The sequence below is a fragment of the Podarcis tiliguerta genome (assembly GCF_965153285.1).
Source record: "Podarcis tiliguerta genome assembly, chromosome: 6".
Taxonomy (NCBI): Eukaryota; Metazoa; Chordata; class Lepidosauria; order Squamata; family Lacertidae; genus Podarcis; species Podarcis tiliguerta.
Window position 1 is genome coordinate 15,315,566 of NC_139539.1, and position 72,089 is coordinate 15,387,654.

Genomic DNA, 72,089 nt, shown 5'->3' on the forward strand with positions numbered 1-72,089 from the left:
ACAAGCGACGACTGACTCTGGCAATTTCAAGGACGCCACAAGGGCATTGAAGCCTTTGTCTGCTTTGGAGACCCAACAAAGGGCTGTACTGAAGATCTAAGAGTCACCAGGCTGAGTCAGAAGACTTCGTGCCTATCTGGCATCCGGCACTGCCAACATCATAGCTTAGAAAAGCACACACACAAGAATCCAGAGATGAGCCTACAGGCTGCAGTCCAAAGAATGCCTTTTATAGCTGATAGGGATGAGCAGAAGTCCCACATGATACCTCTGTTACTGAGTTACAGACGGATGGAGCTTTCCTTTATTGAGTCAGTCTATTGGTCTGTCGGGCCCAATATGATCTGACCAGGAGCAGCTCTTCAGGGTCTCAGGAAGAGGATATTCTTATTTATTTATCCGTAATATTTATATGCTGCCCAATAGCAAAAGTTCTCTTGGTGTCAGCTTGCAAACAAGGCCACTAGAATGCCTATATTATGCAAATTCAACTGAAAAAACACGTAAACGTAATAGGCTGTATAATAACAATTGTAAAGTTATTTACTAGAAACTACTCAAAATTAAATCCAGTTTCTCATAATGTCAAAATCAACATGGTGACATAACATATTAAAAATTTAAAATGTAGCTTATTCAGATAACCACCAAGTCCAGTATGTACAAAATGCAATTCCTATTTTGTCAGTCCCATAGTACATTCATTTTAAATTTATTCATCTTCTCTTGCATATTTCTATCTGACGGAGAGTACCATGGAATAGTCTTCTAATTGTCTAATGATGATGATAAGTTGGTAGACATAAGAAACTGGCACTGGTAGGTGCTGGCACAGGCAGACAAGACAAGGATTCCTGGATATTCCTCTGTTTCGCCCCAAGGGGCTTCATCAGCTGTGTGTAGTTCTAAATCATATAAACATAGACACTTAGTAATATATTGGCTGCACAAATTTCAAAGAAACATACAAGGATATAACAAATGTACATACCGTTACTGTATATAACAGCTACATAGAACTTATTCACGATAGATTTTCAGTCGTGGTATGGGACGCGGGTGGCACTGTGGGTTAAACCACAGAGTCTAGGACTTGCCGATCAGAAGGTCAGCGGTTCGAATCCCCATGACAGGGTGAGCTCCTCTTGTTCGGTCCCAGCTCCTGCCAACCTAGCTGTTCGAAAGCACGTCAAAGTGCAAGTAGATAAATAGGTACCACTCCGGCGGGAAGGTAAACGGCGTTTCTGTATGCTGTTCTGGTTTCGCCACATGACCCGGAAGCTGTATGTCGGCTCCCTCACCCAATAAAGTGAGATGAGCGCCGCAACCCCAGTGTCGGTCACGACTGGACCTAATGGTCAGGGGTCCCTTTACCTTTACCCATGGTCCTCCAGAGGTTGCTGAACTACAACTCCCATCATCCCTGACCATTAGCCATGGGCTGTCTGGCGCAAATGGGAGTTTGAGTCCACTAATATCTTGAGCGGCCACAGGTTTCTCATCCCTTGACTTACAACAATGATTTTTTAAAAAATAAATAAATCTAAATTTGAATGTAAACCATAAACACAAATAAATTGGTGTTGCATAAAAAGTCCAGCAGTGAAGAATAAATGGATAAAAACAAGTGCTCAAGTAACACAAGAAATATTTTGAACCAATTTTCTTTTTTTTTTAGCATAAATAGTGCTGGAAAGTGCAAGGCAAGCCCCATACAGAGTGCATGGCGGTCATCCAGTCTTGAGGGCGACTAAGGAGGGATTTGCATAAGTTCTATGATAAAGTACATAGGGAGAGATTTTTCTCCCTGTCTCACAATACCAGAATCTGGGGTCAGCCAATGAATCTAAATGTTGGAGGTGAATGTTCTGGACAGCCAAAAAAAGAAGTAGTTCTCCACAAAGTGCATAGTGAAAGTCACTGCCACAAGATACAGCGATGACCACCAACATGGCTTCAAAAGAGGATTGGACACATTTATGGTTAGGAAGGTTACAGTGACTACTAGCCACAAATTGGGTGCTGAGGTTGAAATGGTGTTTGGGCTTCTAAAGGATCACTGCAGAGGTTTTCAACCTTTTTGGATCCACAGCTCCCTTGACCAACTACATCCTTTCTGCCGCACCCTGTGGGGTTCAGGAGCCCAGTAATGTCACCCCTTTGCCGGCTGAGCTGGAAGCCTCTCACCCCTTTTTTCAAACTTGTGGAGTGTTCCCTCAGCCTCCTCTCCTCTGCTCTCTCCTTGAGAGTCCTCTGGGCAGCCACAGCTGCTACCTCTGGTCTCTGAGCTGCCCTCCCAGCCTTTGAGCTGCCCCCAGCCCCACCCCAAAGAGAGGTGCCTCCTCACACTCCCCCACTAGGGCCTGGGGAGCACCCCCTGGCCAGTCCCAGACAGGGCCATCTTACCCATAGGCGCTAGGGGTGAGGGGCACCCGGGCGCTGGGCTCTCAGGGGCACCAGGCCGAGAGTCCGGGGCCCAAGAGTTGAGTCCAGGGAAGAGTCTGCCTGTTAGTCACAAGTTTGGGAGCGACTGAGCCAGCAAGACGCTGAGACGGCCGGCTGGCTCCACCCTCCTGTGTGCCTGGAACTGGGCAACGGGGGGGGGGGGGCGCAGGGTGGATCTTTCCACCTCAGCGCAACATATGCTTAAGACAGCCCTGGTCCCAGAGACACCATTCACTTGGGGAACTGGTAGCCAGGGCTGCTGCAACAAACAGCTGTGAAAGCCTTTGGGAGGCGGAGATGTAAGAGGGCATCAGAGGAGGGAGAGAGAGAAAGAGGGACAGAGGCCAGTGTCAGTGGCGTAGCGTGGGGGGTGCAGGGGGGCCAGCCGCACCGGGCGCAACATTTGGGGGTTAGGGGCGCAAATTACTTGCCTTGCCCCGGGTGCTGACAACCCACGCTACGCCACTGGCCAGTGTTGCCTGCGGCACCCCGATCATCATTCAATAAATCCCAGGGTGTCACGGCACACCAGTTGAAAACCACCAACTTAAAGAGACGGTAATACTAATTCAAGCATAATAAATCTATTAATGCTACCAGCCGTGATGGTTACATGGCTATCACAGCTGCTGAGAATCAGAAGTGCAGAGAGCACTGTAACACTCAGGGCTTCCCAAAGGCACCTAGCTGGCCACTGTGAGAACAGGATGCTGGACTGGATAGGTCTTTGGCCTGATCCAGCAAGCTCCTCTTGTGTTCTTATGTTAACACACCATGGGTTATGTGGCAAAAATGACACGGGGGCAGCCAATTTAACTGCTTCTGAATCAGAGCCAGGCTCATCCACTAATTATTACCCTTTAGTAGAACAGACAGATTGTATTGTTCCATTTGCTGGAAAATGCTGCGGTAGTTGCAGATCCCATGAAATATTAAATATTAAATAAAAGTTGTGACTCACCTTTGCTCCAAAGCTCGTGTCTCACCTCATTATTCGACACATGTAAGTCAAAAGAGAAAGTCAAACGAAGACAAATACTTCAGCTACACTGATCCATTTCATTTTAAATGAAGACTTCATAAATGGCTTCCAATGCTGCTGCAGGGGACTTCCATTTGTATTTTATGACTTTTGCCAGAGGGTTGGAAGACCCTCCCGAGTGGATTTTAGGGGTGCGCGGGGGGGAAAGAAAGGAACAGGAAATTGTGTTGCATGGATATAATTCTGCATGTGCAGATTTGGATACAACCCAATGACATAAAAATCTTCAACATTCTAAGAGGTAAACCACCACATTGGGAGAATCATTTCTCTTGAAAGACAGTTTAAAAATCCATTAAATAAATACAAATACACAAGCTGTCTCAGTTCAGACTAAAAGTGGGGAATTATTCCTCCATATTAAAACAAAGACCCTACCTTAGGCTCAAGTCTTTCGCCCTAATGACTTAATTTCTAAAAGTTGAGATGTCTCTGTTTCATTTTATTTTTATTAAGACAGGCGCATTAAAGCATGCAATGGCGTATCCACAGTTGAAAATCACAAGGACCCATCAGATTATTTTGAATGTGTAACCTGCCTCTTAGAACTGTCCCATTGGGACTGTATCATGTGCATATTCTGAACATGTGAATCTTTTTTAGTTCTTATAACTAACTGAAAAGCAGTGCTCATACCACCGTAAAGTGAAGCAGGGAATATTTGCCCTCTATCTATTTTGGGCTTTACTTTGGATTTGGTCAACTTTACATTACTCCATCTCTCTTATTTATTCACCTGTCTGATGTTTACTCTAAGAATTATTTTTGTTGGTTCATTCTAATCCAGGAGTGCCTAGCCATTTAAATATAGGAGCAGAGTCTTGTTTCAATAGCCTCAGTATGGACAGGTGTCCTGATGTCATCAGTAAAGCATATCACATGACTCTTTGCAAAGGTCACTGGAGATACCACAGTCCGCACTGAGAAATCTGTCTTCGGCTGCGTATACATGAAGCTACTGGTAGTACAGAAAAGTGATTTTTCCTCAATCTAGAATTGTTCATGCTTCTCCTCAACATGCTTCTTTCAATCCAGATTGACTATAGCTACCACCCATCCAGAAGGGTGGTTGTGGTTACCTGAGATGCATCTGAAAACCCTCCCCTTGATTATGTTCTCCATGCCTTTTCTTCTCTGCACATGCCCCAGGTGAATGAAGAAGGAAGTGGTAGTTTCAGTCTTGGCATACACCCAGCCACAATGCCACTGTGGATTTGGTCTGCTTTATTAGTTTTTCCATGATGGCTTCCCAGTGGCGCCACATTATTGTTGTTGCAGGTGGCGGGTGAGGGGGGAGCAGCTGAGCAGAATGGGGGGGGGCGACAATAATAATTGTGGTATGAAAAGTTACAGAACTTCCGCAAGAATGTACAGGACATGCACTGAGGGGAAACGAAACAGCATGGCCACCAAACGTTTTGCTGCCACAAACAGTATATTGACAGGAGGATCCCATATGGCTCCTGATTGCAACATGAGCTCAAATCATCGTGGGTTGCCAGACCTCCTACAAGGTCTCATCCAAAGTCTCCAGGTTTGCCTGATGTCAAGGACTGGCAGAGCTTCAAAGAGTGTGTGGTGGAGGCAGGGGACCAGGGGAGGGACCCAGGCGAGGGGACCAGTGATTTATGGGTGTTCAAGGCAGAAGCCAGGGAAGGAGGGAGAGCCAGGGCAGTCTGAGGAAGAGGAAGATGCACAGGATATAGTAGAGGAAGATGCACAGGACATAGTGGAGGAAGAAGAATGGTTTACGCAAGGAGCAGGCCAATAGATTCCCCAACATCTCCTAGAACCAGGAGGGGCTTGAAAAGGGAAGACAACTTCTGTGCAGGATACGTCTCCAGTTGCAAGCATGCAACCTGTCAGAGATGGGTACATCAGCTGGAAGAAGGGCAAGCCCCCATTGCTGCTGCAACTGCTCCATAGGGCTCAGACCGTGGACACTGCTGTGTTTCTTTTGCAACTAGAATCATAGAATCATAGAGTTGGAAGAGACCACAAGGGCCATCGAGTCCAACCCCCTGCCAAGCAGGAAACATCATCAGAGCACTCCTGACATATGGTTGTCAAGCCTCTGCTTCAAGACCTCCAAAGAAGGAGACTCCACCACACTGCTTGGCAGCAAATTCCACTGTCGAACAGCTCTTACTGTCAGGAAGTTCTTCCTAATGTTTAGGTGGAATCTTCTTTCTTGTAGTTTGGATCCATTGCTCCGTGTCCGCTTCTCTGGAGCAGCAGAAAACAACCTTTCTCCCTCCTCTATGTGACATCCTTTTATATATTTGAACATGGCTATCATGTCACCCCTTAATCTCCTCTTCTCCAGGCTAAACATGCCCAGCTCCCTTAGCCGTTCCTCATAAGGCATCATTTCCACGCCTTTGACCATTTTGGTTGCCCTCCTCTGGACACGTTCCAGTTTGTCAGTGTTCTTCTTGAACTGTGGTGCCCAGAACTGGACACAGTACTCCAGGTGAGGTCTGACCGGAGCAGAATACAGTGGCACTATTACTTCCCTTGATCTAGATGCTATAGTCCTATTGATGCAGCCCAGAATTGCATTGGCTTTTTTAGCTGCCACGTCACACTGTTGGCTCATGTCAAGTTTGTGGTCAGCCAAGACTCCTAGATCCTTTTCACATGTACTGCTCTTAAGCCAGGTGTCACCCATCTTGTATTTGTGCCTCTCATTTTTTTTGCCCAAGTGCAATACTTTACATTTCTCCCTGTTAAAATTCATCTTGTTTGTTTTGGCCCAGTTTTCTAATCTGTCAAGGTCATTTTGAAGTGTGATCCTGTCCTCTGGGGTGTTAGCCACCCCTCCCAGTTTGGTGTCATCTGCAAATTTGATCAGGGTGCCCTTGAGTCCATCATCCAAGTCGTTGATAAAGATGTTGAATAAGACCGGGCCCAAGACAGAACCCTGTGGCACCCCACTAGTCACTCTTCTCCAGGATGAAGAGGAACCATTGATGAGCACCCTTTGGGTTCGGTCAGTCAGCCAGTTACAAATCCACTGAGTGGTAGCATAGTCAAGACCGCATTTTACCAGCTTCTTTACAAGAATATCATGGGGCACCTTGTCAAATGCCTTGCTGAAATCTGGAGGTACCCTTAGTGTGTTCAAGAAAGAAAGAAAGAAAGAAAGAAAGAAAGAAAGAAAGAAAGAAAGTCAAATAGGTAAGTTATATGAAAGGCTTCACTGGCTTGACCAATTAGTCTCCCTCTTTCAAATTGGTTGTTTGTGCCTTTGAAGCTGGATCCCATGTGCTCAGATTGTGCAAGGCTCTGGCCACAAACATGCCATTATTATTTTTTTCATTCCCCCGCTGACGTCCAGCCTCTGTAGCTGAGAATCCTGGAAAATTTTGTTGTTGTTTCTCTGTGTGTGTGGTTTTTGTGTGCGTGTTGGTGGTGCGTGTTTTTGCTCACCGACCACACCATGGCACATTCTTTTCATGACTTCTCTGATGAACACAAGGCCAGCCCAGAAATCTAAACCACATCACTCTAGACATGCTGTACCAATCTGCAAGACAGCTTGTCCATTTTGTTTACAAATAAATCAGAATGTTCTTCTGAGAAGCATGAAAAGAAAGCAAGTCCTTAAGAATGGGAACTCTTTCTGGTAAGCATCACAAGCCATATTTTTATAATTTGGATGTCTAGTACGATAGCAATAGAGGCACCACAGGGGGGAAAGGTGTAAGTGGTAAAAAACACAATTGTTTAATGTTGCCTGAAAGATGGTTCACAACCTTTATATAAGATTCATATAACTAAACAGGTTTCATTTCATTTCATACCAGGTTTTCTCCTGCAGATATTGTTTCACAGTAGTTCTTCAGCGTCCCTTTGCTGGCCACACCTTCCACCCAAAAAAAGGATTGAAACATGGAATGTACAATTGTGCCCACAACAAATGCAGGATTTAGACATATTTGGTGGTCTTGTGAACAAACAGCAATCTTGACTGTGATGATTAAAGAAATTATAGATCTGCTACCCATGAAACCAGAAGATATTCTGCTAGGGTTATTTGGGCAGCATGTTAAAAACAAAAACAAAAAGAGCATCAACATACAGTAAGTAATTTCATGAGTCCATATTTGGATGGTAGGAAAAGGTCAACATTTTGCCTGCTGTAGAAGACTGGTTGCAGAATGCCTGGCAAACTATGGAATGGCGAGCGCCACTTTGTATAAAAAGACTTTGGGGAAATACGTTAGAAAGTATTGGGGGGGGGGTTGGAATTGTGTTGAGGGGTTTAATTGGGTTTATAGCCTGCCTTTCTTCCAGATAACTCAAGGTGGCATATATGATTTCCTTTCCTCCCCAAACTTTATCCTCACAACAGTCCTTCAGAGCAGATTAGGCAGAGAGATACTGGGGTCCAAGATCACCCAATGAGTTTCATGGCTGAGTGGAGTCTCCCCAATCCTAATCCAACACTCTAACCCACTGGTGGCCAATATAGCTCCTTCCAGATCTTGGTAGACTACCTCTTCCCTGATCGTTGGTCAGATTATCCGGGGCTGATGGGAGCTGGAGTCCAGCAACATCCGGAAGGTTTCACATCGACTGTCTGTGATCACTACTAGTTCTTATATGAAAGAGATTTCCAAGAAATGTACACTGAGGTTCATTTCGTGGTGTTCACTGGGCTGGGTATCCTCTTTTGGAATATTCATTGTACTTTTCTTTTCTCTTAATGAAAATGGCAAAATCCATATTCGTCTCTCATGCCTCCTTTATTCCCAACACGGCATTTCACATTTCTGGTCATGCAATGTGTCTTGCACCAAATTCCACATTCTCTTTGGGGTTTTTTCCTGGTTGTTAACCCTCCGGCTCCTTCTTTCTGTCTACACAGAAGATTCCCATAGATCAGACTGCTCTTTTTTCCCTTCACCGTCTCATTTATCATTTCCTACACAGGGTTACGCAGCATGCCGAAGACAACTTTGCACCATTACTCACCTTCAAAGGTTTATGACGCTGTCGGGTTGTGGGATCTCGGTCTGACCGCACATTGTCGAGACCTGGGGATCGACGTGCCTGGGGGAACCATCCATTGCCCCGATAGTGCTGTGTTCGTACCCCTGTACTGCTTGCAGCATTTTCGCTGACTTGGGCAGATGGCAGGTGGCGAGGGATTCTTACCTGAAATGCTTAGCAGCCCTGCTCCCAGCAGCATCCGAATCTCCCTTGGAAGTCTCCTAGCCAAGTAGTCAGCAGGCCAGGGCTTGTTTAGCTAGAGAGAGAGCTGAAGATCAAACCAGAGGAAGGATGGCTGCAAGCCATCTTATTCTTTAGAAATATAGATATATTACAGCAAGATGGATACACCTTTTTTTTAAGTGTTGTCTCAAGTACAAAAAAAGTAGGTGAAAGTGCTTTTCTCCTGGAGCACTCACAATCCAGGCGTACAAGAAAGAGCTGAGCGAGGGCCTTCCATTCTCTCTCTCTGGCCCTCGGAATTCTCCGCAGGCCACCCCTTTCTCTTTAGTCCCTGCCCCCTCAATGACCCTGATTTCTCCTGCTAATGTTTTTTGCCTGGCTGGAAGTTAGAATCATAGAATAGAATCATAGAATCATAGAATCATAGAGTTGGAAGAGACCACAAGGGCCATCGAGTCCAACCCCCTGCCAAGCAGGAAACACCATCAGAGCACTCCTGACATATGGTTGTCAAGCCTCTGATTCAAGACCTCCAAAGAAGGAGACTCCACCACACTCCTTGGCAGCAAATTCCACCGTCGAACAGCTCTTACTGTCAGGAAGTTCTTCCTAATGTTTAGGTGGAATCTTCTTTCTTGTAGTTTGGATCCATTGCTCCGTGTCCGCTTCTCTGGAGCAGCAGAAAACAACCTTTCTCCCTCCTCTATGTGACATCCTTTTATATATTTGAACATGGCTATCATATCACCCCTTAACCTCCTCTTCTCCAGGCTAAACATGCCCAACTCCCTTAGCCGTTCCTCATAAGGCATCATTTCCAGGCCTTTGACCATTTTGGTTGCCCTCCTCTGGACACCTTCCAGTTTGTCAGTGTCCTTCTTGAACTGTGGTGCCCAGAACTGGACACAGTACTCCAGGTGAGGTCTGACCAGAGCAGAATACAGTGGTACTATTACTTCCCTTGATCTAGATGCTATACTCCTATTGATGCAGCCCAGAATTGCATTGGCTTTTTTAGCTGCCGCGTCAAGTTGTCCCTTGATGTCTGGGTGGAGGATAGAGGCGGCATTTCAGTTTGAAGAAAGTAGCCTATTGCACAACGGTAGAATTTACATTTATTCCTCTGCCCGCTTCTTCCTGTGGCTCCTCTCCCCCCCCCCCATGGCATGTGGCCCTGGAAGGATGCCCAGAAAGGAATCTGGCCCTCAGGCTGAAGGATGTTCCCCACCCTTGTGCCAGAGCTAGCACACTTCCCTAAAATCCAAGCGCACTTTATGTAATTGCTGGGTCAGCGGTCAATAAAGCAGATGAGACTCTGCCTTTGGATCCCAGTCTAGCAGCTGCTGACTTCTGCCTTTGCAGTCATAGAATCATAGAGTTGGAAGCCACCCAAGGGTCATCTAGATCAACCCCCTGCAATGCAGGAAATTCAGCTAAAGCATCCATGACAGATGGCCATCCAACCTCTGCTTAAAAACCTCCAAGGAAGGAGAGTCAAAGAGCTCTTACTGTCAGAAAGTTTTTCCATATGTTTAGTCGGAATCTCCGTTCTTGTAACTTGAAGCCGTTGGTTCGATTCCTACCCTCCAGAGCAGGTGAAAACGAGCTTGCGCCATCTTCCATGCGACAGCCCTTGAGATATTTAAAGATGTCCTCATCATGTCACAATGTGTAGACATCCAAAAGCTGATCAACGGATCTGGATAAATGTCATGGTGCATCTGTATCTTGGTGTAACTGTATCATTTCAGACTTCCGAGGACAGAGCATTGCATGTTTGGAGGTTCTCAAGCATTGGGAAACCTCTTTGCCTACAGAACGCTAGTATGTCAGGGAGCAACTTTTCCCAGAGCTGTTAGATTTCTACCAGCAAGGAATTTTTTAACTTGGGAGGGGGGTGGGGAGAGTATGCATTCCTCATCCACAGCATGAGATGGCATAGTCCCAGGACCATGATTTAACAGCATGCATAGACTGGGTCTCAAGAGTTTCATCTGAAAGCAGGGTTTCGCAAGCGCCAGTCATTCTGAATCAGCAGGCTGATCACAGGCGGACTGTGCTGACCCCGAAAACTATTTTTATTATGGTTTAAGTATGTGTGTGTGTGTGTTTAAAGGAACATCAATTTATTTACTTACTTACTTATTTATTTATTTTTATCATCCCCACCCCCACCCTGGCAATATACAGTCATACCTTGGGTTACAGACTCTTCAGGTTGTGCATTTTCGGGTTGTGCACTGTGCCGAACCCGGAAGTACCGGAACAGGTTACTTCCAGGTTTTGGCGCTCGCGCATGCGCAGAAGCACTTAATTGTGCTTTGCGCATGCACAGAAGCACTAAATCGCAACCCGCGCGTGCACAGATGCGGTGCTGCTGGTTATGAACACTGCGTGTTGCGAACATGACTCCCTCACAGATCACGTTCACAACCCAAGCATCCAGTGTACAGCTGTGAGCATGCAAGAAGGCAGGTAGCTAGTAATTATAACTAATAAATAATATGTCCCTTTCGTTGCTTGCTGTGCATGGCTCTTTACTGGCTCGTCTCACGTTATTCCATTGAGTAAAAAGCTGTCCAATGGCAAGCTTGCTTAGCAGTTAGAAAAGGGTGAGTCCCGTTTCTTGATCGCTCCATGCTAAAGGTCTTTCATTCTCAGCTGCAATATTTTTCATACTTTTTCATTTTTGTCAGCTTTCATCAGCAAGAGGACAGGAGGAGTGTGTGACCCCGTAGCTTCTTTCTGAACTTCCTGCACTTTTCATTATCACAGCTGAATCCACTCTTTGGGTTGATACTTGATACTGGCAGCGCCTGTGTTCCAGAAAGGGGCATTGGGAGACTGGCCCTTAGTGCCCTGGCAGCTATGCTGTGGGGTCAGGGGTGGTCTCACAATGAGGCAGAGTGAGGCAGTTGCCTCAGGCAGCAGGTGCTGAGGTGCAGGACTTGGCCAGAGCTGTGAATGCCATGTGGCTGACCCTGTACCTTTACGCTAACCAGTTGCCCTCAGCAGTGGAGGACACTGTCCTGAGAGTAAGAGTCAACTACCAGACAAATTGGCTTCTGTATGTGCTTTGGGAGAAGGTGCCATCTTTTCCTTTGCCTCAGGCAGCAATATTTCTTGAGCTGTGCGGGGTGCTGCACGGTTCCATCTTTAAGCCAAATAAGGTGATGTCGCTGACACATAAAGCCATATACATCTCAAATATCCAGGCCCAGGGTTGTATAAGGTTTTATGCTTCAGCAAGAGCCTTCAAGCCCTGCTTCAGATTTACCTGTCTACTTTTAAAAGGTAAAGGTACCCCTGCCCGTACGGGCCAGTCTTGACCGACTCTAGGGTTGCTCGCCCATCTCACTCAAAGAGGCCAAGGGCCAGCGCTGTCCGAAGACACTTCTGGGTCACGTGGCCAGCGTGACATCGTTGCTCTGGAAACGCCGTTTACCTTCCCACTAGTAAGCGGTCCCTATTTATCTACTTGCATCCAGGGGTGCTTTCGAACTGCTAGGTTGGCAGGCGCTGGGACCGAACAGCGGGAGCGCACCCCGCCGCGGGGATTCGAACCGCCGACCTTTCGATCAGCAAGCCCTAGGCACTGAGGCACTGTCTACGTTTGCTAGCTCCTAATTCCCAAATGGGTGGTGCTGTGGTCTAAACCACTGAGCCTAGGGCTTGCCTATCAGAAGGTTGGCAGTTTGAATCCCTGCGACGGGGTGACCTCCCATTGCTCGGTCCCTGCTCCTGCCAACCTAGGAGTTCGAAAGCACGTCAAAGTGCAAGTAGATAGGTACCGCTCTGGCGGGAAGGTAAACGACATTTCCATGCACTGCTCTGGTTTTGTCAGAAGCGGCTTAGTCATGCTGGCCACATGACCCAGAAAAACTGTCTGCGGACAATCGTCAGCTCCCTCGGCCAGTAAAGAGAGATGAGCGTCGCAACCCCAGAGTCGTTCGCTACTGGACTTAACAGTCAGGGGTCCTTTACCTTTAATTCCCAAACTGGAATTGGTGGCTGTGGTGGGTGGCATTTTATAATAGTTTAAATATCTAATTCATCCTATTGGGTTATATCCAACAAAGTCATCCTGTTAGTGAAAGGACATCCACCTGCACAATGGAATTGCCTCTTCCCAGGTGCCCGGCACCTGCTTCCAATATGCTCCAGAAGATTGAGGAACACTCTAGAATATATGAGTGGGATGCGTGAAGAATGTGTGGTGAGAGAGAGGAACTTTTGTTATGCAGATGGATGTCCTTTGCTAACAGGATGTCATGGACTGGTTGGACGCAGAGGAATGGTGGGAGGAGCCAAGCGAAGAAAGCTCAGAGTGGTGGTGGGACGACGCTGAGCGGTCAGAGGGGGGAGACTGGGAAGAGAAGGTGTTGGAAGCAGAAGAGGTGACAGGGCTTCGTGAGCTGGGAGAGTCTGTGGCAGACAGCAGTCAATGACCAGAGGCAGAAACTGTAGCTGGCAAGTGGGATGAAGAGGCAGAGATGAGTCAGGCTGGTCTCCCAGAACCAGAAGAGGAATGAAAAGGGTGAAGGAGAAGTTGGCTGCACACAAGCACAGTCTCCACTTGCTTGGGGAAAGCCCTGAAAAGGTGGCTTTCAGTCTTGGCAACTGATTTTTATGGAGGAAAACCACCAGGAATGAGCTGCTCTGCTCATTAGGAATGAGACTCAATCAAGTCTGTGAAGATTTTTATTTATTTAATTTTTGCTAATAATGAGTTAACTCCATCTTTTAAGTGTGTTACTACTGCTCCTGTGACACAGGGCAACTTCATTGAATGCAACCCATTGTATTTACTTGGTTTTTTGGGGAACCTCCCTGGAATTACTTAGATGAAAAATGGCATACAAATATTTAAAGATAAATAATCTCCATATTTGGAGGGGGGGGAGATGTATCTTTGTGGGATGTAAAAAATTCTGAATGGTTTCCTAATGCTTTACTTGATGGTAAAGGAAAACCAGCTTCTTTACGGGATGTGCTTGTTTTGGTTTCTATCTGCATCACCCCAAAACCTAAGCCTCGCTGAGGTTGGCAAGAGTTAAGGGCTCCTGGTGCGTCAACAAGCCCTTCCAGTCAGAAATGTGGTTTACGCTCATTATCTCATCATCATGTATCTGGATCCCATAGTATATCCTCTCCCAGGAATTTAATAAACTGCAGCCCAGTAACAGGTCAAGCAAGAGAGTTTCTCTCTCTTTTTTAATCTAGCTGGGCGTGTGAGTGTAGAAAGCCAGATCTAATGAATTTGCTGTCACCTGATAAAAATCTCACAGCCTGTGCTTCACTTAGGTTTCCATTATGTAAAACACATACACATGTCTACACGGGGGAGGGGAGAATAAAAATGCAGCTAGGAAAGTAGTTTGATTATTACTGTTTTGTTGTAAATAAATCAGAATACCAAAATATATATATATATTTGCCTTCATGATTCACAGAGACTTTTAAAATTAGCTTTTTGAAAAAATATACACCAAAGGTCAATTTCAAAAAAAGGATCTGAACATATTTTGCAAATGAAACTTATAGAAGTTCACAGATTTCAAATTTCAAGATTCTTTCCATAGGCCAAGAGATACATGCACAAATAGGACTCTCAAAATAGGTGTTCGACCTTTGGAAGTTGATTTTGAATTCTGATAAACTGTTCTAGCATCATATTTCTTTCTCTCTCTCTCTCTTCTCTCTCTCTCTCTCTCTCTCTCTCTCTCTCTCTTTGTTTGCCTGCAGGTGGGGGTTTTATGTACGCCTAAAGATATGTGGCAAGAGATTCAAATATCAACATGATATCAATATATTTGAATTTGTTAATATTTGAATTGCGACATTTTCCAGCTTCAGAAAGTTGAATCAGTGTACGGTTCTGTTGCAACCTCTTCATGCTGCAAGGGAAGTCCCTGTTTGGGGAGTGCTGTGGTTACTTTATGTCTCTAAAAAGCAGAGACATTACCTTGCCAACAAAGGTCCGCATAGTTAAAGCCATGGTTTTCCCAGTAGTGATGTATGGAAGTGAGAGCTGGACCATAAAGAAGGCTGATCGCCGAAGAATTGATGCTTTTGAATTCTGGTGCTGGAGGAGACTCTTGAGATTCCCATGGACTGCAAGAAGATCAAACCTATTATTCTTAAGGAAATCAGCCCTGAGTGCTCACCGGAAGGACAGATCCTGAAGCTGAGGCTCCAATACTTTGGCCACCTCATGAGAAGAGAAGACTCCCTGGAAAAGACCCTGATATTGGGAAAGATTGAGGGCACAAGGAGAAGGGGACGACAGAGGATGAGATGGTTGGACAGTGTTCTTCAAGCTACCAGCATGAGTCTGACCAAACTGTGGGAGGCCGTGGAAGACAGGAGTGCCTGGCGTGCTCTGGTCCATGGGGGTCACGAAGAGTCGGACATGACAACAACAACAACAACAACAAAAGTGGTTACCTCCAAGTCATCCTCCTCGCTGACAATGATATTGATGGACAAAGCATATTGTTGCTTTAGAGCAGGGTTTCCCAAATTGGGTCTCTGGCTGTTGTTGGACTACAACTCCCAGCATCCCTGACCACTGGTCCTGCTAGCTAGGGATGATATAGTGCAACAACAGCTGGAGACCCAAGTTTGGGAAACAACTGCTTTAGACCATAAGAAATGCCCTGCTGAACCAGGCCAGCAGCCCATCTAGTCCAACATCCTTTTCTCACAGCGGCCAATCAAGTGCCCATGGGAAGCCTGCAAACAGAACCTGAGCACAACAACACTCTTCCCAGTGTGTAGTGGTTAAGAGCGGTAGACTCGTAGACTCGTAATCTGGTGAACTGGGTTCACATCTCCACTCCTCCACATGCTGGGTGACCTTGGGCTAGTCACACTTCTCTGAAGTCTCTCAGCCCCACTCACCTCACAGAGTGAGGGAAAGGAGAATGTTAGCCGCTTTGAGACTCCTTCAGGTAGTGATAAAGCAGGATATCAAATCCAAACTCTTCTTCTTCCTGTAGTTTCCTGCAACTTGTATGCAGAGGCATATGGCCATTGACTGTGGCTGGTAGCCACTGGTAGACTTATCCTCCTAGAATTCATCTAATAGCCTTTATACATCCACACAAGTGGTCCTCACTATATATTCCACTTTAGGGTGAACAAAGGATGGCATCAAAATATTTCAAGGGGGGAAACAGAGGTCCGTCCCCCCCCCGTTCCTTAGTGTTGCTTTTTGCTTGAGGACGCTTGTTGAAACCTGTTCTGTTGGTCTGCTTCTTCATACTATATTTGCTTGGAAAGAATGCGCTACGGGATCTATTTTTTCCCCTCTCATAAAAAAGGGGGTGGTTGTGGACGATGTCATGGCATGGCATTGTTCCATAAAGTCATCTCATTACATGAGCAAGTTTTGGCTCCTGGGAAGAAAATGGGAGACAATTAAACTGGTCATCAAAAGTGGCTCATGCAGGACCAAATTAGCTTTGGAAATACAAATGCTGTTAATCTTTTTAAAAAAAAAGAAGAAGAAAGAAATGAAAATCAGCCTTAAAGCTGTGATCAGGAGTGGTGGGGGAAGCCATAGCATAAGGCTTCTCCCAATCCCTTCTTGCCATTGACTATATTGCCCCCCTAGCAGTGTGGCTTGGTAGGACAAGCAGATGGAATCATTGAATTGGAAGCGATCCTGAGGATCAAGTCCACCCCCTGAAATGCAGGAATATGCAACTGTCCCATACAGGGATCAAACCTGCAACCTTGGTGTTAACAGCACCACGCTGTAACCAACTGAGCTATCCAGGCTCAAATGTGCAAGACAGTGTCACAGTAAAAGGTCCTCCTGCTGATGCCCAGCTTGTGCCACAAGCTCATCATCTCTCCAAAGTTTCCTATCTCCACCTGGGAGACACCAAGGCTTTCTTTGCACAGAGCATGTGCTTAACCATGAGTTACAGTCAATGGAGGAGGAGAACCGTACCCTGCTCCTAATGTTAATGTACCCCACAGGGTTGGCACCACTGCAATCCATTTGCGCCAGACGTCTTCGCATTAGCCGGAAGCCATGAAAGAAGCAGCTATGTGTGTTTAGCTGCTCAAGTGCAGGTATATCTTCCAGGCCTTCTGGCCAGCGTGGGGAGGTTTGGGAGCCTTGCTGGTGGGGTGTGGCAATGTCCAGGCAGGATTAGCAGGTGCAGTAGGACTTTCTCTCGCCATGCATTTAGTGAATGTGTTCTCTCTGTGTGTGCTTGGATGTAACTGTATTCATGTACATCAGCCTGAGTTCTTTGGAAGGGAGATGGCAGCATCTCAACATATATGTACACTTTCAGTGCAATTGGTGTGTTTTTTGTGGTAGCAAGGAGACTTGAATGAGATGCTGTTGATCTAATGGCAGGAAAACAACCATTATAACAGAAAGTGATTAGAGGAAGGAAGGAAATAGTTCATACCAAGATTGCCGAGAGAGGTCTATTCAGACACATCCAGAAACCTGGAAGTCTATACCTTGTGAACCCATGCTGAGAATTATGTGACTGAAACATGGTCAAATGTGACCATTTGATTCACTCTTCCCAAACCTAACAAACCTTGAAAAGCTGATTTGTATATACTACATTCCCATTTCTTTGAAGTAATGTTTCTCAAACTCCTGTTAGCAGAAATACACCCTTCTCCCCCCTTAATTAAAATTAAGGCACACCTCAGTCTTAATGCCTGAAAAGACTTACTGTTAGACTGCATAATTGCAACAATGACTCACCATCTCTGTTGCTGCTGAAGTCACTGTTTTGGGCGTACCTCCCAGCTGGAAGGATCTCAACCCAGGGCATTAACTCGTGCAGAGACACAATATGCAGCCTCTTTTTAATATGGGCAATTCCACTACATCTCTACAATAGAAGGTGGATGAGCAGAATGGCAGAATTGTTGAAAGTGCAACAGCAGGGATAATAAGTTTGTAACTAAGGAGTTAATTTTGTTGTCAGTAACACTGAGCCAAACCATGGCTTAGCCCTGCAGGACCCACAGAAGAGTATACCACAGCCATTATCTTCACTCTGGAAACCCAAATCCTTGGTCATTCACACAAAGCCATGGTTTGGATTAGCTTTACATGCAACTGGGCCATGGCGGTTACTAATATCTTATCTCCTGCATGGACTCTTCCTGGTGGTAATAACATTATTTCATTATGTAACTGTGGCCATGTTTGGACATCACCAACAGCCCTTCTCCTCCTCAGGTACAACTGCAAGGAAGAGATGAGACACTTGATCTTCCATTTCTGATTAACCACGGCTTGTTGTTTCTCCCATACCAAACTATGGTTAATCTTCCCTATGGTTATCTTGAGATCAGTTGACTTCAAACCATGGTGTAGGAATTTGGCTTGTTTCAACAAATCATAGTTAAGACTAACCACAGTTTAGAGTTTGGAAATAATGCTAAATTGCTGTTAATCAGAAAAGGAAACAAAAGCTTCCAGTCTCCTCCTTGTGACTGTGCCGGAGGACTCATGCACCAGTGAATGAGTCTGGGCTAGACTTGTTTCTGTCACAATAAACCATTGTTTACTGTGACATCCAAAGGCAACCATAAAGAAAGAGTGGGAACTTGAATTTGTTTATTTTCCTAGTTCTTCCCTGGCTCATTTTTCTACATGGCAAGCCATTATTACAGAATTGCTTTGAGAGTAAGGCAAAACTGGAGGGGGGGGAGGCTGCTTGAAAAATCCCTTTACAGCAGTGCTGTAAGAACTAAAACTTCTTTTTTTTTTTTAATTAGCAGAGTATTTCCTCTTCCTCTATTGTTATTACTTTTAAGAAAAACAGAATAAAGATGAAGCCTCTTAAGTATGAGAGTAGACGTGGTTGTGCTATAATCTATATCATTAGCACAGTCATGCATATTAAGACGGGGGGGGGGGGGACTCATCTATACAATGCACCAGTAAGTCCCACTAGATTATCCATTGGCTTGGCTTGGGTACATCCTGAAATAAATGGAAACAAGCCTATTTCTTCTGCCAGACGGCAACCGCAGTGTCTAGCTTGATACACTAATAAAAAGCAAGCTTTTTCTGTTCAGCTAATTTAAAATATTGTACTACAGTATGATCAAAGTCTGCTCCTCTCTCTCTCTTTCTCTCCAGCACACAGCAATTTGAAGAGGGACAGAAGTTCCTTCTTAATCTTTTCATGATGCTCGGTTTCCCTTATGGCCAGCATTTCTCACTCTGAATGAGAATGCCTGCTCCTCAAGCAAGATTTGGATGTCTTCTTTTATGTAAATCTACAAAAAGAAGTTAGAACCTCATCCTTCTTTTTCCCTCTTTCATCACTGACCTACTACAAAATATTAGCTAATGGAACTTCTTGGCGGTTCATATGTGTTTTAATTGATCAACCATGCAATCTTTTCCATGTCTGCTCAGAAAAAAAAAGGATCCATTGAGGGTGTACAGGACTGCAGCCTACATTTTCAGCCTTTGGGGGTGGGGGAGTGCAGGGAGCATATACCTGTTTGATGATTTATGCACCTGCCACAGGTGGCACCACCTTGCAAGAGGTATTCCTTTAGCCTCCTGTGTGTGAGAAGGGAAAATAGCTCCTCAGTGACTATACCTGCCATCTGCAGAATGCCTGTTGAAGATAACTAGCCTTTAAGGTAGCTTCACCTAGGAGAACTATGTCATAGGTCCAAAAAAAAAAAAAAAAAAAGGTAAAGGATCCCTGACAATTAAGTCCAGTCACAGACGACTCTGGGTTGTGGTGCTCATCTCACTTTACAGGCCGAGGGAGCCGATGTTTGTCCTCAGACAGCTTTTCCTGGTCATGTGGCCAGCATGACTAAGCCGCTTCTGGATCAATGAAACACCGAAACCAGAGCAGAACACGGAAACGCCATTTACCTTCCCACCAGAGAGGTACCTGTTTATCTACTTGCACTTTTTGGCATGCTTTCGAACTGCTAGGTTGGCAGGAGCAGGGACCGAGCAACAGGAGCTCACTCCATCGCGGGGATTCGAACCACTGACCTTCTGATCGGCAAGCCCAAGAGGCTCAGTGGTTTAGACCACAGCGCCACCCACATCCCTTATCATAGGCCATAGGTCTACTTCTTGTCATAGGTCTACTTCTGTGTAAATCCTGCAATGAAAAGTGTACCTGGAGTGCAATTTTCCCTCTAATGATCTTGCTTAGTGTGAAGCTTTCAGAACACACATCTTTTTAGTATCAGTTTCATCCTTCGGTTTAAAAACAATTTGCAAGGTTGAATTCTAGGGGAGGCATGGCTTGCAGACATCCTGCTTCTGGTTTTGGAGAATCTGACTGCGGTTGCTAAAAATGGAACCTGGAACCCTCTGCATGCAAGGCACTAAGTTCTACCCACTGAGCCATGGACCCATTTGGAAAGAGAGGAAGTCGGACCCGAAGAACAGGTAGAGTCAGGCTACCTTGTGAGTGCTCTCTTGCAGACCTTCCTTGCCACAAAGGTACGCTGCCCAGAGCACACCCTCCATAAAGATGGCACCAGGATATGGGGAGAGGAGGTAGCGCAGGCTAAAGATTTTTACGAGCTTAAAATCAGCACCTTGGATCCAGGAGGGCAAACTGGTTTGGTTTCAGCTACGACTTGCCAAGCAAACAATCCAGTTGCATTTGAAGGCTCCTCCTGCAATCCCCCACAAATCAGGTCACCAATTTCCACTGCACTCATCAGGCACTAAAACAAATGAACCAACTCATATGGCTTTGGGAAATTACAATTTGGGTTCCATTTTAAGGGAAAGTGAAAAGCTTCCCTTTGGCCTGATCTGCGGAACCAGCACTGAAGACTAGACAGAACCAAACCTCTGTACTCCAAACTCTTTCTCCTCAGCCCCTCCCCCCCCCCCCCCGAGTAGGATGTGTGGCAGGAAGATGTATCCTCCTAGCAGGAGCCAGATATCTGTGTTTTTGTGAGAGATAGTGTTCCTGCTGTGCCTCCTTAATGGAAGCTGGTCAGGCCAGAGCAGTAACTCAGAGAGAGTTGCGACAGAAAACAGAAGACAATTCCTGATGCGTCCTCGCAGCAGGAACAATTCAATGATCTGAGCACTTTCAGTGCCAAGGAAATGACTTTTTGCCAGGTTAACAGCTAGCTAGATGGGGGAGGGGGAGGGACAGCTAATCCTCCAGAGCAGGGGTCAGCAACCCGCGGCTCTGGAGCCGCATGTGGCTCTTTCACACCTTTGCCACAGCTCCAAGGCAGATACTAGCGAGGGGAGGAGGCGCACTGTGCGCCCCGACACTCCCCACTGTGGCGGGCGCTGTACTGGCTGTGACGTCGCATGGGGGCGGTGCGTGCGTTAGTCACGCACCGTCCCGACGTCACCTTCCCGCCCGCTGTCAGATCGCGGCTCCGGAGATATATTTGTTTTAAATGTTGCAATGGTTTTGCGGCTCCCAGTTTTTTTTTTTTCCTTTGGAAACGGGTCCAAGTGGCTCTTTTTGTCTTAAAGGTTGCAGACCCCTGCTCCAGAGGAACTGAAGGCAATCTGGTGCTTGGTTTGCTGCAGGAACAGAATTGATGTAACTAGGCCTTTTTCCTCCCTTGCAGACATTCAGCTACCTCTGTATCTTCCCCTTCCCCATCTTTACTGCGACTGCAGCCCTCCCCTCCCCGTCCTTGGCCCAGACACATCATTCCCAAAACCCACCTCTCTAATCACCGACTGATCCGAACATCTCAACCCAAAGCTACCCCACCTCTCACCTGGACTGATGCAAACACTTCCCCATGTCTAGGGTTGCCCTATTTCAAAAAGTAAAAACCAGGACGCCTTGAAAGTTGCTGAGCTTTTCAAACAGCTGATAGAAGTGGCTCCCTTTGCCCTTGGACCAATCCTTCCAGGGTCCCAAGGTGATGTACAAAATATAATAAAATCAGCTAAAAGGAGCGCAAAGAACCAAAGATGGGTTTTTAAGGAAAGACGAAGTGGGTGCCCATGGCAGAGACCTATAAAGTATGGATTGTGGGCACCTGACATATCTCATCAGAAATATTATTCCATGGAGCAAGGGCAGCCACTGCTCTGTGAAGGCCCTGCTCTGTGTTGCTGTAGAGTGGGAAACTTAAACGAGACCCGTTGCCTTACTGGGGATGTAAGAAATAAGGCAGTCTGTCAGGTAACCAGATCCCAAGCAGTGCAGGGCCTTATAGATCAGTTGGTGGTAGTTTGACCCCACAAGCGCATTGCTGTAATCCAACCTTGAGGCTTTCAATGCATGGAACTGTGGTTACGCTCTCCCATTTCAGGAATTGCCACATTAGAAATTGCTGGGATGGGCATAGAAACAAAACATGCACCATAGGCCTGTGCCTTTGGAACCCTCAGATTCAATGCACACAGGGCCAGCCCAACCATTGGACAGAGGGAGACAAGTGCCTCAGGCGGCAGAAGCTGAGGAGTGGCAGCAGCACCACCTCCCTGGCTGCTCCCCTTTGTTGGAGGGCAGAAGCCAGGAATGCCCTGTACCCACTAAACTAGCCAGCAGGCCCCACCCCTCATATGGTGCTATCCTGTAACCAGTGTTGAAGTTGGCCCTCAGTCACCTTCTGACCATGGGAGCGAGGTACCACCTTCTCCTCTGCCTCAAGCAGCAAAGTGCCTTGGGCCAGCTCTGAATTTATATGCTTAAGTGATTAGACAGAGCATTTTATTTTATTTTATTATTTTTTAAAGGAAGCTTTCAGGCTCCTTCTTTGCCTTGGCACATCGTTATCCGTGAGGACGGAGGTAGGGGAAGAGAGCAGTCATGGCAATAGAGAGATGGTTCCTGATATAATTGAAACCATTAGCTGCGCTGGCACTCAGCTTCACATGTCTGTTCCATTAGTTCGATGCACTATAAAGAACTGTGTATTCAATTACAATGTCCATTTTCGGTATTCTGCTGCCCATCCCCCATAAGACGCAAAAACACTCTTCCTCTTCCCGCCCCCCCCAACCCACTTCCAGTTAAACACCATTCAATACTTTCTATCCAGAATATTTTTATTATATGGATTATCCTATACAATGCCTTTTGGGTAACAGGAAGACATTTACAAGTGAAGTGGGATATAGGTTTTTTTTATGACTTCCATTCTTCTTCTTCTCTCCCTCCCTCCCTCTCTTTCTCTCTCTCTCTCTCTCTCTCTCTCTCTCTCACACACACACACACACACACACACAACAAACACACTCCTTTTGAATGGATACCAAGTACACAAAGTTATTGCTTTGTCAATACACACCTCAGATCGGATACAAATTCTACAGTGGCAAGAATTCAGGATTTTCATTTTTATTTTTTTTGTAAAAAGTCACTTTTAAATACCCAGCATAAACAGACCTGTGTAGCAGTGTATTTGAGCTTACCCATTACCTTTTTTGGGGAGGAAAGGCGGGGGGGATTTTAAATTTTGAAGCCCATTTATAAAAAAAAGTATTAAAATGTTCACCATTATTTACAAGACCCATTAAATTACACATAAATAAATATATACATTCCAACACACTGTTTTCCCTTATACACATAAAAACCTCCCTGGATATATTTATATATATTTATATATATTCATATATATATATATAACTTTTTGGCCTATATAGGCAAAAAAATTAAAAAAAATGTGCCTATTCTTTCAAGTTTTTTTCCTATTTTAAAAACACAAGACCTGATGACATATATAAAGCTGCAGTATCCTGGCATTTAAAAAACAGAAGCAAGTTTATTTTGCATTCTTTTTAGCTTGAACTAGTTTTTCCTTGTGTAAGAAGAACTGCTACAGTACGCTTTACTGCAGGGATGGGAAGCCTGTGGTCTCCCAGGCACTGTTGGACTTCAAGTCCCATCATCCCCAGCCATGCCAGCTGAGGATGATGGGAACTGTAGTCCAGCAAGATCTGAGCAGCTGAAGGTTCCGCTTCCCCACTTTAGTGCTTGCTGCTCTGTGTTCATTTGAGTCCAGCAGAAACTTAGTCTGCATTAGAATAACTTCCAGGATTTGTGCCTAGAAGTCTGAATCACTCTCAAAAAGCCCCCAAGAGGTTGCAAGGTGATGCAAGGTGTTCAAATAACCATCAGACAATTTGTTTCACTTTATACCAAGTTCAACTTCCCTTTGGATAAAAAATTCCATTACATCTACAGTCCTGGGTGCCTTGTCAAGGCTTCAGATACCCTGGGGTTAATACTGAGCTATGTTGTTGCTGGTTTCCAAAGATTTCCAGAACCTGGGAAATCCTGCTTATAACCCATTCTTCTCTTCTTATTCTCTGGCACAGCCATGAGAAGGAAACTGGAAGCATTTGCCTTCTGTTTAACACTAACCTTAGTTTATTGTGACCGCTCAGAATGATAAACAATGATTTGTGTGTAAACATGTGATTTATTGAAGCAACCCGGGTCGGCGTGGGGTTTATAGTCCTGGATTGTTATTATCAAACCATAGCTTGCACCCAATCTTGATGCCTTTCAGACATTTTGGATTACAACTCCCATAATCCCTTACCATGGGCTGATGAAAGCTGCAGTCCACAGTTAGAGAGCATCAACTGGGGCAGATTAATTTACACTAATGATGGTTTGTCCTTTTTTAACATACGGATAAACTATACTTGGTGTCAGGCAGGAAGCAAACGCTTCCTATCTCATCCTTGCAACTGCAAAGAGGGAGGTTCTCGATTCCAGGGCTTCAGGTAACATTAAAAAACCACGGTTTAGTGTTCCATCTGAACGCTGCTATCAGGATGTACGCAATGAAAAAGAGCATCTTATTCAAAGTTTTGAGAAACAGCACTAAACAGACTTCCATACAAGGAGAAAAAAAATAGCACCACTTTGTACTGTTTAAAAGTTTTTTCTTTCTTTTAAAAAATGAAATTAAAAGCTTGTACTCATGTTTATCTTCGGTTCCCTGGTCCCACAATGAATGGATAACAGCAGCTTTAAAGAAAGGAGAGAAAGAGAGACACATGTATCTCACAGAGGAGCCTGAAAAGGATGCTTAAAAAACGAAAAACACGCCCCGAAGCAAGTTGTAACAAGATTATCTACATGCCCTCTAGGCAAGACGATCTTAAAGTCTGTGTGCGAGAAACAGTATACAAAAGTCTGGCTTCTTCCTCTTTCTCACTCACTTCCGGTGCTTGTCCATTTTCTCAATGCTTTTATTGGTTTCCGCAGGGCTCTGGTCACCGGCGTTCATGTACGTTTTGTCTGCTATTTTGAGCGCTTCGTTCAGGTAGTTCTGGACGGACGTCATGGCAGCACAGATCGCAGCGCTCCCGAAGCCATGGGTGATTAGGCTGAAGTGAGTCAAGCAGCCCTGGATGCCAGGGTCTAAGATGGGGCTCGGCCTCGCATTGCCAAGAGGGGTGCGGTCCTGAGTGAGGAGTTCAGTGAATTCTTTGCAGATCTGCCTGCAAGAGACAACACATGGAATTAACTTTCAACAAAACCATCGGCCGCCACAGTTAAAAAGGGGACACGGCTTGCCGAATCAGAAAGAGTGGGCAGGTGTGTAGGTGGGTGTGCCTAATCACTTCCCCATGTATACTAAAACACAGAAATATATTTTAAGCTACCTTTCTGTTTCTCAAACTTGGGCCTCCAGCTGTTGGTGGACTACAATTCCCATCATCTCTGCTAGCTGGAGATGATGGGAGTTGTAGTCCAACAACAGCTGGAGACCCCCGCCCCCACGAGTGAGGAACACTGAGCTAACTGAAAAATGAAGAACACAGCTGCCATTTCCTTTGTCACAAACGTCAGCTGTTTGAACAGCTCAGATCAGTGTTTGTTATCCTCAGAGCAACCCTACAAGGTAGGCTGAACAAAAGCAGTTATCTTATACCGAATCAGACTGTTCTTCTGTGTAGCAAAGCTCAGAAGCTGGTAGGGCAAAGGAGGTGGTAAAAGAGACAGAAGGGAGCGAAGGGAGGCTGATCTTTCCCACCAGCTACCCCTTCAGCACACTAAGAGCACCACCAAGGAAGGGAGCAAAGCAACCCCAGTAGAGTGCAAGTGCGGGAGGAGCCTTTTGGAGGAGGGTCCCATTGTACTGAAGGACTATCTTTCTCAACAGGACACCAAGTTTCTATGCAACTGCTGCCTTCACACACACACACCCTTTCTTGGGCAAGGGGTTTGAGATCCACGGGGATCCCATGTTAGTCAGCATGCATATGGAATCACTAGGAGATGGCCTCTGAGGATTGGGAGTGCAATAGCTCACAGGTGACACCCAACTCTATCGCTCCATGCCATCTGAATCAGAAGAAGATGTGCAAGTCCTGGACCAGTGCCTGTAGGCAGTGATGGGCTGGATGCAAGCCAACAACTGAAGCTGAATCATGATTAGATGGAGCTGCTGTGGGTAAGTGGCTCATGGGTACAGAAATTAGTGAGATGGCCTGTCCTGGATAAGGCAACACTCCCCAAAGGAGGAGCTGCATAGATTAGAGGAGTAAACTCCTAAGCTACCTGTGAACTGCCCTGCAGATGAAGGGTAGTATACAAACTTAATAAATTAAAATTTTAAAATTTCTCTGAAAGCACAGGTGGCTTAGGAAAGGGCCTCAGCTCAGGGGCAGAGTGCATTTTAAAAGGTCCCGGGTAAAACCCTCGGATTCTCCAGAAAGGTCTGGGGAAAACTGTTCTCCCAAACAATAATAAACTAATGGTCTGACTTGGTGTATAAGAAGTTGCTATGCTCCGTGACGAACACTTCCTGGGCTTGGACAGTCAGGCATCAGTGAACCAACCTCTTAGCTGGGCTACTACAATGCACTGTGTGGCTGCCCTTGAATACAGTCCACAGGGTGAAGCTAGTGCAGAATGCTGCTGCCAGGGTGTTAGTTGGGCAGCAAGAAAAGATTGTATTACCCCAATTCTTATAACTTGGCACAAGCACCCACATAGCCACCAGGCTCAATTCCGGAGGGTGGTACTAGTGTACCAGGCCCTGAGTACTGGAAGGAAAACCTTCCCTTCCGTATGATCTTCTGCCTAGACCTGCTTTATTTAATCTGCTTTTAAGGTACAGTTGCATGACAATTTCCACAGCTTTGGTTTTGCAGAAGCTATGGAAGGCAACAGAACAGAGACAGTGAATTTAGCTAGCTAGCTCTCACTGGAGAAATATGGTTGAAGTTTAAATACCTGCAAATTCCAAACCATTCACCAAGTTTGCATGATGTAAGTGGAAATGTGTTGCTGGATGCACCTAAAATGCTTTTGGATGTTTCACATCTTAAAACCCCCCCAGGGATCACTGTATTACTAGGATTTGATGAATCTGTGCTCCAAAAGGCACGTGGTGCCTTTTGATCTTGCAAGCATTCGCCAAGACATATTAAAGCTAAAAGGTCCTTATTTCCTCCTATTGACATTTTAAGCACCATTTAAAAATAAAAAGCGTTTTCATCCAGCCCCAAATGCAGCTACATACGTAATGCTCTACTTTGGAAAGCTGTCGTCCTGAAACAATAGCCTACGTGTGATGCATTCTGGAGCCTTCAGATTTCTTCTTAAAATCCTTTCTCCATTCAAAGAGAATTTCACCACTGGATTCAGTAAAAATCGGGCTGCCCTCCAAACCTCAAAATGCTCTAAGCAGACACCATGGTACCCAAACCAGATTTTGGCACAAATCACCATAAAACTCTATTGTATCAGGAACTAGCTATGCAATCCTGAGGTCCATCCAACATTTTTTAAAACACAAAATAGCTACAGCCTCCTAGAGAAGTCCACTATTCCATTAAAAACACACACACAAAAAAAAACTTAGGACAAAACAAATGTGCAGAAACAAAAAGCGAAAGGTTGGTTTAAGAATACTCAAAATAAAAATATTTGGTAGATTTAGACATCAGACGAAATTCACCTCAAACATTTTCTTTTAGTACCCTTCAATCTGCGAGTGTCACCCCAAAAATTGAAGTCTTTTAAATAACTATTGTCTTGAGCTGAATGGTGATTTTGCATGGATGCAAAACACACCCATTTGCACAAGGCAAGTCCCACCAATTTTCCATCATTCTCCACCGAAGCCCTCCTACCACCACCACCACCGACCAAGCCACAGCCCTAGCTGTCCTGAAGAGGTCTTCCCAAACCTTGAGGAGCAGCTTGTTCTTGGACTAGAGAGGGTGGGTGATCAGCAAAAACCAAACACAGAAGCACCTATGGATGCTGTGCATGACTTTCAGTTGGGGAGGGAGGAGAGATGAATCATGCAATTAACTCCACCACTCTAATTTGAACTAAAGCATTCACTTTGGTGAGTTTGAACCCAACTTTGCTGAACTTCGGAAGGAGCACAGGAAACAGGCTGATATGGAGTCAGAGCCTTGCCCAGTCTCAATGAGTAAATTGCCTACAAGCAGGGATGAGGAACCTGCTGCTTGACTACAACTCCCATCATCAGTAGCCACTGGCCATGCTGGCCGAGACTGATGGGAGCTGGAGTCCAAGAACATCTGGAGCACCACAGAGGGTCAACGGAGATCAACTGAAAGCATTTTGCAATGAGTCTTTTTCTACCCTCCCTGGAGCTGCCAGGAAGTGAACAGCCCCCCCCCCCCCAAGAAACTTTGCATGTCAAAAAGCGTAAGAATTCCGACAATTTGCTCTATTACTATGAAAATCACCCCGATATTCTGTAGCATTGCTTAAGACAGTATCAGGCAAACATATACATTCAACATCGTCAGGAACCTAAGCTTGCTTTAATTTTTAAAAAATGCACTGATGTGGGAGGGGACCCATCTGTGGACACTAGGCAGAGGGCCCTTGAACTTGGAACCAGCCCTTGTAGGAGCCTATAGGCTGTGGACAAGGAAAGTTTCAGGTAATTGTTCAGCTCCCATCAGCTTCATCCAGCATGACCCATCCAGCAATATCAGGAAGCCTTGCCTTAAAGCAAGCCTCAACAACTGCCACCATCCCCTAAATCAGGCATAGGCAAACTCCAGCCCTCCAGATGTTTGGGACTACAATTCCCATCATCCCTGACCACTGGTCCTATTAGCTAGGGATGACGGGAATTGTAGTCCCAAACATCTTGAGGGCCAGATTTTTGCCTATGCCTGCCCTAAATCTTTTAACATGCAGATCACAGTCCTCCTTTACGTAGTACTAAGGGTTACGATACAAATGCTAAAATACAAATTGGTCGTCCAGGATGCTCATGTTCAAAAAGAGAATACCTACTTTGCAGCCAGCAGCATGTTCTTCCTGTTAGCCATCTCATTACGCCCCAGATGCGGCCGAGTTAAGTATTCAGCCACAGCTTTGGAAGGAAACTCAGTTTCACAGACGTAGCCAAAATCCCGGGCAAGATGTACAGCTTCGCCTGGAAAAGATGAAAAAAGAACCACAAAAATAAAGCTGTGATTATTATCATCCTCTTCTTATTCATTTTATTAATTACTCACCCTTCACCCCAAGGTCCCAGGGTGAGTTACATTAGATATTAAGTTAATATCTAATATTAGTTTAATACCTCCCCTCCAAAAAAACAAAAGCAGTTTGCAGCACAAATTTTCCATAATACACTGTTTTCATGATATGCCCTACTTAAGACCATAAAGTCCAAGTTAATTTTCCAGCAGGCTCATAATTTACGTTAAGTGCCACTCGATTTCAAAATCTGTCTAGAAGAAACCTGAGCAATTCTGCCTTGATATCCAAAGGCTCCAATAAGGGTTTATTTGTTCTTAGTCTAAACCAGTGACTGGCAGAATTCTGTCACAGGATAATCCTTGAGGGTGGCCTGTCAGGGGCTGCGTGCAGACAGGGGACCAAGCTGGTGGAACCAGTGGCCAGAGTCCACAATATGGGTGCGGTGTCCTCCATTTCTCCTTGCTGCCCAAGGAAAATTAGGCCAAGGCCTCACAAACCTCACCCCCTTGTTCTAGCTAGCCTTTTGGTTTGTTCTAGGGTGCGGATCAGCTAGTCTAGGGGTGGGAAAACTTTTTCACCATCAAGGACTAGAATCTCTGGGGCGAAATGAGTAATACATCGGGAGCTACAGGCTGGCACAGCCAGGCCCAAGAGTGGACAGGGCCTGTCTCTTTGTGAGCGCACCAACTTATTCCCCTCCACACACAAAAACACACGATGCTGAAGAGAAAGTGATTTTCAGCTGGGAACAAGAGAAGGTCCACACCATCTTGAAGCAATCTACCATTTGGACTACAGTTCCCATCACTCTCACCCAGTCTCTGATCCCTGATGGGAGCTTCTGTCCCAAACATCTGGAATGAACCAGGTTGACAAAAGCTATGCTAACTGGGTTGCAGGCTGACCTAATGAGGGTTTCAGCAGTAGCATTGTCACCGTATAAATATGTGGAAGTAAGGCGGCGTGAGTCTTCACATACCATACCCTCCAACACAACGTGGCCCAAATCCGGGACACCATCTTCCAGGTCCAAAATCCTGCACAAGTCACGTGAAACACGCGAGATCACAGGCTAGGAAAAAGCATTTTCTTCGGGTATAGCGCCAAAAACACATAGCGCCTTGCAAGATCATGGACCCCTCCCCCCACAAAAACCAACTTTTTTGGGGGGGAGATCTTTTCCTGAAATCGTGCAAGAGACCAAGGTGCCCCAAACGGCTGCCATGCTCTCGTGGGGAATAAAAAAAGATGGCCTGGTTTTCCCACGGCATACATGTTATGCTAACGATGGGTCCAGACCCCAAAAAGGGTGGAGACTTATTGAGCTACTCTATTGATCAAACAAAGCTCTCTTGAAAAACAAGTTTCAGCAAGAAACCCTTTTTGGACATTTGTCTGTACAGAAACATCCTCTTCGGACTGGAGCTCTAGGGATTTTGTTTAGGATTGAGGCAGAGTTTCTTGCATCATCCTACGTCCCCGCCCCACCCCCACCCCAATAATTAGCCAAATTCTACCTTCTCATCCTGTAATTGGGCCTCTGTTCCCAGACTGTTTTTGGAAGATGTCAAAAGAGATTGCAAAATATTACTTCACAATTAAGTAGCTTGGATGAACACAAAATTCCGAGCCGCTTAGATATTTGTAAAGCCGCACAGCGACAGAAGCTACCACGGCTGGCTTACAAGTTCAGCGCATCCCCTCCCTTACGGTTGGTGCAGCTTGAACCAAAAAGACACTCATCCAAAACTTGAGGACAACTCCCATCAAAACAACGAGCAAAGCAACTATTCATTTTAATGGATCCGGATTCCACCCAGACAATCCAGTTAAACAAAAGATGTGGGATGCAAAGCATATTTCACCCATTTGAATTCAATCGACCCGGCATTCCGGTGATGGAACACATTTGCTCAGAAAATACAGGATGGTTTGCCTATGTTGCAATAAATGTGATGAATGTGCACCAAGTGATCTCTTGCAAGTGTTGAGTGAACCATCATAGATTAGCTGCTACAGGCAGGTGGTGCATCATCTCAGACATGCTCGTTTTCAATGGACGCCATTCATACATTCATTTTCCATTCATCAGAGTTAAACATCCATGCACATGTGAGCTAGCTCAGCCCCCCCCCCCCGAGTTATTTCAGTTAATTATTTCAAATGGGTGTACACCATGTGCTTAAAGACATGGAATTGCAAATCCATCAAATCCAAAATTTGGAATCTGTGGCCCTGCAGATGATGTTGAGACTCAAACCAGCCCGAAACAAAATGGCAATCAGTCATGGATGGTGGGAATTGTAGTACCAACAAGTTATCCCTTCCTCCTTCATTAAATCTTTTGCTTTAAACACACATTCTATTTGTAGAAAACCTAAAAAGAACCCATGGCTGCAAACCCAAAGATTATTTATCCCAAAGAAACCATGGCTTTAATAAAGCATTGCTCTCACTTAGTAAACCACCGCATGTGCTTTCTGTCTGCTACACTCTCGCCTTAAACTCCACCGCCAAGTAAAAAATAATAATAATTCTTTTGGAAACAGTTTTCTCTGATCTGAAGGTTATTGGAGGCTGATGGAGCTTTGATTATGGGTGAGCTATTGCTCTTTCAAAACACTGGATTCTACTGGGAACTCTCCACCACTGAACCACTGCTGTCTCGGGGACATTCCTAAGCTAGTTATCAGAATGAACATTCTCATTCCGGATTCTTAAAACTCTTTTTAGACACTTTCTTAATTTATGGATTAATTTCAACTAGATCTGGTCCCCTTAAAGCTTTGTATCAAACTCCTTAATCAAAAGTTATGCAGTGGGGCAAGAATTCACCAAACTGTCTGGTGAGACACACACTAATGTGCCTCTGGAAATGAATTAGTTAAATGATGAGAGGTTCCTAGGATTCCACTAGAGAGGCTAACCGATTTGCTCTCCTGCTTACACCACATCCACAGCTCTTGCAGAAAAGCAACGATGGAGCACACTCTGCCTTCCCCTCCTAGAAATGAATTTATTTGGCCAACGGTAAAAGTATGGATCGGGACATAATCTGGGGGTGAGGGAGAAGAAAAAGGAACAAAGGAGACTATGCACACATCGGCTATCCAGATCTTTTGAGAATCACTGGCATAAAAATTTCTATGAATAAAAACTTGGGATTGTTAATTACTCAAGCACAGATCAGCTGCTTGTTCACACACAGATGAGTCACAAGGAGGGAGTTACAGCAGCTCAGTTTCCAGTTTAGAGTCTGCGCAGGCTCAGATAAACGTTAACCCCCACAAACACACGCAGCCTACATCCTGCATTACATCAATGGCCCCACCCCCAATTTAATGCTTGTGAAATTGCACCCCCACACTTATATCTCTCTCTCTTTCTCCCTCCTAATGATTTTGGAGCACTGGGCTTCAACGGGTATGGGGGGCGCAAGTCTCAACAGCAACACTGACACACCATGCGGTAGTGGTAAAAAACAAAACAAAAATTCAAGTTAAACACTCTTAGGGTAGAACCAGATCCAAACCATATATCTAAAGTACATCCGGCGCATATTTATAGAGCACACTCCTGGGAACTGTAATTAGTTAAGAGTTTTAGGGACGCGGGTGGCACTGTGGGTTAAACCACAGAGCCTAGGACTTGCCGATCAGAAGGTCGGCGGTTCGAATCCCCGCAACAGGGTGAGCTCCCATTGCTCGGTCCTTGCTCCTGCTAACCTAGCAGTTCGAAAGCACATCAAAGTGCAAGTAGATAAATAGGTACCGCTCCAGCGGGAAGGTAAACGGTGTTTCCGTGCGCTGCTCTGGTTCGCCAGAAGCGGCTTAGTCATGCTGGCCACATGACCCGGAAGCTGTACGCCGGCTCCCTTGGCCAATAAAGCGAGATGAGCGCCGCAACCCCAAAGTTGGTCACGACTGGACCTAATGGTCAGGGGTCCCTTTACCTTTACTGGGGATTTTGGCTCTGCAAATGGGGAAATTCACCATTCCCAGGAGTTTTTAAAGGCGTGCTGGATGTACTTTAAATGCATGGTGTGTGTCTGCCCTTCATCCTCCAAATCATTTTGGACCACAACTCCTATCAGCCCCAGCCAGGGATTGCAGTCCAGAAACAACTGGAGAGAATCATGTTGGCAGCGGCTGAAGCAGAAAGTCCAGATATGAATATTTGGGCTAAAGTCTGAAAATGGAACAACACAGCTTTAGAGGACATGCTCATCCAAGTCACCTCGTTTGTCCTTTACCCAGAAAGGCTCTTTTTAAAAAAATAAATAATTAAGACTGACCTTCCACCAACGATGTCAACAAAGTCACATTTGCAGCTTTCCTTCTGCCAGCTGGAAGGTTGAGGCCAATTTTGTCCAGCTTCTCCCTTAGAGATCGGCCACCATTTTTAGATTTGGCTCTGCAAATAGCAGGGAGAAAGAGGTGGACAATGTTTTATTTAGCCGCACACCCCCGATAGAGGCCACATTTCAAAGCAATTGAGAAATGCCAAATTACTGACATTCAGTGCAGTTCTGTTGTGTTGCGCGGGGGTGGGGGCGAGAGGAATCGAGGGCGGGGGGGTCAGAATGGAAAAACAAGCTTTGACCTACTTTTTAATGCTCCATCACATAAACATCAGAAAGCAAGATCAAAAAGAAAGGAAGCGGGGGGAGAGAGAGAATACGCTTTGCCTTTGCATTCACACTATCAAAGATCATTACACTTATGGCAGGCGTAATGAAAATTGTACCTTTTACAAGCATGGAGCATCAAGTTGAGCATTTGTTGCGGCACAAGCATAGATATATATTAACCAAGATTGCAATCCCAGCCCAGGCCTTCGAAATCAGGAGTCCATTTGAGAAGGAGGAATATTGGGGAGGGTGGGTCTGAGCTGGATTCACCAGCACCCCCCTTTGGTGTTTCAAACCACATGCTTTTGATTATTCCTCAAGGACGCCAATAGCTCTGGTTCTTCTTAGAAAGTAACCACAACAGATGCTCTTAAAACACTCTGTGTGTGTGCTTTAACCTATCCAAGAACCTTGCTCAGAAGATCTCTCCTCTCTCTATCCAAGTTAGAATTCTCCATGGGTGCAGTTAGAGGTCGTTTTTAGCCCTAGACTTCATGATCTTGGGCGAGGGAGGGTCCAGTCTTTAGATAACAATACGTGTTAGTTCAAAATGCAGTTAGCCAGGCATAGGCAAACTCGGCCCTCCAGATGTTTTGAGACTACAACTCCCATCATCCCTAGCTAACAGGACCAGTGGTCAGAGATGATGGGAATTGTAGTCTCAAAACATCTGGAGGGCCGAGTTTGCCTATGCCTGCAGTAAGCCAACCCCAACTGCCTTGGAGACCCCCTTGCTTGTTCCGCAGAGCAGGAGCCCTGGACATCTTTCCAACAAAGTTCCCCCTGGGGTTGCCAACTTATTGATCTGTCTCTGTAGCTGTGCCTTTAACAGCAGCTCTGTGCACAGACATTAGCAGGGAGCATGGCTCTGCTTCAGAAAGCTTCACCCGCCGGGTGTTGCACCTCTGACTTGCTATTAAAGACACATGGGTGTGGGCATGTATCTATGTTTGTGAGAAGTTTGTCCAGTTGGCATCCTTAACAGCAAACTGGAAATTGTACCCTTGGGTTGAAAGGTGGGAGAGGAATGGGCCGATTATTAATTTATGTGAACGCCATTTAAACACTGTGATACACAGGCAGCCGAGTGAGTAAGAAAACCTGAAAATAATGGGTGCAAGATTCTCTTTTTGTAGACTGAGAAGCAACGTGTCATATTAACAGGAAAAAGAGAACTTGTTTCTAGACTTGTTATAGCACTTTTCATTTCTGGAAATGCAAGGGGTGCTAAAGAGAAAGAAGAGCGTGAACACAGAGCTTGGAAATAAACCGCATTAGGATGCAGCGTTTGGGTTTCACTCTCTCTCCCTGCGCAAAATTGTTGAGACACAAAAATGGTATTTACATGCCGTTTGGTGGTATGAGAAGCTCTAGTCACTGGAATAGTTTTGACGGGGCTGGGGGGGGAGGAGAGAAGAGGGGGGTGGAAATCACAGCCTCCTACCTTCGAAGAACCCCTCCCAGCAACGAAGCGTTGAGACATTCTGGAGGAGAGAGCCTTCTCTGAACCTCTGCTACTGTCACTTTGTATTTAGACGTCGAGCTGAGAAGAGAAAGCCGCCCAGGAACAGAGCAGAATACTTCGTTGGGGTTGATCACGACGCCGATAAGTCCATCCTTCTGGCAAGGGAGACCTAATGCATTGTTTTTCGTTAATGAAATAGGACCTAGGGGAACCAAGATATACAGGGGGGGAAAGAGGATGGTGTGTTTTTCATCCCCACTTTTGGGTTTTCCTTTAGGGAAGTCTAAATCACTTAACATTTAATAGATCTATTAGACGTCATAAATCCACTGTACTTTATTAACCCATTAAGATGCATTTCCCAATGGGGTTCTCATGAAGAACAGCTGAAACTTGTAACTGCAAACTATACAGTAAGAAAGTGAAAAATGTAGAAGACCATCCACATTTGATGCACTCCTACTAAGATTATTTAATGATAAAAGAGTAATACATACATATATATATGCATGCTTAACTGCTTTTCCAGTTTGCAGCAATGCAGCCTATTTTTCTCTGGCAGAAATGCTCGGTTTTATTGTTGCTATAAAATGCAAGCTTCATTTAACTAAAGGAAGTTTCCTTTTTTCTGAAACCTGAAATGGCATTGGGGGGCTGCATGCCCTACTCGACAGGGGAAAATCCTCTGTCTGAACAGCTGTTCCGTCTTTAACAACAAAGAACCGTAAGGTGGGAGAACATCAGCCTTGAATCTGCCCCTCACCTGGATAGCAGATTGAGCAAGCATAAAGGGCACTGTATCTCCCACTATCAAGAGTTCATTGCATTTAACTTACAGTAATAATTTTTCATATCTACATTTGCATATTTCATGCAAATCTACATCCTCTTTTTTAGTTATGCATTCCCTGCTTTTTTGCGTGGGGAGGGGGGATTTGTAAACAGCCGCCATAAATGCACAGTTGCATTGCAGGAATTGTAGTAAAGTAAGCAAGTCAGTAGAACTTATCTTACGTGTGCCTGAGAAACAGTCCTGTTTTGCCAAATCAAAGGCCGGTGTCCCCTCCCCCCCTCCCCCCCCCCCCATAATATATGGACCAGGAAACGGTTTAACAATCAGGCCCAATATTATTTATCAAAAGAGGAAGATTCTCAAGCGGCATGAAGCTGACAGCAAAAAATAAATTAAAAAATACTTCTGCTGTGAGCTAATTCTCAGATCAGCACAGTTTACAGCAAAAAAACATTTCTGCTTTTTCTCAGTCACATTTTTCCTTTCCAAGTCACCCTGAGGTTTTTCAGGAAAAACTCTCCTTTGATTATTATTTTTAAACAAAGTAAAAGGGGAGGAAGGGACAGAGAACAAGATTCAAGGAGTTCATCTACCCTGGTATCCACCACATCAGTCCGTCCCCCCCCCCCAAAAAAAATGCCACCAATGAAAACTTTTCACTGTGGATAAATCCTAAAGCCCATGCATTTAGAAGCAATAGGGCAGCAAGGTTAACCCATTCCTCCCTGCTTAGAAAGCTTGAAGGCAATTTCACTTTTCTCCCTCCATGCCTGCCTGTACCTATCTGTGTATTTGCCTGTATCTTTCAACAGTGATCTCCCCTCCACCCAGGTCATTAATAAAAGTAGTGACAAGTCTTCCCTTTCTAATAAGGAAAGAAAAGAAACATGGGCAAACTCCTAGATGCAGGAGAGAATAAAGACCTTGCTTCAAAACAGTGGCATTCCCTGGTTAATTTGACAACAGGCAAAAGCTCTTAGCCTTTTCTCCAGCCTGTATTGTAATACTTGGGATCCACATCTACTCTTCCCTGGATTAGATCAATAGAACATTTCTTCCCACCACCCAATCAGCTTTTGACAATTCTTCATTAATTCACCTGCCTTGCCAAACATTCCTGCTTCGCTTGCAAAGACCATATGAAAAAGGAATCAAAAATTCAAAAGTATCTGCAATAGCCTTAGATTTTTGCCTTACACGCTCAAGGATAGAAGCTCTTTCATTTCAGAGACTCTTAACATAATCATACTGTAATCCACACAGTGCAAAACCATAACTTGGTAATAATCTCAAGAGGGGAAGCAATTAGTTTCCCATAGAATAGCATGTTGACGCTTAAAAGCAACAGTTCACCCGTGTGGATTGTTGCATCAGGAATTTTTTTTCCCTGGTATAGCAAGTACAGTTATTTGCTGTTCCTGGGGAAATTACAGCTCAGACTAGTTTTTAAAGTTTCCACAAGAAAATTTAATAACCCATTTTATTAGTCCCAAATTCCACATCCTGAATATTTTTTTTAACAGCCTTTAAAAACATCTGTATGTAAACAAATGCACACTCCAGTCAAACCCACAACCTACTTACTTTGGAGTAAATGGGTTACAGTATATGGAATACCGCCTCCGGCACACATGCTAGCTCATGCAGAGAACTGGAAAGGAGTAGGGGAGCTCTATTTTTCGTTTACAGAAACTTCATTTTTTTAAAAAGAAAAAAGCCACACAAAAGAAAAATCTTTTTTCCAAAACAATCTACTGCTATGAAACTAGCCTTTATCACTTAGAAATTCTTATCTTTTTAAAAAGAAGACAAGAGGAAAAACCAACAGGAGAATGCAGAATTACTGACCTTTTCTAATGACTGTCTGGTCATGCATTAATAAATGCTGATCTTCCACATGCTGGAGAGAGAATGTGAAATTTTTAGAACACAATTGTGGAATAAAGAAAATACACCCCATCTTCTACACGAAATGCACATACACAATGCTATTTTCCTCCAAATGGCTATGAACCCACGGATTAACTTTAAGGCTAAACCCTAAACATATTAATTGCAAGAAGAGCCTTTTATTCCAATAGGATGCCCACGTAGTGACCAGAGACCAACAATCGGGTGTACAGTCTTCTCTTAAGAATGCATACAGAGGCGCCAGCCCTACTGAAATCAGTGGCACTTTATTTATAGTTAGTGTGTGCAGCCCATTTCTGATGCTAACTCAGAATTCAGTCCCATTAAGTTAGCTTATTTCTCAGAGGGTATCTGCGCACATTTAGGACTGCAGCTCCATGCACTTAACTGCACACCGATTTCACCAGGACTTCAGCACGACTAGTAAGAGATAAATTTCACCCAAGGCTTTTAAGGATTGCAGTGTGCACAAGACATGAAACTGCAGTACTGCTGCCCTAATTTGGCTTCCGAAATGGGGACCATTATAAAGTTTTTGTGGACCGATTACCTTCTCTTCAGTCCGGAGGAAAAAGATGTTGGACAAAGAGCAAGGAGAGCCACGCCATACCGTTAAATTATTAAAGGACACCTGACATACATTTAAAGCACATGACTTCCCCCAAAGAATCTTGGGAAGTGTAGTTTGCCACTCACACCGCTAGACATTCCTAGCACCCTCAACAAAACCACAGCTCCCAGGACTCTTCAGGGGAAGACATGGGCTTAAAATGTGCATTGTATGTCCTTCAAGTGCATAGAGTGGATCTGTCCAGGGTTTATTCTACAAATTAGTAAACGGGTCTAGCTTCTTGCTGAGCAAAATGGTGGGCTCCAGTCTATAGTGTCCCCCCCCCCCAAGAGCCTGTTCTGTATGGTCTATTCATAGTGGTGATATTCTGCAGATTTTGGAACACAGTGCAAGGAATGGAACTTTTAAGTGACTGGTTTTAATCTGTAAGACACTGCAGATCTGTAAGACTCTGAGCTTTAGGAACACCTGGTCAATAATGCAGAAGTGGGTTCTCTTGCAACGGTTTTGTATAACGACCAAGGATGCAATCCTGTGTGTGCGTAGCTGGGAGGAGGTCCCATTAGACCCAATGGATCTTACTTCCGAGCAGGCAGGCATAGGGCTGCTCTGTAAGAGAATGAAGGAGGGACTCTCCAAATCTCTCCTCGCAGTGAACTCACTAAGCCAGCCACTACTCAGCAATGCAGAGATAATTCTGACCTAACTCAAAAGGCAAATTATTGAAATAGATGTGAAGTGTTTTGAACTAGGGTCAGGAGTAGCTGTGGTATTCTAGATGCCGTTGGACTACAACTCCCATCAACCCTGACCACAGGCCATATTGGCAGGGGCTGGTGGGAGTTCGAGTCAATGAACAAGTTCTCAATTCCTCAATTAGGGGACTAAAACTAAAACCAACAAGTACATCCTCATCACTGAAGCACTCTATGTATGCCGACCATTTATGGAACAAGAGACAGTGCACATGATGCTCCTCCATGGCTCTTCCATGCAAGACTGCCATTTGCCTCATTGTGGTGTGGTGACCCTCCAGAGATGACTGGACTCCAGCCAGCATGGTCAATGGTCAGGGAAGTTAGGAGATCAGCAAAATCTGGAGGGCTACAGGTTCCCCCAACCCTGACCTGAAAAGGTTCAGATCCCTGTTCAGCCACAATGCTCATGGAGTGATGTTGGGCCAGTCACTATCTCTCAGCCTAACCTACCCCACAGGGTTGTTGCGAGGACAAACTGAGGGAGGGGCATGTATGCTGCCTTGAGCTCTTTTGAGGAATGTCAGGTATAAATGAAAAGCATAAAGAAGGATCATCCCTTAAGTTTCCCATGTTTGATTTACTGGTGGCTCACATTCCAGGTGTTTGCTTTTCTGTTGGGCCTCATGGAACTTAGGAAGCTGCCTCAACACAGAGTCAGGACATTGGTCCATCTAGTTCAGTATTGTCTACACTGATGGGTAGCAACTCTGGGGTTTCAGAAGGTAGTTTCTCCCAACCCTAATTTGGTGGTCCTGGGGACTGAACCTGTGGATGCTCGACCACTCAGCTACAGTCCCTTCCTTTAAAGAAGACTCCCTTTGGCGAGGCAACCAAAGCTTTTCTTCTAGGCTACGGGGCATCCAGAACTGCAGGGACACCATTTATCACTTTCGCCAATCTTTACCTGCACCTCTTCCATCTGGTGGGCCATTTCATGCAGTCCTAGGTTCTCTGCCAAGCTGGAAGCATCGAGACCGTGGCCGTGGGGCAGGAGCAGCTCAGATCGCCTGTAGGTTTCCCTTCTCACCCCAGCAGAGCCGCTTTCCAGAGCCGGGAGATGGGGCACCAAACCAGACCGAGCATGGTGGGACAAACTGGAGTGGTCTTGGCTGGTCTGGCGGCTGGGCCAACTGGTTTGCTGCTGGCTGGGGGGAGGCGGCGGCGGCTGGTGGAGCGGGTTGATGGAGAAAGGATCGCCCAGGTGAGAGTAAGGATCACTGGACTGGGAGTAAGGCAGAGGCTGGTACGGGGGCGGGAAGTAAGGGGGCTGGAAATCGGAGGCCCCCGAGTGGGAAAGGGGGGGTGCTGGACTGTACAAGTGCTGGCTGACGGCTGAGAGGTGGGGCAGTCTGGGGTTCCCATTGCTGCTGCTGTCGTGACGGTCCTGTAGAAAGAAAGATGATGTGTCAGTCCAAGGCATCATAGGGTCTGGACTGGGTGGGGGGAGCAAAGAGGAGGAAGTTGATTTCTATAAAAGAGGTACCAGCCTGAAAGGAGGATATTTGGAGAGGGAGAGGTCACTGGTAGCCCCACTTAAGGAGCCAACAGCACATTCAGGAAGCAAGGTCCACTGTAAATCGACAAGTCTTAGTGTTACATTCTGTCATTCAGAGCAAGGTAGCATTGCAAGTTAGGCTGCAATGTTACACTTACCTGGCATCAATGGATCTTACTTCTGAGTAGACATGCATAGGGTTGTGCTTCAAAAGCCTTGCAGGCTTCAATTTATTATTATTTACTTGGCACACAAAGATTTTTAGTCATAGTCCTCCAAATGACCCATTTGAAGTAACAAAGTTACAATGAAACTCTCTGGATGAGTCTAAAATATCCTCTCCCCCCCCCTTTTTTTTTTAAAAAAAAAGACTGCAGCCTAACCCTGAATGAGGTGGGGGGGGGATATATACTAGCACCCAATGGACCAATTAAATTTTATCTGAGGACTGCAGCCTCACTCACCCACCAAAAGTTCAAATGATCTTATTTTCAGCAAATGCGTTTGGGACCAGTTTGGTTTTTAGGAATCTCCTGCCTCATTCATAAATACAAATACTTTTAAAGTCAACACACTAATTTAATTTAAGTTCAGTTTCAAATCAATAGAGAGATAGGGGAAAGAAGGGGAGGTTGAAGAGTAAAGCCAAGTCACCCTGAAATCCTTGACGTATGCTCCAACTTGTTTACTCAGAAGTAAGTGCCACAGAGCACATGGACTCCCAAAGTGTACATAGGACTGCACTTTGGGCTTCCTGCCATAGAGCTGGGAGGCTTTTTGCATATACTTAGATCAAAGTGCATGTCCTTGAACGAAAAACCCATTTATGTCAATGGATCTTACTTCCAGAGAAAATTTGTTTATTACTGTAAATTTTGAGTTTGCTTTTTATTTAATTTGCTTAGATTGGGTGGGGGGGTAATCATTTTGTTCAATACTGTGGAAAGAAGGAAATTTCCCCCATTTGTTATAAAGAAAGATGTACTCTCCTTACTACCTAAAAAGCCCAGAATTGAAATTTGGTGATTTACAAGTTTTATGTTGACTGTATTAGTGTTCCCCTCCTTAAAAATAAACAAATGCTTGCCTTCACGTTGTCTTAAAGTACAAATCCACCGTCTTGGGAAATGTCTTACAACACTCCTATGCCCATCACAGAGTTAATTTAAAAAATACCCCCCTCCCGTGGCCATTGAAAAGTTAATATAACTCACTGCCCAGGGCGCCTGTTAAGGAGGGAGAGAACAGAGTATTAAAATCTGCCGAAAACAAAACAGCTACCTTTCCAGTACTGATTTCTTTAAAAAGCAAACATGTAATCTTGAAACCCCTGAATCATTTAGCTTAAAAAAAAATTCTCGACCTCAACGCAGCATTAATCAATAAATGAATGAAATTAAAACTTTTCAACAAAAACACCAAGCAATTTAAAGCATGTCTAAACCACACTGATAAGCCTGGGGTTTTTAAAAGCCGCTTCTCCCTCCACGCTCGTTAAACTAACAGGGGCGGGTTAATCAGAAGAGAATGGAGATCCCGACCGGGACCCTGCGGGAAGGGAAGCGGGGGCGGCAGCGGCTTCTGGAAGGAGCCAGAGACGCAGCGGTGTGACCAATGGACCAGAGGAAGGAGGGAGACGCTGCCACCTTCAAAGGCATCAGAAATAGAATGACTGGGGGGGGGGGGGAGATTGAAGGATAACCTGACGGTGCCATCGTTTATTTTATATTTGTTTTGTTTTGTTTTTATTATTTTGATGTCCCTATGCACATGGGCGTTCAACAAAACCTGATCCCAGGGAAATGAATAGGTCAGACTGCCGAGAAATAATCTGTACCCGCTCAGAGTTATCTTTGCTTTTTCCTCTCTCACCTATAGCAGGCACCCATAACAGACGCGAAAAGCAACGCTTGGCAAGGACTTGCTACCTAGAACGCGCGCTCAGGATTTGATAGATATTGTTAAGCCAAAGCGCACTTGGGATGACTTTTAGATGCTGGATTTCACCGAAGCCTTCAGGAAGGAAGCGAAAGCGGACCTCATTTGAAGAGGAAGAGAAAATTGCACACCTCATCTTCCAGATATCTATCCAGGCGACCCTGCCATTTTCTTATACTGTACCAATAGTAGGGCAAATCCTGGCCATGTCCACTCAGAAGTCAGTCCCGCTTAAATCCACTGGACTGAGCCCCAGGTTCAGTGTGTATAGGATTGCAACTCCGGCTGCGCTCCTTTGCACTCTTTACCACTGCACACAGAGTAGAGCGAGAGGGGTTTACTTCCAAGTAAGCATGCCAGAGGCTCGCACTGCCCGTTTTCCCTATCTGGGACTCGCTCCGAAGCGAAAAGTGCATTTTAAAAGAGGCGCAGCTCCGCGGGGAGATCAGGGGACCAGTTCAAATCCCTGGGATCTCCCTCCCGCAACTGTGGAAGCCCACGGGATGATTCTCCGCCTCCCCGAGAAAAGCCCATTTCGGATTGGGATGCGGACTTAGCAATATCTGGCCTGGGGATAAAAAGTCCTAACGTGGACTTTAAACTCCCCCAAGCTTAATCTCAAAACCGTGGCCTCCTTGATTCCAAATCCACCCTCCCACTGTGCACCGATCAGCAGGCCTCGCTGCACACGGGACTTACTCCCGAGTAAAGCTGTTTGGGCTCTTGCTGCAAAGGTTCTGTGCACACTTTACTGGGAAAAGCCAAGCAGCCTCGTCGATTGCTGTGGGGCAGACGTTTTCCCAGCAAACGTGTTAAAGAGGAGCAGGCTACTGGGAGTCCCTTACAACACCCAAACAAATTCCACCTACATGAGCGCTTTGTGGATCGCACTTTTCCCTGTAACCTTCTGCATCATCGCTGGGAGCGAAGGCCTGAATTCCCAGTGCAATACAGTTCGCGCTCCGATCCTAAATGGGTTTATACGAAAAGCGGGTGGGAGAAGGAGATTAGTCTCTCCTAATCTATCGCAGCCCTACGTGGAATGCAAGAGGGGGCAATCCCGAAGGGGTTTTTAAACAAGAAAAAGCGCTCTCCTTATTCTGGATTAATTAATCCGTATTAACTGCAACCCGAGCTTCTCACAAGGCTTTGAGAGGATAAGAACACACCAGTTTCCAGCCATAGAATTGTAGAATTGGAAGGACCCGCAAGGGTCATCTAGTCCAACCCCCTTACGCGCCCCCCCTTGCAGTTGGGGCAAGGCCCTTGGCTAATTTAACCACGCGAAAAGTGACTTTAGGCACCAGCCCGTTGTCCTCCCCCCTTCACATTTTTGAGGGTTCTTTTTGCAGGGTGGACAAGAGCAATGTGCAAAGCGTCTCCAGTTGAACTTCTGCCCGCCGCGCACAGATTTAAAGGGGAAGGAGCCCTGCCAGAGTTCCCACCAAACCCTCCGGGCAGCCGTCCTCGAAGTATAACTCGGCTGCGTGGGCATCCATCTCTTTTTCTCTCTGCGCCGCCCCCGGAGGAAAAGGAACCGGGCCAAGCAGCCTTCCCAGAGGGCACGGGCGCCACTTCGATGCCAAGACCGCCGACTTCCTGCCATCCCCTCCCGGGGCCTCTGTCTCTCTCCTCCTGCCTACCTCGCTGCCTCCCCGCATGGCAAAAGAAGGAGCGAGCGGCCTCCCTTCCGCGCTGGGCAGAACCCGTCCGACAGGCTGGAGCGCTTGCCTTGCCGAGGGAAGATCTCCGGCGCTGGCTCGCTCGCTCTTCCCTCCTTCAGCCCCCCTCCCCCCGCCGTGGGCGGACTTCCGACGGGGCGCGCACGCACGCACCTCGGCCGAAAAAGCGTGCGGAAGTTTGCACTGATTTTCACCTCGGGGAGGAAAAAAAAAAACGGCGAGCAGGAGCAGCTCCGAGGGGATTAAGCGTTTCCGCTCCTTCCTGAACGCCGCGCCGTCGGAGCACAAAAGGGGGAAATCACTGCTCAGTGTTTTCTGGGAGGGCAGATCTACCCGGTCCTGAAGTTTTGGGGAGACCAGGAACTTATTTCTGCTCAAACAGGGGTACACACAGAGGTGTCTACTCAGAAGAAAGCCCCACGACTTCCAGGGGACTCACTTCCAGGATAGGACCACTACCGTCGGAAAATGAAGGTTTTGGAAGGGGGGGTCGCCCACCACTCAGTTTTAGAATTATCTAAAATGCCATTTCAGCCTGAGCGCATTGCGACTGCCAGGCTTTAAGGGCGCACCGAACCGCAGCCGCTTAGGATACTGTCTCCACTTTCCGCGCTCTTGGAACGAATTCCTGACGCTGCGCAAACGCGGCTTTCCACGCTCTGGACCTCCACCATGCTGCGCGTTTTTATTGCTGGGGGTGCAACGCACAAGAAAAATGTCCCTCAGGGACTCACTTGAGTTCTCCAACTACTGTACTTGAAGGAACCGTTTCTCTCGGGGAAAATCCCGCTAGCTTCAGTAGGACTACTCTAGAGTAAGCGGGAATTGGGGTTTTTTAAAAACACACACAAACAAAAAATAAAAGGGTGATTTTTAGGAAGATCCTAGGCATAATCCTACTGAATTCAGTGGTGCTGCTTAGTTACTACCGAGAAAGTCTACGACTAGGACAGTAGCCACATCCTCCAAAGCGGAGAGGGGAGGTGCCAATCACATCTCTCCCCCACCCCCCGGCAGCTTCTCCGCTCTTCGCCAGCATTGATGACCTTGGTTGCAACATCTTTTTTATTATATGCATATACCAAAGAGAGAAAGAGGATTGTTCGGAGGTTCTTGCTATTTTAACACACAATTCAAGGTCCGGGACCATTAACTTGCGAGTTCGAAACGGTCCAGAGAGCAGAAAGCAGCCAAAAACTGTCATCCTATTGCGCAAATTACTTCCACGTAAAAATGCTTGGGGTTCATTATCTCATTAGGGGAGAAACACCTCGGTCGGCTCCCGCAGCAAATCTGACTCACTCCATGCAAACTAGCAGCTCATCTTAACTTGATCCAAGCACTTAATTTTAAGTTTTAGAGCGCCCCATTCTATAATGTCTTGTTGCACCCCCTGCCCCACACAAGAGGGTTTTCTCTGAATTTAAAGTCAGAATGCAATAAAGGCATCCAAGGAATTAAACTGTAGTTCGATCAATTAATTCTACAACTTGTGCCTCAATACGACTAGCGCCTTATTTTCCTTTATGAGGAAATCAAGCCCCACCGATTTTCAATTATTTGCTGCCTGGCCAGAGTGCCTAAGCGGCCTCTTTTTGTTCGAAATAAACTCTCTCTAAATCCCTTGTTTCCATCCTCACATCTTTAAAGGCTCCAATCCAAGCACCCCCATTCCACCGGCGGATGCGCCTACCGCCTGCCCCTTTTGTTTCCCGTCCAAGAAAAGAAAGCCCCAGCCAAACCACTGAGGACTAGCCCCGTGCACAGCCGTAAGCTCTCACCTCACAGTCCTCTTCGTACTTGACATTGTCTGCTAGTTTCCACAACATGGCGTCCAGTATCCCCCAAAAATTAAAATATAAACCAGAGAGGGCAAAAAATAAAAATAAAACAAAAGGGCGTCCCAGCCCAAAAGTCGTTAATCCAGCAACTGCGGGGGGGAAGAGCAGCTCTTCCCCGCCACCTTCAAAGGGCTGTTTTAATGGGCAGGCATACAGGCAGACTAGGGGAGAGAACTTCACTTCCCGCGAAGTAAGTGACTGAGCCTCTTTTCACCGGCTCCCCTTAATGGCAATCTCATTAGCATAGCTCCTCCCCAGGGACGGCCCGGGACGCGGGGGGCTTCCCCTGACAGGCGGCGCCAAGCTAGCCAATAGCGAAGGAGCCGCAAGCCGCTTCTCGGCAAGCCGCGCCCCCCTTGCGCTCTCGGCTTTGGAGCGTCTCCAAGGCGCACACACGCGCGCCTGGGAAAGCGCCAGGCTGCCCAAAGGCGCACACGCATGGCTAGCAACGGGGCGGGGAAAGGGCCAAATGTCTACTCAGGGCGCGCGCGCACGCAAACGACGGGGAGCGCTGCAAGCTGCCATGCACGTTTGGAACTGGAGCCGAGACGCGGAAGGGTCTCCAAAATATTGTTTTATTTTAAAAAATAAAAAGGCCAAGAAAAAAGTTAACCCTTCGTTGGCCAGAAGAGGATGCTGGCAGCACAGCAAGCCAACCACCGGGTGGAAAGAGTTGGAAGCTGGGAAGCATTAAAAGGAGAGAGGGAGCAAGCAAGCGGAGAACAAGAAAACCGAGCCAGCAACAGCCCCCGCCTGCCTGCCTCCCCCCCCCCCCCAAGGGAGAAGGGGGAGTTTGCTCCGGGTCACAGAAGAGAAGCTAACATAGGTGTTAATAGTTCCCAGAATACACGGCTAGATGAGAAACCACAAAGGGAATTGATGTGGGTCGTTCGCCTGCTCCTGCGAAGCCATCCGCTCCTTTTTTTTAAAGGCCTTGCGCACAGCGCGCTACTTTTAAGCCTAGTTTTGATGTGCGTCGTGTTTTAATCTCGAAACCTATAAACTAGGGCAATACCCTTCCACCAGGCCAGCTTCTCACCACAATTTTAGCTGCCGGTGTTTTGCTCAAGAACATCTTACGTCTGATAAGCTGTCCCTGGGGAACCAGGAAAGCTTCGGTCGCCACTTGACGATATTTTGGTTGGTCTGATTAAAGGCATTACCCCCTTTTGAATTTCAACCACCACCGCCACCCAGAGACGGCTGCCTTTACTTTTTATAGTTTGCCAGTGGCTCACATTTTACCGCCGAAGTTAAGAGCCGTATTGCAGCCTGGTCCTATGCAAAGCTAAGTCGCCGTAACCAATTTTGCTGGGCCCCTAGGATCGTGCGCGCTTGTTACAATATAATCCCATGAGTGCCTACTCGGAAGTAAGTGACACTCTGTTCAACGGGGCTCGCGCCTAGATAAATACTCAAAAGGCTTGCAGCCTTAGGCTGTTGCCACAAACACAACAAGGGATTTTTGCGGTACGTTAAAGACAGATTTATTATGACATGAGATTTTTTTTCCTCCCTGGGCAAGAAACGACTATCATTATTTGGGACCGGGCCCAATTGAGACAGGAGCAACCGTTCACGATTCCTGGGTCTTTCTTACAAATATGCCCACGGTCTGGATTATCAGCCCGCGGACATCAAACGGGACTATTGCCTTGATCCTAAACTCATTGACTAGGAAAGAAAAGGACAGCGTTTCTGGCTCAGAAGACAGCAAATCTTATGCACGTTTACACAAGTGTAAGGCGCACAAAATCCCGGGGAAGGCCTTTGTTTGTAAAGAAACCGAATTCTAGCAGCAATGGTGGTAAACCGGTTTGCAAAAATTCTATTCGGCAGCCCTGCTGTAGCAAACGTAGAACAGTGCATTGTGGCGAACCGCGCACGCTTCCAATGGCTAGAGCCCACTTCCACAACAGATCTGCTAGTCCTTCAAGGTGCCACCACACTCCCTTTTGTTTTTCGTTGACTCGAAGCGCGGGGTTTTCTTCCCCCAACTGATTTTTGTGCAAGCCTGGGCGGATGCTGAAAGCTCGCCCTACGGTAGAACTAATCTCCGGCAAGTGGCCTTAACGGCAGCCTCCTGTGTTTGCAGCGTGGGTTGATTTGATGGGGAAACCTCGACTTAGCATAATAATAAATATTAACAATTTAAGCTTACGAACGAACAAAAGCATCCTTTGTGCTTAACGTCCTTCCCCTAACGCACCACGGAATTCCTGAGATGGGGACAGTTACAAAAAGGGAAAGATATTGACAAGATTAACAGTTTTTTAAAACAAAAAATTGCATAAATGGCTCGCAGTAACTTCCGATAATGCCAGACTCACCATTGTGCCTACAATCTGCTCAGATAAAAATCCAATCACACTCTTAAGACCGATGACATGAATGGAATAGACTCCCTAAGTAGAACTTCGAAAGTTACCTGCGCTCTCTGCAGTAGAGTATAAAAACAGGGTCTTGTGGCATCTGTAGCCGAACACATTTATTATGGCTGTGTATACAATCCTCTTGGATCTTAGCTTCCCTTAACAAACCCTAAAACACCTCTCTCGTTCTGCATGCACATCTTTCTTTTTAAGGGATTTGCTAAAGCAAAAGGGTTGAGCGCGCCTTTTTAGAGACAAATAAGCTTTCCATCAAAGGTGTTATTTATTGTTCTGAATTTGTATTCCTCACTATAGTCTGGAAGCGCGCGGGTCTGCAGCGCAGTCCTAGCCATGTCTGCTCAGGTGTAAATGGGGATTTCTCTCAGGTAAACGTAGTTAGGATGGCAGCCGAGCGATATAGCGAAAGGCAAACTACACTGCAAAGATACTGGAAACACAAATCTAAATCCACGAAAGCTTATGCCACAATACGTATGCAACTTTTTAAAGGCGCCACTAGACGGCTGTTTTTAACTGCTTCGTTACTTTCTAAACTACAAATAAAATCGTACGCCACCTTTTCTGCACTAACTGGCGTTCCCGGTGTTTTACAGAATATGAAGTTAATATTCATGGGCTTTCTCTCAAATAATAGGCTGATCCCTGTCTCCATTGTGCTGAAGGAAAACCTCCTTTATCTCAACGGAGGTTTCCATAAAATGTCTTCAGGGGCCACGTGTTAGCTTCCTTTCTCCATTCGTTCACTTTCCTTCCAAACAAGGTATGAACAGGTTGTCAGCTGGACAGGACTATGCCCCACATGCAATTCTAACCATAACGTGCTTCCTTGGAAGTCAAATGCTGCTACAGAAATCAGGGAACTCACTTAGGTACCAGCTAAAATAGCTACGATCCAGCTACATTTACACTTAACTCTATTTCAATCAAGTTCCATACACCGGAAACTCAAGCATTGAGCTCCGATTTGGATTTCCCTCTCCGGGATTTTATAAGCTTTTTATGGCGTGGTCCACGAAGTTAATGGGGCATCTAAGCGATTTACAACGCATGTTTGCTCAGAAATGGGCCCCACTTTAGTCCAACGGGGCTTGCTCACAAGGAAGTGTGCATAACGATCGCACATCCTTTCGGATTAAATAATAATAATAAAAAGTATTTAAAGTGTTTAACATGGCGTCTGGAGGATGAAACACACTTTTTTTAAACAAGGGATGGTGTTGTTTTTAAAAGGCGATCAGTTTTCTTCTCTGTTCAGTCGCACTCCTGTTTCTACAACTCAGCCTTATTGACTGGAAAGGGAGGCTGCTAACCCACTCGCCCCAGTTACCTGCGGGTAAAGCGACTGAATTCAGTAAGATTTAATTCTGAGCAGACCTGGCAGACATGCATAGGATTGCAGCATTCTGACCTAAGCAGTTATCCTCATTCATTCCACACACACAAACCCCTTCAGCTTTTTTGGACTTAACGTGGAGAGGGGGAATTTAAAGAGCTCTTTCCAGGTATTTAAGAGCCATGTACTGGAATCGTCCTGGATTTCTCTGACCGGGGGGGGGGGAGTGCTTAAGGTGCCACACTAAATAACACTCCTTAGACCTTTTATTGAAAACTTTAGAATAAAACTGATCGATTTATATTGTTCAGCTGTGCCTTTTTCTTCTCTTGGGATCCCTCAAATGGTACGCGGAAGTGGTCCAGTCGAAAGGCACGCTGTTCCAAGTGAGCCTGCGATCTGGCTCATAGCTCCCCCTGCCCTTCCAGCTTTGAAACTGACCAGGTGAAGATTCCCAGAGCGATGTCACTGACCAGGTAAGGAAAAGGAGGTCGGGGTGGGGTGGGGGAAGAGAAGAGCTAATCGCAGCATGATTCTCCCCAGCCCTGTTATCTGTCAATCTGGCACGCAGGTGCTGAATCCTAGCAGTGACAGGGGCCCAGCAAGGGCAAAATAATCCTCGTTTAACCGTAAAAAGGTGAAGCTCACTCAGCTCCTACGTCTCTCAGGCAGTTGGCGTCATTAAGGCTAGGCATCTCAGCAAGCAAGCCACAGGTAGTCTTAAAACCCCCTCAGAAGTGACACACCATCCCCTTAAGATACATTTATTTTGATCTCCTGCAAAACAGTCTAAATGTGAGAATGGGGGGCTCCTAAAGGTTGCAATTTAAGTAGAACCAAATTAGGGGTGCCAGTTGGCTCTTCTTTTTAAGGGGTGATCCAAAGTTCAGGGCACCTTTGATCGAGTATCAATCCTTGCTGACGTTTCAAAACTGAGCGGGGTTATAGTTCAACCCTATTTAAAAACAAAAACCAGAATTATGTTGCAGCTCCCAAGCACGTTTACTAGGGAGTAAGTCCCAGTGCACACAGTGGCATTTACTTCAGAGTAAGCATGCGCAGGAGGCATTCTTGCAGTGCTATCCTATGCTCTGACCCCACTGAACTCAGTGAGGTTTATCCCCAGACAAGTGTTCATAGGACTGCAGCCAGGCTGCAATCCTAACCCCACTTACCCTGCCGCTCAAGTCCCACTGAAATCAATAGGACTTACTTCTGAATAGTGGTGGTTAGGATTGTGCTGCTGGTTTCCTTTGAAAGGTTGAAGGAGAATTCCCCACCTTTTGAAAACTCCCAACTTGAATTGAGTCCCACTCGTTTCAAATGAAATCGCCAAAGACTGGGAATCTCTGTATGCTTACTAAGCAGTAAGATACCAACTGAAAGTAAATTATATTATGGTGCAAACTTTTGTGGGCTTGCGTGTGAATGAACGGTGACTATTGTCTGGTTGTGCCAGAAGAGACAGAATGCATTTGTAGAAAAAGCAAAGATACCATTCAGTAGCTAATTCGTTTCAAATTAAAATCAATGGGGCTTGCTTCCTTGTAAATGCAGTTAGGCTCAGAGTCCGATATGCTGTTTTTAAATTGACATAAAGGTGAAGCAGAAATGCGTTAAAACAAATCCCTCTAGAGCTACCTGTGAAGTTATAAAGTGGTTTCAGGAAATTCAACTATCATTATCAATTGTAAATCAAATTGTAAGTCATCTCAGTCCTACATTCAAAAGTAAACCCCACTGTGCCCAATTTCTCCCAAATCAGTGTGGATGTAATTCCATTTTAGGAGTGCAAGCCTACGCTTCTCTACTTGGAAGAAAGCCCCACTGAATTCAGTGGGTCTTCTTACCAGCTAAGTAATCTTAGGGCTGCCCAACGTCAGCTCTTAAGTACATCCATTCAGAAATAATCCGCACTTCTTTCAATAGAACCTTCATATGGGTGTGGTACAGGCAAAAGCAAGTTCATTTTTAAAAATAAATCAAGTAAACTTTTCAAGATGAGAACCTAAGGAAATGGGATCTTCTGGTCAGAATTTAAAACATGTCCCCCAAAACTCAACCACCTGAATTTGCAGACCCTGCCTACACACTGGAGGGGGGGGGGAAGGGAGAGAGACATAATATCCGCGGAAAAGAATTGAGAACCAGTTTTATGTTTACACAACAGCTCATACTGTTTTTAAAACTTTGGACCACCGGCTGCCTTTTCTATACCTTCTCCGGTAGGTTTGAAGATCTCGACCCCACCCAAAGTACCTCTTTCCTTTCACTGCTCGCTTGGCTCTTTTCCAGCACAACCCCACCATCACCCCAAATTAAATTATCCAGCTTGTTCTAAATGTATCAGCGACGAGTGATTGAATTAATGCTGGCGTTCTTTCTCCCGTTCATTCCCAAATTCAAGAGTTAAACGTTAACGTTTCAGCTCTAAAGAGATGGTAAATACATATAGGAGTTGCCTGAATCGAGACATCATCTGCGTGCTATGGGACTGGGGCATCCTCAATATATTTATAGCTCCGTCGCAGCTAATCCCATTAATTATGATACACAAAGAAACTAAAGCACTATGCAAATAATGGGGGGGCAGAGAGATTCTTGGTATCAAAGTGGATGTTGGATATGTATTCAAGATAAAGCCTGCAATTTTAAGCACACTGAAGTCCCATGGAACATATTTACACCAGTTAAAAGTCTCTGACAGTGCAAAAATTCTAGCATTATTTAAAAGCATCTGTCACAGTGATTTTTTTTTAAAAATGTTGCTGTAATTATGCTGAAGTATAATTAATATGAAGATGTATATTTTTACACTAAGGGATTGTGCTTTTGACATGCAGATGTAGGCCCATGTGCAATGCACACCTCTATACATGCCTACTCATAAGTAATCCCCATTGAGGTCAATGGATCTGGCTGCAATGGTAAGCAAGCCTGGGGTTGTAGGCTTAATTGCATACAGTCGCAGAATGAGGTGGCCAGATAGAGACGCTCCTGTGGAATAATTCTCAAGTACAGGAAGGAATGGGTTAATGTTCTCCCCTTTCTAAGTGATATGCTTGGAAATTTTATGCCCATTGAACTAAAAGATTCAACATGGACGTGTTGATAAATTAGAGGGGAATTCTTGGGCGGAAGGAGGACAGTCGCTTTTTGAAAACCCACGATGGATTTGAGGGTGAAACCGATATTTTGGGTGTGTGTGTGAATTAATGTCAATAGTAACTGGGAGGTTCCTAATTCAAGGGAGATGCTCCTCAGTTGCAACAGGTGACTGACCATGTGCTTAAAAGAGGCGTTCCAAACGCCATTGCTATTTTCCTGCCCTATAGAAAGAAGTGGGGATTCCCAACCAAAAAATACTGCGGGCAAAGGAATCTCTTAATGGTTACCTCCCTGACGAAGATATTTGTTTGGTTCAAAAGCTTACCTAGTCTCCTTGCTCCAGTTATCACTAAATGCCCATCTTTAGGGTTTCTGAACGAGCCCGGCTCCTGATGCGCAGAGCTCCTAATACATACAGCCTGCTCGCCCCGTATTCATTCAGAATTAAGGCTGCAACCCTAACCCCCACCTACCTGGGAGTAAGCCCCATCGACATCAGTGGGCCTTACTTCCGAGTAGGCATGGTTAGACTTGCACTCTTAAGTTACACCAGAGGAATTGCTCTAGTGCCCAGTATTGCAACAGGAGTCGCTTCTCCCCACCTGCCTCAGGACAAATTTTAGACCCTGAAATTCGAGGCTTCAGGCTGGCGCGAGAAACGCAGGAGCAGGGCCGAGAGCTGGGGAGGAGGGAAAGTGGCGCACCCCCTCCCTACTCGCTCTGAATGTTAATTCTCTATCGATTGCAGGAAGCACTGAAATCATTTCGTAGAACAAGCCTCGAAACAGCTAGACTGAAGGAACGGATTTCCTTCTAGGAAAAGATCGAATGGGTTCAGACACTGGAAATCGAATGATAAATCGAATTCCAGAAAAACATTGCTAATTCCAGACAAACCTTCCTTTTGCTGTCTCTGCAGAGGCTTTCCGAGGCGCGCATGGTTTTTAACTTCGGTGGTTTCTTAAGAAGAGCCTTGGGGTCACCTTAAAGACTAGCCACTTTATAGCATAAGCTTTCCTGGACCAGTCAAATGAAGTGGTCTACAAGTCTTTTCAGAAGTTGCGCTTGTCCAAGATAAAGTATGTGTACACGCATTCCTCCCCAACTCTAGCGGGATGGCCCTGTTACAGCGCAATCCTAGCCGTGTCTACTCCGAAGTAAGCCCTATTGAATTCAACGGGGCTTACTCCCAAGTAACTGAGGTTAGAGCTGCGGCCTTGCAGCAAAACCAGAAGAAAAAGTCTTGTGGCACCTTTAATAACTAGCAAATGTATTATGGACCAGTAAAGCTTGTGTCACAATCAACGTGTTACTCCCTTAAGATAGCTCAGCCGCTCCGGCCCATCCACAATTCTCTGGAACCGGAGACTTTTGGCTTCGGGCCGATCTGAGCTGTCATTCTGCAGCGTGGCTGAGCGAGTTGGGGGCACAGCAGAGAACGTGGCGCCCCCTGCCCTTAAAGAAGGGGGCTTGCAGGCAGGAATGCAAAGAGGCTTAAGGCTGCAACCCTGGACAGGCTTACTTGGGAGTAAGTCCCGATGAACTCAAGCGACGGCTTTTTTATGCGCGTTTACTCCGAGTCAGTTAGAACAACACTCCGAATCGCGCGCGCACCGGATCCGGCGATGCCTGAGTACCATAGGACTTGCTCCCGGGTAATGGTGTGCAAGGATTGCAGCCTTCCATGAAAGTTAGTCCTCTCCCTGCTTTTTCTCAATGCGGTGCGATGCTAAGAATATATATGTGGGCGCATTAAACACCAAGCTGTTCAAAGCGAAATGCACCAAACTTTTTCCCACGTGCGCGAGAAGTTCCTCGGAAAGCCACGAGGTTCTCCGCCTTGGGAAAGAAATTCCTCAAACCCCTTCTCTTTCCCCTACACAACCCGAGCTGTTCTGTGGAGCCTCCGAGGAACTTCTAGCCTGTGGAAGGCTCAGAGCTCCAGGAACCGAGCAAAACCCTTGATCATCCCCGACCGACTCCTACATTCTGAGCCACCAGCCAAACCCCGCACCGCCTCCATAACTTGCAAAGATCCTGGGGGGAGGAAAAAAAGGAAAGAAGGCGACTTACTTGCCAGTCGATCCTCCCTAGCAGAGACATGAGCCACCCGGTGGGGCTTTGAGCAGGAACCGGCGGCAGGAGGGGGCGGGGGGACTGAAACCCCACGCAGCTGCCTCTTCAACTGGAGTCCCAGCCAAAGCGCTTCACCTGGGCGCACGGCGAGGCTGAACTAGGCGCCTGCGCAGATACCTGCTAGTCTACTCTCTCTCTCTTTCTTGCTCTCTCAATCCCTCTCTCGCCCCCCCCCCCCCCTTTAAGCAGGAGCATTCCTCGTTTTTCCTGCTAGCTCTGATTCCTTCTGGTTTCAACTCCTGGGTAATCATCTGGCAGCCTCGTGGCGAGTTGATGGATATCTACCTGGGCTGCCCTGTCTCCCCTCTTCGAATTTAAAAACGCAGGTGGGGGGAGGCAAGAAGAAAATAATAAGGCATCCGCGGAGTTATCAAGCTTAGCCAGGGGTGCCAACTTGAATAAAATATGGGGGGCAGGTAAGCCCCACCCTACATAACTTGGCCCGCACACTATTTGAATGGGAATTCGCCTCAACTTTGGGGGGGGGGTCAAATATTTTATTGGGACCTCGGCCCCTAGGAGTTGGCTCCTACGTAATCCGGGCTGATGTCTAACAGGCAGAAGTTCTGGAGGTAGGGCTCGGACATGCGGCAAAGTGGTGGGGTAAGCCCACCTGCTAAATTTCTGCCTCCCGCTGCGTCTCCAGCCCAGATCAATTTGTGACCTGCGACGTTTTCACCATTTTTGAACAGAATGTTCAGTTAGAAGCGCCTTTCTCCCCTTCTTCTCCTTCACTTTAACCCGCTGGGTGTTGCAGGCAGCATAGCCGACAGAAGCTCTGAAGGTAAAACTTGCCCTAGCTCGGGGCTTCTTCACCTGTTGGATTTCTGCCTGTCGTTGCACTTTTGCAAGGACCCCTTGCAATTGTTTGCCGCGTGGCTACCCAACTTACTTAGGAGGTCTTGGATGACCTTAAAGAAGGTTATTTTAAAACAAAGAGCAGCTAAAGGAAGGAGGTGGGCATCAATGGAGAAAACGCAGCGCTTCCACATTCTAGCCAGTATTTTTCATTAAACTCCGTAACGTAGCCTTGACTGTTGATGTTGATTTTAGATCTGGAGGCTGGTCTGTCCTTTATAGACTTAGAACAAACCCTAAGCCTCGTTGATTAGTTAGTTTATTAAAGCTTAGTGAGAACTTGAAGAGAACTTAAAACACCAGCTAACTTGGGACACGATCCAGCCCAGTGTACGCGCTTTAAAGTTCTCTCCATTGCAGCGGGAGAGAGGTGCACCGGATTCTCTGCATGCTTGCTTCAAGCTTCCCTGAATTATCCAGTATATGCCTACTCTGAAGTAAGCCCCATTCAGTTCAGTGGGACCAGGCACAGTGCAATCATAACCAACCCATGGCCACCCAAAATGAAGTTATTGGATTTCGGGAATAGTGAGAATAGTCTTGCACCTAGGAAAGAATATATATGTTTGCTAACCCCTGATACCAATGGGGCTAAATAGTTTTACACTTCTCTAGGTCAAGCCCAATGCAGTGTCCTCTTATTTTGCCATCTTTACAGATCTTTACAGATGAGTGGATCTATTCAGGGCTTCCCAAACTTGGGTCTCCAGCGGTTTTTTGGACTACAACTCCCATCATCCCTTGCTGACAGGACCAATGGTCATGGGTGATGGGAGTTGTAGTCCAAAAACCTCTGGAGACCCAAGTTTGGGAAACCCTAGGCTATATAAATATAAATAATAATAGAGTTTTCAGTTGAATAAATGACCAAGTCCAATAGATTTCAGTGGGACTCGCCTTGATGAAAACCCATTCAGGGTCCCAGCTATTCACTTTGAGCACAGTGGGGCCTACTTCCATAGGATTATTCTTTAAAAATCCTGAACTGGAGTCTTAACTTCGGGTGCTAAATTTGGTGTTTACCTCCACATAATCATTCAGGGATGGCTGTGGCTAGAAACAAGCCCAGCCTTCTTGAAATATGATCAATACGATCAGACAGGCATGGTTATATGGACATAACTTGCTTTAGCATAAAGCCAGATTCGTCTTCTCATTTACACTCCCCTCCCTAGCAATATACTTACGTTGATATTTAGCACTTGGCATTAATTTTTTTGCAGTGTTCTAGCAACACAAATACGTCATCTCAATTATCCTGAAGACCCTTGACAGTGCAACACTGTAAGGCTGCAGTCCTAAGCCTTACTTGGGAGTAAGCCCCCATTGAGCCCAATAAGGCTTACTTCTGAGCAGCTACAGTTAGGGTTGCACAGTAAGTCAATGCTATTTCTGTGCTCTATGCTAATCTGGCATAAACACCAGAAAACTTGAAAGCCTTTTTCTCACTTCATGCCCTTGCTACTGCAGTTGCCTTGCCTACTGCAGACAAGCCCCCTTCCCTGATCCACTGTAAAGAGGCAAGCGATGAGAGGTTGCTTCACCTGCCCCTAGGCTGAGCTAGAACTTAGGAACTAGGAGCCTGTGTCAAAGGTTTCGTGGAAAAGCTGGGTTTTAAGGAAGGAGTTGAAGATAGTAGTCGGGGAGCAAGTGAGGAGGGGGCACCTGTGCTTTTAGCAAGTGCAGAGGAAAAAGAGTTCCATCTACTTCAGCTTTCAGTCTGTCTAAAGCCCCCTTTCAATGGCATTGCAAACCAAGTCATGAACTCAAATTCCCCAGGGTTTTTATTATTGTTATTGTTACTATTATTATTACTACTACTACTACTACTATTATCATTATCATTATTATTATTATTAGTGTGGGCCTTTCCTTTAGCTGGGAGGATATATGGCAGGTGCATTGAACCTGCACCCATTTAACCCCCATTGAACACAAGGGGATTTATTTCTGAGTAAACATGCCTAGGATTGGGGTGGGCGAGTCTGAGAGCAGAGCCCTAGGCAGGTCTGTGCAGAAGTAACGCTCATTCATTGAGCTCAGTGGGACTTATTCCCAGGTACATGTGCATAGAGGCTAAACTCCGGGTTAGCAGCGCCCAGGTTCAGTAGCACCTTCTGCCATCGGGACGCTAGCTCTCAGCCCCCGCCCCAACTCAGCAGCTCGCATGAAAATCGCCTGGTGCAGTCGCAAAGCAGATTTAAACCGTTTGGACTTGTGTGAGTTCTGTGGGTTTAGAAACAGCTTTCTTACAGAAAGAAGGAATGTATTATTTCATTAACAGAGGAGCCAAACTTTTTAGAAGGGGCGTGTGTGAGTGGGTGGGGGTGAAACTATGAGGCATGATCCAGTCAAAATTAAGCAACGCCAAGGCCCTTTGAAATGAATTGCATTTGGGAAGAAAGAAAGAAAAAAATCTTGCTTTCTCATCTCTGCGATGGGGCAAGAGATAACTGAATCTGCAATCTAGTTTGGAGGACGTCAGATAGATAACCAGGCAGAAACTAGATACAGAAGCTAGAAACTTGTTTTGTTTAATGGGGTTGTTGCTTCCTGCTACTCTCTAGGTTTGCCTTCTCAGAAAACATGCAAAGGAGAACTGGCTCTTCCCTTACCAGTTTGCAGTGTGAGAGGAATAACGCTGACCTACTTTACCTGGGTGATGTGAAAAGATAAGAGGCGAAGCACGCGCAGCCTTAGAAAACCTTACATAAACATACGGACTAGCACCTTGAAAACTGTGTCGAGTTTGATCTAAATCTTTCTTGTACCGGATATGGATGCTCCCGCCTGTCGATATCGCCCCGCGCCACGTCGTTTACTTATCATCGCCCTCAAAGCAATATAAATCCACGGTTATTAATTATTACTTTGTTTAGATGTTTAATTTTCTGAAACGTGATAGGACAGAAGTAGGTAATTTCCCTGTCTGAGGGATGGGGGGGGGATGGATGCTGAAATGTGTTCTTGATTTCTGGAAGGAGGTGGGCGGAGGGAACCGTCTGCAATGCTGAGCCTAGTAAGCATATTTGAGTTCCTCAAGACGGACTCCATCCTATCAATGCCTAGCTAGGATTGTGGCTTTAAAGGCCGATCCTATGCATGCCCCACCCTCCAGTCCGTCTCTCAGCTTGCTCCAGCGAGTAGAGTTTTATCCCAAGGAAAGGAGAATCCGATCTGTTATTCCTGTCATTTCCTGATTGCAGAAATTAAAGTGTACGACCCAGGCAAAATACAGGAATTTCCCCCTCTCCAAATGCCATTCATATCCTTGCTTAATCTTGCTTGAATCCGGCTCCGTAGTTTCACATCCCCCTCCTCTGAGTTCTAGAAAGTTTATGTCCTCAGTTAATGCAAAGGCATTTTCCCTTTTCTAAAAATAAAAGAAGAAAAGGGGAGGGGGGAGAGATCTTTTTCTAAATTCAGACACTCCCTGCCTCACAGTCCAAACGTTTTAAATTTGCCATGATGGAACTAAACAATTTCCATCCAAGCTGCAACTTTGTCATGAGTCTTTTAAAAAAAAGGGAGGGGGAGGGAGAAAAAGAGCTTATGTTCAATTACAGTGTAAATACTTCATTTTGTTTACAGTACTTCAGTTTTCATCAGGGTACGTCTCTAGCCAAAAAAGGACGCGGGGGTGGGGGTGGGGAGCCCAATTCGAACCAGATCCCCTCTCTCACACAAACACCATTCACATATACACAACACATAATTTCAAGCGGAAAGTTGTTGGTGTTGTCCCCCCCCCTTTTTTTCAAAATGTATTACACAATGTGTTTTAATTTTCCATTATTGTAGCACCTTGGACTTCATTTCAGGAAAGGCAGGCTTAGAAATATATTCTCAAATAAATAAGCTGAAATTCTGTACCTGCTTACCTTGGGGAATGCCCCACTGCAAGTAAATAAAATAAGTGTGGAAATGAGTAGCAGTTTGCAGGACAAACTTACAGAAATTAGTTCAGCTTTCAATTTATTTATTTACTTAAAAAACAAGGGGAATAATTTGTTGAAAAATGAGCACTTTTGAAGCCTGGTAATATCCAAGTTTAACTGAGGTGTGGGTTTCAATGCAACTCACATACAGACTTAATTCTCACAGTGACATCAGTAGGACTTCAGAGTGTGCCACTGTGGTTGAATGGTGTCTTGTTTTATTTAACAAGATTTATACACAACTTAATCAGAAAAACCTCTAAGGCAATTGCAAGAAATAATATAAAATAATCATAAGGAAATATCAATAAAATTAAACGTTAATTCATAAGAAAATACTGACATATTGACATAACAAAAAATGATCAAGTATAGATAAATCCAAGAGCTTAAAAGATATTTATTTTACTTTTCCCCTTTTAGAAGCACAAATCACTTCAATTAGTTATTTATCCTTTCTACTGCTGAAGTTCAAACCACTATGTCAGTTTCCCTGTTCTTCACATTCCTGCTGCAATGCACTGGCTGCTTCTGCACTCTGATGCAGCTGTACTGCCCAAGTAGATTGGAGGGAAATGGGAAGTGTGGCTATTCCCAGGTGTGCGCCTTACCACTGAAATCTTTGTCACCTTTTGTATTGAGTAGATAAGCTCTCACCAGTGCAGTCTGGAGCTAATCCCAGCTAATCCACCTGTCCCACTGTTGCGGTCCTACAGAACCATCTGAAAGAACATTGTGGACCACTGGTGATGCACAGATCGCAATTTAGGAATTGCTATTTGTGTGTGCTTTATGGGAATATACAGGAGCAGGCAGATTCCAGGCTGGTGGGATCTACTTTAACTTCCACTAGAATTCGGAGATTTATCCACTGGTGGGTGGTTCAAAATAAGATATGCTCAGAATTAAAGAATTATGTTCTAGGGGTTTTGTTTTGAGTACCTGAATCAACAGAGCTCAGACTGAGAAAGAACTAGAGTTTAAAGGCTTATTGGAAAAAAGGTAGTTCAGTGTACAAAGGTTAAATTTATATTCGTGTAGGTTCTAAAGACATAGTGGCCCAGTTCCCTAGCCCGCAACCCCAAACCAATTTGCCAACCTCACAATCTGAATAATACCACACAGATGCAGAAATAAACCAAGTCTCTGTGGAGACTGAGTCCCCACAGGGACCAAAAACAGTGAAGTAATTCTATTTTTAAAAACCACTATCTTTGAACAGATGTAAATTTACCACAAATCTTAGCACAGTTTCACACATTTCTCGGCCCAGTCATTTATAGGGATGCCCATCCACATCACAGCCAAAAAATCAAAGAACTGTCAGACTATGGAAGAATTTGTAATGTCTGGGCAAATATCCATTGAGGTGAGGTGGATTGTGCCCCAGGGGATGAGAGGGGATGAGAGGATCCTCAAAGTTCCTTTTCAGTCTGATGATTCTTAAATAAGTACCCCCATAGCTCTGTTACCATTAATTGGTGAATGAGCAGGAATGAAGTCCTGGCCTAGAGAAACTTAGAATACTCAGAAAGGACCCTCCAGGGCAGATTAAGCATAGATCATAATGTTCAGGCCTATGCAAACAAATCCATCCTCCATTTGTTGAACCAAAATATGTGGATTTCAGCTTGAGTAATCTGTACAATGCTAACCATGTCTACTGCAGAGTGAGCCTTATTTAATTCAGTGGAGTTTACTCCCAGGCAAGTGGGGTTAGGATTGCAGCATTAGTTCCACTACCTTCGATGGCTCTAAATACCCAAGACTGAAAAGAACATTCTAGGAAACTCAGTATCATGGTTGGAGTGTTTCCCAAACATGGGGATCCAGCTGTTTTTGCACTACAAATCCCATCATCCCCTACCACTACTGGTCCTGTTAGCTAGGGATGATGGGAGCTGTAGTCCAAAAACAGCTGGGCTCAGTTTGGGAAACCCTGATTAGGATCTAGAAGAACAGGGTCCCAATCCCCACTCAGCCGTGGAGCTTCAGTAGATGACCTTGGGCCATCCTCCATTTGGCTTACTTTACAGGGGTGTTGTGAGGATAAAATGACGAGGAGGGAAACTATGTAAGCCACCTTGAGCTTGTTGGAAGAATGTTGGAAGATAAAGGAAATAAACAAATAAGCGAGCAAGCTTTTCGGTGGGGTGGGTTTTTTTGTCCGCCATGTTGACTTCCAGCTGTGGCTCTCACATCAGCAAAGGCTGGTCCATTTGGGCAGAGGAGGCACTGCCCCTCCGACCTCAGCCTGACCTATCCAGCTCATCCTGCCTGCCTTTTTACTGACAACCAGTCCAGGGGGTGGCACTATTCATCAACTCTCCTCTTTAGATTCAGTGTTGCCCCTCAGCAGAACCCAGCAGGGAGGAGGATGGGGGTTCAACTCGTTGGCTCCGCCTCACATTGGCTCTGGCACCACCTACTGGTGAGCTCCCAGACTTCTACCCTACCAGTCCTGGCAGACAGCAGCCACCACCACCGCCCAACACTGAGCTACAGAGAGACCCCAGCTTGAGGGAAAGGCTGTGGCTCAGAGCTAAAGCGCTGTTCCTGGAGTACTGTTCTCCAGTGGTTTGAACCACTAGAGAAATGTGCTATGTTCTTATGTGGCAGACAAAGAGGAGAAGGGGAGCCTCTTGAAAAGCAGCCACCCTGGACCTCCCACAGAGGCCAACCCTGGGAACTCTCCCCATCTTCCCTGCCATCTCCCAGGCACCAAAGATGATGGCAGGAGGATCAAAAATAGCACGAAGGGGGAGTGGGAGGATGGGATTTTTTGCACTGCTGGCAAAATTTACATCAATCAAAATGGTAGACTTAATTCTCACTGTCATATATAATCACACTAATAAGGTACCAGTGATGTGCTGTCAGCATCATAAAATATCAAGTGCTAGCTATTTAAGAAGAGAGAAGGGGGGGGGGACCCCTTCAAGCCTGCTTCTCACTACATTTTTCCTGACAGGTGGTAACATAATTGTGTTTGCAAACAAACACATGACTCTATCAATTCTATCAAATCTGTTTCAGGGCTACGTTTTAGGAATACAGGAGGTGAGTCAAGAAACAGGCCCCAGTGGCTCCCATTCCTCTCTCCTCCTCTTGTGGTCTGTAAGTCCTGGGTCTCCCCCCACCCCCATAGACAAGTCAGTCTCCTACTCCTTTGAATCCCTGAGGGGAATTATGAATCCACAAGGCAAGTTTTCTGTGGTTGGTTTCTGCTAAATGCAAACACAATTGTTTTTCAGTTTCATTTATCTGTGAGAGTTCCTGAAGGTTCCTCATGAGGTACCCACATTATATATTTTTTTACTCAATTTTGATTCCCACCCCCCTCTGAGGTCTTTTTAAAAAAAACACAAAAAAAACTGAAGAGTTTTGGAGTGGGTGTTTTTTTCCTCTCCAGACAGCCCAGATGCCAAAGACAACAAGCTTTATGCATCTTTAAATTCAGCAGGTGTGGTTTGCATGACAAGAGACCCTGCCTCATTTTGTAACTGAGCCATCTTAGTTAGTCTATTTACATGTTGGGGGGTGGGGAACTCAAATCAACATGAGCTTACAGCATAAGCTCTCATAAACTAGAGTCAGTGGCAGACATTGGGATCTCAAATTTCAGAGGTACCCTGTGTGACACCAAAGTTCAGTGTCCCCACATCTCTCGCCTTCCATTCTGCATCGTTGTGGTGCCCCTGAGGCTCCATGCCCAGTAAAGATAAAAGCTAAAGGACCCCTGGACTGTTAAGTCCTGTGAAAGGTGACTATGGGGTTGCAGCACACATCTCGCTTTCAGGCCGAGGGAACCAGCGATTGTCCACAGACAGTTTTCTGGGTCATGTGGCCAGCATGACCAAACTGCTTCTGGAGCAACGGACACCATGATGGAAACCAGAGCGCACAGAAACGCCACAGCAGCACCTATTTATCTACTTGCACTGATGTGCTTTTGAACTGCCAGGTTGGCAGGAGCTGAGACAGAGGAACGGGAGCTCACACCACTATCACGGGGATTCGAACCACTGACCTTCCAATCAGCAAACTCAAGAAGCTCAGTGATTTAGATCACAGTGCCACCCGCGTCCCTTTTCCATGCCCAATACAACCAAGGTGGTCCTGCTCCCCTAAACCCACCTCTTCTAGAGTCCTCCATCAGAAGATAATAGACCAGGCATCTCCAAACTCGGCCCTCCAGCTGTTTTGGGACTACAACTCCCATCATCCCTGACCACTGGTCCTGATAGCTAGGGATGATGGGAGTTGTAGTTCCAAAACAGGTGGAGGGTCAAGTTTGGCGATGTCTGTAATAGACACTTCATCAAACTGAGGAACAGGGGGCATACACCTGGCCCTTTAGGCCTGCATACAGAGGCTGCTTTCAGACAGGTGTTTACACGTGCAGTTGTATTCTTCCGCATGGTCTTCGCACAATGATAGTGTAGTAGTGATGTATTTATTCAACTGTGTTTTGATCTGCAGTGCTTCACTTTGCAACCATGTAATGCCGTCTGGAACAGAGGCAGGTGGAAAAATAAATCAGAATGTTTAAACTATCAAAAGTTACAGGTATTTCATATGGAAGTTATGGAACATGAGAAAGGAAACGGCATGACTTCCCTAAAACTTTTGCGGGGGCAAGTGGTCTTGAAAGCGGCATTGCATGTGACCCCCCCCCCCCCGATAGCATCATGAACAAAAATCATCATGGATCCACAATGAAAAGGATGGGTCCTAAGTCTGTTGCCCCAATCCTAAGCACATTAGTCATATTTAAAAGTGCATATGCTATTGTGTTCAGTGGGGCTTACTCAGAGGTTAAGTGAGTGTAGGGCAATATGGGGCTAAAGTCAACAAATATGACATTCTCTAGACTGAGGCCGATGCCCCAACCTCAAGGGTCACTGCAAATTGTTAGAGGTTGTTAGTGCATAGTGTATTCTTCCTACGCTTCCCAAAGGCAAAGAGATAGTCTCTGTTTTGGTGTTTCATGAGGGAGCAGCTCCTCACAGTGGTGTAGCAAAACAAGAAATTATAATGGGATCTGGTGGCTTAACATCACATTGCTTTTAGCTAGCTGCCCAGTGTGGAAAAGGTAGAAATTATTCCAATTTATTTATCCTCAGTTTTGTGAGGTGGTCTTTCCAGAGTTGAGTCCAACCTACTCACCTCAGATGTGATGAAGTTAGAGTGAGCTCTTGGTGTTCCATTAAAAGAGTTCTCCACTCTTCTTGTTGAGGCAGGAGCAGGTGTGAAAGAAAACAGAGACTCTGCACCTTTAATGAATGTGTAGAAGTAGGTATAGCTTATTTTTAAAATGTGGGGCTTTCTGTTCCCCAGGCATCAGAGTCTGCAATGCTTCGGAATACCTGTTGCTGGAAACATCAGGAGGGGAAGAGGACTCTTGTGCTCAGGTTCCTGTTTGTGGGTTCCCTTCCAGCATTTGGTTGGCCACTGTGAGAACAGGATTCTGGACTAGGTGGGTCATTGGCCTGATCCTGCTTTATGCAAGAAAAAGTAGTTCCTCGTCACAGGGTGAAGGTGGAGAACAGCACAGCATAAATTTAGGAGGAGTCCAACACTGGAGAAAGTGTTGGTTGGGAAGTCGACTTCTATTTAGATAAAGCTATCAAATAATCTTTACTGCAAATGTGCAATTCTATATCACGGCCATTGAAAGGTGTGTTTCTATTGATGATACATTTTAAAATTCAAATCTTGGCTTTCAAGTGTAAATTTACACATAGCATTTACAATTTGCACAAGAATGTATTCACTCATGATATGTTTTAGCTCTAGAAAACGCACTAGAATACACTTATTTCTGCCTGATTGAACAGGAGGACTCTAGATATTATACAAATGCACTCTGGATCATAGCCAGACGCTGGAGAGACCTGTCAGGAGTAAGCATGGATCAATGTTTACCAAATAGTATGGGAAACAGCTTTATTAGAAAAACTAACCAATAAACTGAAACTGGCACAGGGATATACACAGCCCAACAAGACAACGACAGGAATCCACCAACAGCATATGAATCAATATGGCTAACCTGATTCAAAAACACCCACCCACCCCACTCACACATGAAAACAAAGTTCACAACAGCCAATCACAAACAACCACACCCAACCTCTCTTACCACCAAAGGAACACAAGTGAATAGTAAAAAGAATCACTGACACAAAACCCCACACATACATTAAGAAGAATAGAAGCATTGCCACCCGACCCCCACCCCCATTCACCATGCCCCCTCCACCTCTTTCCTCCTTTTCTTCCTAATGTAACACTAATGTCTCAACAAATGACGCTGATCTGTAGAAAATGTAACTTGAAAAAAGAGACATTTTGTAAACCAAGAAATCTTTAATAAAAAAAAAAGTTAAAAAACAAAAAAAAAGCGTTCTGGATTTTATTTAAGTCTTTTTCATTTTAGTTGAAATCGCATACACTTTGACAAAAATATTACCAGTCATAAGTACACACATACACCATGTGTTGAAATGGCCTGTTCTTATGTTGCCACCCTTATAGAGGAGGCACAGGAACTGATCTCAGGGTCCAGGTAGATTCATACGGATAGAAAGGGTTCTTGAGCTATTCACATCCTGAAGCATTAAGGCTTTATGTGTCAAAACCAGATGGTATAAAAATATTTAAATATACAAGCATAGTCTTACCAACAGTTCTCATTGGGTGGATATACAGATATATATTTTGGACAAAACTGCAAGTAACAGGTGAACATTTAAAATAGGAGTGCAGATATTAGCAGGATCTGCTTCTGCAATTCTCAATTTATTGTGGTTTTTAAAGGGGTTTTCCGCTTGCGTAGACAAAACTATTTGGTTTTGAATGCAGCTCCAGACCCAGAAGTGTGGGCGCAAGGCATCCCCATCCGGAAACGGGGAGGTGGGGCTGGAATTTCGGCTCTCAGAGCAAAGCTCCCTTCCCCTTCTTTTGTTGGAGGCTGGCATCTCTGGGAGTCAATGGACTGTTACCTTGTTAAACCAGTCTTGCAGAAAACTGTCTCCAGTCAAACAATAGTGATCTCAGCAAAAGTGTCAGCTCATCCCCTCCCCTCCATTCACTTCAAAGCCTCCTTGGGGCTTATGTAAATGCAACCATTATTAGACAGGGCAATCTACATTATTAAGCCAAGCAGTCTAAGCACTACTTATCCCCATGTTTTCTTTTTGTTTGTTTTAGGGTTTGAGTTGGTGTGTGTGTGTGTGTGTGTGTGTGTGACCTGAGTTAATTATAATTTCATGTCAGTGAATGCAAATTAGTTAACCCACAGGATTTGGTAGGATTTCTCATGGCTCTGAAGTGCTATAGCTTCTTAGAGTAACTTTTGCACATTGTTGTCATATATACTATACACTTGGGATCTATGCAGTATTTCTCAGGTTTATCGGGGCAAACCTTGCATTGCCCCAAACTGGTAAGCCAAAATTATTTATTACTGTATTGTCCACAGAATGGAAGATAGCAGGGTCCTCAAAGACTGTGCTCTATGGGGAGCTGGCTTCTGGCACCAGGCCTATTGACAGACCAACTCTGCATTACAAAGATGTCTGCAAACATGACATGGAGGCTGGCAACATCAGCCCTGCCACCTGGGAATCCCTGGCAGATGACTGCAGTGTCTGGAGACAGGCAGTCAGGTCATGCATCCATAGACCAGAGGAGAAATGAGCGCTGGGAGGAGCGCAGAGAGAAGAAATCCCATGGTGCACCTGCAGCAGGACAACTGGAAGCCTTCATCTGCCCCAGCTGCAACAAAATCGGTCTCTTCCGCACTGGTCTCTACAGCCACTGCAACCTTCCAACAGCTTGACCTCAACCCAAAGGTGCATTCCTCCATTGTCTCCCAGGAGAGCCAACCAAACAGCAGCAGGGGTGAGCAGTGGAGATAATAGTAGCTTGCCTACAGGCAGCAAAAAAGAAGCACATTCTGACCTCTTTAAGAGTCTATTGGTTGCCCCTTACCTTCCAGGAAGAACGGGAATGTATGGGGTATTAGTGGAGGGTAGTACCTCTGGTGGGGGACATGTCATGCTCCTTCTGGGATAGTTTGCTCACCTCTTTTCCCCACCCTGCACCCAGGTCTCATCTGTGGCTCCTAGAAACTATCATCATGCGACAGCAGGCACACCCCGGGAAATGGTTTGATTGGCTGACTAAACCAGGTGAGGGTAGCCAATGGGTCTCAGACCCTTGGTGAGTGAGGGAGCAGTGCTGTGTGCAAAGAAGAAGAAGAGTTTTGATTTAACATCCCGCCTTTCACTCCCTTTAAGGAGTCTCAAAGCGGCTAACATTCTCCTTTCCCTTCCTCCCCCACAACAAACTCTCTGTGAGGTGAGTGGGGCTGAGAGACTTCAGAGAGGTGTGACTAGCCCAAGGTCACCCAGCAGCTGCATGTGGAGGAGCGGAGACATGAACCCGGTTCCCCAGATTACGAGTCCACCGCTCTTAACCACTACACCACACTGGCTCTCAAGACAGGCTCCAGCGGATCGAGTGGGTGAGACCAGTAGTCATGAAGGCAGTTTCTGCACATGCCCATAGAGGGAAGTGAGGGGCAGGTGGGGCCTGTCAACCTAAGAAGGTAGCCCTAAACATCTGCTGCTTTGTGGGATATCTTCAGGAGAAGAAAAGGCTAAGGAGTAAACCCTACACAAATCCAGAGTGGAGCCCCTAAGAGAGTTGGATGGCATCTTGTATTCCTCCTTCCAGCAACTTCTGCAGCCAAGCTGGTGTCAAACATATTGCTCTACTTTGGGCCACATCAGTGAGGCTGAGAAAGGGGGCCTTGTCATCTGGGCAGCCCAGGACCTCCATACACACTGCCCAGGTTTGCGCTCTGGGGAAGTCCCTTTGGTGCTACTAATGCAGCAGTTTGACTTCACTCCATTGTGTCTCAAGAGACAGACGGATGCAAACAACAACAATAGAGGCAAATGTAGAAATAGTTATTATAATTTAAATGGAAATGCATCTCACCATAGCAGAGAAGTCTGTGTCCAAATGAGCTCAGGTGCTAAATGTTGATGGACCATTTCAAGTCCTTACCTGTTCTCCCTTCTTAGGGTTCTTTAAACTGGGCTTGGACCAAAGAACACTTCAGACAGAAGGCACCTTCCATTAAAGGACTGTCCTTTAACAGCCATTCCACTAGAGGACTCTAAAGTAGGACCCATACTATTCTGGTATTGTCATCATGTTTGAACTCAAGACATTAAATGGTATTATGGGGGTGAGTGTGCCAGCTTTGCATTCCTCACTATTGTTTCCATCTTTTTCTGTGAGCTGGAGTGAAGCTGTGTGAGGTGGAGATTCCCTGCACACCTCAGACTTCATTTTGGACCAGTTGAAGCTTCAAACCATCTTTAAAGGCAGGTCCACGTGGCGTGTGCTCATTTTATCGAGATATTATTTTACCTGCATTTTAAATCTTCAGTTCGTATCCCATGTCAAATGGTTTGACTGAAAAGCAAGCTACACTGGCAGGTTTGCACATAATGCTAAGCCATGGCTGAGTAAGCTGTGGTTTATTAAACTATGGTTTATTTGATGGTCCCGACCCAGCTCAGCTGCTTAACCATGGTTTGTTAACTACAAAGAAACTACCCCTTTAAGCCATGCTTTGTTGTTGGTTTAGAAACCTTGCCTTACTTTAACCAGGGCGTAGAATTATGTGTGAACCTGGCACTTAATAAATATATTTGAATTTCCTTGTTTAGAATAAAAATATTTTATTCCAAATAAATAAATAAATCACATACACTACAACGAAAACGAAACAGACCAAAGAAAAGCTAACTTGTAAAATTAAATATTTAGCTTAAACAGAGAAATACTATATATTTTCTAAAAATCTGCAAACCTGGAGACAAAAGATTTATGTATCTTTGACATACAATTATTGGCTCCCCCCCCCCCCGCAGTCTTGCTCTGGTGCCTTTCAGAGCATCAAGACACACACAATCTTAACAGGTGACATTTTTTTCCTGGCCTGCAGACACAGTGACAATGACAGCGACAAATGTCAGATGTTGTTGTACATCCTACAGTAATGTTCTCAGGACCTTATACAGGAGAGAACTGTGATGAGAAATGTCTTTTCTTGAATTCTTGATAACCGTCAGGATAACTTAGCAATGAAGTGAGGTAAAAAGACAGATCAGAATGGATGAGCTGCAAAACACAGATCTGTGTACCCTGACAATATGTATTTGCATTATTTAGGAAATATTTATTTTCCTCTAGCGCAAGGGTGAGAGGAACCCTTTTTCAGCCCAGGGCTACATTTTGTCATGGGGGCAACCTTGGGGTTAGGGTCACATGCTAGTCGTGGGCGGGGCCAGATAGAAAAGTGGTTGGGACCTCTAACACTTTCCTTTTAGACATGAGGCTACACAGCCATGCAAAAGTCAGAGCTTTCCACATATGCATCTCTCTCCAGCCACTCCTCCACCCCCAGTTTTCTTACGATATACTTTAAGCTAAGCAGCCTGTAATTTCTAGGATCCCTCCCCCCCCCCCAGATCCCCCACTTTTTATATGGTGTTACGTCAGTTGCTTTCCACTTCTCAGTTGTTGAGACTGATCTGAGGGATAAGTTAGAGAAGATCAGCATTTTCCCATTTCTTTGAGAACTCTTGGGTGGATGCCACCTGGACCAGGCAATTTGTCAGCTTTTAATCTTGTCTGTTTAGGCCTAGAACTTTGTCTCTCATCACTGCTATTTGCTTCAGTTCCTCAGGCTCCTTTCCTGGAAAAGTTAGTTCAGGCACAGGGATCTACCCTTCATCTTCTGCTGTGAAGACACATAGAAAGTATTCACCCAGCTTCTCTGCAGTCCCTTGTCCTCTTTTGACTTCCTCTCATCCACTTGAAGAGGATACAGAGTTGGTGTGGTGTGTGGCCTAGGGGAAAGAGGAGTGACTTGTGGGGAATGCCAAGGACTGGGGAGAGAGAGAGAGAGAGAGAAGGAGGGAGAGAAAGAGAGACCTGAAAGGGTTCTGAGCCTGAGGTTCTGCACTGATACACAAGCATAGGTGTTCTTGGAAAGGCTAACAAATTCAGTTGGTTGAAGTAACCACAACAATCAAGGAGGACGCTTTCAACAAAACATTTGTCTGTGTTTTATTGCTTCTCTGATTCCTAGACAACTTTTCAGTAACTTCTTTCTTCTTTGGCAATCACTCGTAGCTGAGTAAGACTGTCTTCCATGAACACGGTTTTAACATGGGTGGTGCTGTGGTCTTAGCCACTGAGCCTAGGGCTTGCGGATTTGAAGGTCGGCTGTTTCGAATCCCCATGACGGGGTGAGCTCCCGTTGATCAGTCCCAGCTCCTGCCAACCTAGCAGTTTGAAAGTATGTCAAAGTACAGGTAGATACCGCTCCGGCACGAAGGTAAACGGCATTTCCATGTGCTGCTCTGGTTTCGCCAGAACCGACTTAGTCATGCTGTCCACATGACCCGGAAAAACTGTCTGCGGACAAACGTTGGCTCCCTTGGCCAGTAAAGTGAGATGATCGCCACAACTCCAGAGTCATTTGCAACTGGACTTAAGTGTCAGAGGTCCTTTTCCTTTGCTTTTTTTTTAGATAGCCATGTTGGTCTGATGAAGTTGAAATATATATATATATATATATATATATATATATATATATATATATACATATACATATTTTGTCCAGTAGCACCTTAGAGACCAACTAAGTTTGTTCTTGGTATAAGCTTTCGTGTGCATGCACACTTCAGTGAGTCCGTAGGTGACTGTGGAGGCCAATTCTGGATCCACACATCCTTCCACAGTGCAGACATAGGTTTCCTGGTGGGAGATGACCATGGTGAGGGTTTGCCAAGCGTGCCTTCCTCTTAGCACATTTCTCGCTTGCATCCTGAGTTCAAGCTCATTCAAAGCCCATGACACCTTTGGTAAAGGCTGTTCTCCAATTGGAGTGCTTGCAGGCCAGTGTTTCCCAGTTGTCGGTGTTTATACTACATTTCTTTAGATATGCCTTGAGAGAGTCTTTAAACCCCTTATTGACCACCAGCATTACGGTTTCCATTTTTAAGTTTGGAATAGAGTAGTTGCTTTGGAAGACGATAATCAGGCATCCGTACAA

At 45.5% G+C, this 72,089-nt stretch overlaps 1 protein-coding gene across 4 annotated transcripts; it reads right to left on the bottom strand.

Annotated features, from left to right (window-relative positions):
* Positions 1–22,967: 22,967 nt before the first annotated feature.
* Positions 22,968–55,243, bottom strand: TFAP2C (transcription factor AP-2 gamma). 4 transcript variants are annotated; one of them, XM_083447000.1, is made up of 7 exons: positions 55,083–55,243; positions 40,124–40,603; positions 37,828–37,879; positions 35,166–35,388; positions 33,386–33,504; positions 28,900–29,041; positions 22,968–25,103 (listed from the first exon to the last, which is right to left on the bottom strand). In XM_083447000.1, exons 1-7 carry the CDS (start codon positions 55,110–55,112, stop codon positions 24,818–24,820), a joined length of 1,332 nt encoding a protein of 443 aa, XP_083303126.1. In that variant the 5' UTR covers positions 55,113–55,243; the 3' UTR covers positions 22,968–24,817. The 4 variants fall into 4 exon arrangements, with proteins under 4 accessions (XP_083303126.1, XP_083303128.1, XP_083303125.1 ...); XM_083447002.1 differs by lacking the exon at positions 55,083–55,243 and adding an exon at positions 46,116–46,379 and having other exon boundaries at positions 35,166–35,355; XM_083446999.1 differs by lacking the exon at positions 55,083–55,243 and adding an exon at positions 46,116–46,379.
* Between the last annotated feature and the right edge of the window lie 16,846 nt (positions 55,244–72,089).

Bases quoted from the DNA above. Each gene is read 5' to 3' on its own strand.
- TFAP2C (XM_083446999.1), bottom strand. From the start codon at position 46,163: ATGTTGTGGAAACTAGCAGACAATGTCAAGTACGAAGAGGACTGTGAG. The intron at 40,604-46,115 runs GTGAGAGCTTAC...TTCTTTCTACAG, and splicing joins AGTACGAAGAGGACTGTGAG to GACCGTCACGACAGCAGCAG. The intron at 37,880-40,123 runs GTAAAGATTGGC...TTCTCTCTCCAG, and splicing joins ACCAGATGGAAGAGGTGCAG to CATGTGGAAGATCAGCATTT.